At 36.2% G+C, this 72,089-nt stretch overlaps 1 protein-coding gene and 1 long non-coding RNA gene across 2 annotated transcripts; one reads left to right on the forward strand and one right to left on the reverse strand.

The window, feature by feature from the left end:
- Nucleotides 1-15,961: 15,961 nt before the first annotated feature.
- Nucleotides 15,962-46,795, forward strand: LOC129256748 (atrial natriuretic peptide receptor 2-like). The gene is made up of 12 exons (XM_054894916.2): nt 15,962-16,063; nt 20,579-20,650; nt 23,024-23,198; nt 29,941-30,096; nt 30,746-30,914; nt 32,142-32,291; nt 32,932-33,055; nt 34,671-34,739; nt 36,123-36,297; nt 36,986-37,084; nt 37,494-37,585; nt 42,587-46,795. Exons 1-12 carry the CDS (start codon nt 16,031-16,033, stop codon nt 42,677-42,679), a joined length of 1,407 nt encoding a protein of 468 aa, XP_054750891.1. The 5' UTR covers nt 15,962-16,030; the 3' UTR covers nt 42,680-46,795.
- A 693-nt stretch (nt 46,796-47,488) lies between these two features.
- LOC129256194 (uncharacterized) lies at nt 47,489-51,567 on the reverse strand. The gene is made up of 3 exons (XR_010293169.1): nt 51,193-51,567; nt 49,978-50,104; nt 47,489-49,433 (listed from the first exon to the last, which is right to left on the reverse strand). It is a non-coding gene; the product is annotated as an uncharacterized LOC129256194 (long non-coding RNA).
- Nucleotides 51,568-72,089: the final 20,522 nt, after the last annotated feature.

Raw genomic sequence — 72,089 nt, forward strand, 5'->3', positions numbered from 1 at the left:
TTTTATATTCATGTTGCTTTATGCAATTCCCTAAAATAGACATATATCGTTGATGAACATGATGTGTTCTTAATATTCAATTACGTTTACACAATTTGCTGAGATTATCATAAATGACCGGTATGTTTTCACATTGTATTTGCAACAATAAAACCGCATTCTTATTTCTTTTCAATGATTAGGCAACAGTGATTCTTGAAATATCTCTTTATTGTTGTTTTCTTATCAATCTTTTATTTTGTCTTTGTCTTTATCCTTTATTCACCCTTACCCCTCCCCCCTCTCTCCCTCTCTCTCTTCATATCTTTCTCTTTTTCACTCTCTCTTTCTTCCTCTTTCTTCCTTTATTTTTCTTCCCCTCTCCCTCCTTATCTCTTTCCCTCTCCTTCCCTCTCCTTCCTTCTCTCTCTCTCTCTCTCTCTCTCTCTCTGTTTCTTACAACTTCTTGCCCTTTTCTTCTTCTTTGCGATAACAGGGATCAGCTGAGTCTGGTACCAGTGTTTGGGGGAATAATCAGCAGATCTTCACGGTCACCGGCTTTTATAAGGTAGGTTGAGTTCAAAGACACAGCTCGATTCCAAGGGCGTAGGCTGGTTTGAGCATGGGGAGGAGGAACTAAAGTTTGGAAAATCAGCTAATGAAAGAAGAGGAAGGGGAACAAATTTCGTTTTGCTTGCCAGTATGGGATCTCCTCTTCCTCAGCGGTAGGGTGCACCGCAGCCTACGCCCTTGGATTCATTACGCTCAATGCTTTGGGAACATGAATGAAAAAAAATATTAAATTGTTGGAGTACTTTCACAGATAAGACACGTTTTGGAAGTTGATGTTTCACCAAACGTATAGAGTTTGATTTTACATTTTATGAAGATATCACAATCAGCATAAGATATGAAGATAGTATTTCTACTTAGGTTGGTCTAATCGTAAATGAATCGATACATGTGGTGAATATGGCACAAAGTATATTGGAATGATGCTGATTTGCAATCAAGTGTTCAAAATTATGAATAAAACAGGAAAAAAAGTAATGGCAGTGAAAAGTCAAAATAATTTTTTTATGTTTGAATGTGCAAGATATCGGTTCGGCATTGTGAGACGAATTTTGCATAATGATGAGCGAAAGTGAAACTCCGTATTAAAATCAAATTAGAGTATGATTTTTTTTTAAATCGACCAGCAATCTTACATTCTACAGAGATATATACAATAATCCTACAACGATAAGATAACTGTATCCAATGCTTTGGCGTTTTTCTACACCTCTGTGAACTCCTTATCACGCATACTGTGTATACCATTACGCACTAGCGATCAGAGTACCACTCCCAAACGCTGATAAACCATTTGTTTACTTTTGAATTTGACTTGCATGACAAGATATATGAAGGTTTTCTTGAATGAAGATATTTGAATAAGTGGGTTACTACTGATGTTTCACGTCACTTTGCGTGATGTCTTACGAGGGTCTCCTATCCGCATCGCTCATTACTTAGAGGAAGCAAGTTTAAACCCATGCTGGCCTGATAATCATGATAGTTGTCTGCAAGGTAATAAAGAATGGCTTAATTGCGTCAAGATATCAGACCAAGACCATTCTAGATTATAGTAGATGTAATTTAAAACGAGCTCGCATGCTGAAGCTTACATCTACATTTAAATCTCCATGCAGTTTTGTTTCATAAGCATGAAGTGAGTGGGTCCAGTGGAGATTTAAGATTAAGATAATGGTGTTTAAGTCTCTTCGATGTGATAGAGAGGAATACTAATTTGCTTAAAAGTTCCGGGTTTATGTCACTGAACTATTATTTTAATCTCCAAGGGTTACCTTGTACTGGTATTGCATAAAGTTTATCCATGGGCCCATGCAACATGCCCAATAACATATAAATGTAATCGATTGTAAAATTAACAACATAATTGTGTTATAATACTTATGGTGAATCATGTAAAAAAAAAAAAAAAAAAAAAATCAATTGATTATATCAACTGCATGTGTATCTCTGTTACACCCATAGTATGACATCTCTACCCCAACTGCCCAACAAGGGTTTAGATTCATTATGCATTCTTTTTACTTTCCCATGTTTACCTAAATAATGAACTTACGATAAATAATGAATTGGATATTGAAAAAAGAGAAGGCTTTCTGCTGAATTGAATTGTGGGGTAATAGAAATAATTATTTTACAACATTTTTGTAGTTAGGATACTTCTCCCTGCATACTTAATTAATATGTTTTATACTATGACATCGTTTATCAGTCACGTTCATACCTTACTGAATCCTATGTAAGAAACGAGTGGGAATGTCCAGATGGTACAAATGGTGTTTACAGAGAAAGAGAGAGGGGGATGAGAAGAAGGAAAAATATCGTGCCATTAGCCCAAAAGAGGTATTAAATTATTAATACGTCAGCTATTGCTCTTTACAATCTAACTTGTTAAATGCTGTGAATGAACATTTTGCCAATGAAGAATATTATCATTTCATGCGTTTTACTTATATGGATGTGTGGGTGCGCATGTGACAGTTTAATGGGATAAAACATGCATTTATTTATGAGAATCGTTTCCTATGCCTTATGATGCATTCCATCATAATGGAAGGTCTATACCGTCCTTTGGCAAGGCGTTAATCCACACTTTGCCACTCTCGACCCAGGTGCTAAATGGGTACCCGGTAGGATGCGAAAGCCTATGTAGTATGCCTGGCAATTGAGTCTTGGAACTCTTGTTGGAATGCTCCCCAGGGAGTGGAGAAGGTGCATACATTGTATGCAGGCATACAAGGATCCGATGGCCGGGGTAATGCTGTAAAGCGCTATGGGCCATTATGAGAAAAGCGCTATATGAAAATAGCTATTATTATTATTATTATCGTTATTATAACGTTAACCATATTTTCGGGCCATTATCGAATGTTTTCACGAAACTTGCAATGTAAAAGACATGCAAACTCGTTTCAAAATGTACAATTGCTCTATTGTCTCACATGCATAAATCTGCATTTGTGTTTACATTAAAGTAAGTTCCATATCTTCTTTTGTGTGTGCCAATATAATGATTTATATAGACATATGTATAAATATATATTACACGAGAGAATTATCAGGAATAATTTGTCATTTCATTCTGTTCGAATAGCAAGGTGATATATTGATTCCATCTATGTAATGCGAATATGCACTTAAGCAGCGTCGCGTCCAAAAATCGGGCTAATTTTGTCCCTCTTTACATACAGCCTGTACAGAGTAGAATAGGATCTATATCCCGTAATTTATCATAGTATAGCGAAAATCAGAGCCGTTAATATGAAACAAAACCACTACGGGATTCTAGGAGACAGGTCAAATTGGTCCCATGTGGTTTCATAATTGAAGATAATGGAACCATTTTCCCTCAGTTCTAACTTCTTTTTTTCAATATTCGTTTTTGTGACCTAGTATTCGCCTCATCGTATCTAATATTTTTGTTGTTGGTTGTTTCGATTTTCTATTTTGTGACTGCTTCAGGGTAACGTGATTGCAATCAAGCGAGTGAATCGCCAGAGGGTCGAGCTCAACAGGAATGTACTAATGGAAATCAAACACGTGAGTAACCAACAATGCTCTCTTTCAATCATTATCACGTTACGAACACAGTGGCCATCTTTTTTTTAAGTTTGATGATCCTTGCCTTCTTTTCATCAAAATCAAAACTTTGCTTCTTTGTTAATTACAAATGAAAATTAATCCTGTAGCCATGCATGCCTGCCTGCATTGTTCCTCGGGATATATCACATTTTAGTGCATTTCATAGAACCTCAGATCCTTAGAGGAGAAAATTAGAATGGAGGAAGAAGTAAAAGTGGCGCTACGAATCGATTTAGTGCTTTGGCATTCCGAACCGCTGACTGGTGGTGAAAGTGAAATAAAATGGAGAAACAATCAGAAACAATAACCTTTCGAGCAGCATTCTGATCTGACGGCGTTCTGACTTCTTAATGCCCCTGTCCTAAATATTTCGATCGTGACTTTTGTCTCCGTGCTAGTTTGGATGCTGAAGGGGTTGATATGTAATTGGAGACCCAACTGTATCTCAATGACGGTGTCAAGCTTTGTATCCCTCACTCGTTTTTGATTTTTTTTGTTGCATAGACCTCTAGCGTTTCGTGTCAACACCTTACCCTAAACAAAATTTAAGGCTACTCATTTAATTCCTTTTTCTTCATGCAGAATTAATGATAAACTTTGACTTTACTTTTAAACACATGTCTGCTGTGGTTAAATTGCCAATATGTCGCTAATTATCTTCTTGCTATGAGAAAGCGAGCCCCATGGTACGACTATCAATTATGATAATATTTATTCATAGAATGTATTCCAATAGTTATGCTGTCTGATTCGTGAAAAGAGAATTACGTTATAAATTGTAGTTTTGCCCGTCAAACACAACGTGGTTATGGTGTTTGTGTTTCTTTGACTTGATCAATATGCCTATACCCCTTTAATTTAGGATTGATCCATTCAATCGTAACTCTGGAAATCAATTAGTGTCATATTTTTTTCTACAGGAAATTTGCAAAAATGTCCTTTGTAAACAAAGGAGATCACACCAAATTGTCAAGAAATCAATGATTTTATGGATATGCATTCATATCTCGATTTTCTTTTAACAAACATGCATTTTATATGTTGACTTTGCTGGCTTTCCATAGTTGCGATTGATCGGATCAATCGTAACTCTTTGTAAGACGGGCCCCTGGAGTATTGGCGTTACGCTGTGTAGTATCATGCTAAAGGTTTTCATGAATTCAGTCATATAAAACATTATTTTCTCATAAAACTCACCAAACTTTCATCATAAATACACAAATACCTACAAAATACAAATACATAGGCGGATCCAGGGGCCCGAGGGGCCCGCCCCCCCCCCCCCCATAGGCGGAGCAAAAAAAAGGGAGAAAGAAAAAAAAAGGAGGGGTAACATAAGAGGAGAAAGACTAGTGAATAAAATAAGATGAGGGGAGGAGTTGGAAAGTAATTTTTTAAAATATTATGTTTGATTTACAAATTGATTTCAAAAAGCGCTCTGTATGAATTTCTGTTTAATGGTCTGAATATTAACATTTTCTGCTTTAGCTGCGCGCTCGCAAAATTTGATTTGTCAGATACCTAATTGTTTTCCTGTAATCCATAAAGTTCTCAAAATATCCCTATTCAGGTCAGGTATATCTCAATATTAATTATATAACACACTACTTAAAATCCTCATTTCATGACAGTCTATCAAAAATTTCGGCTCGCGATTTGCGCTCGCGTTGATTGTTGAAAATATATTAACTCATGCATCTTATTCATAATTACAAAAGTGCTTTAAATGTCCCGTTTTCAAGCTATAATAATAACACATTTCTCATTAGGCTTATTAGATTAATAATAGATAAGATATTACTTTAATAATCATACTGTCCTTTTTTCAGAATGGAATATCAACAAGTTAAATCTCGCGCTTAGGAGTAGAAATAGGAAGATAATCATCATTTTCATATGATGACATAATGTCCTTAAAATGTCCCGGTCCTATGTCAAAGTAATGATAATGAAACATATCAGCTCTTTTATTTATTAGAAAATATTTATACAGGATAAAAAAATCAACTGAATTGCTGTTTTACATCAATGTCCTGATTTAACAAGACTAAAAAAGATATAAAGTTACAATATCATGATGCAAAATACTTATAAATATTTAAAACTATCCACATTCTGATGACAAAGTGACAATTCAACACTTTAGGAACCTAAAGAGCGACAGCATCTTGATTCAAGTTAACATTTCATTTAGAAAAAAAAACAGCTCTCCAAAAGGGCAGCCACTCTACAAGCACTCAAAGCGCCAAACCAGCACCCCATCCTCCAGAGTGTATGAAACTAGATAACTATACACAAACTTTGCAGGTATATCAATTTACTTAGCTACTAAAATATAATAATGAAATACTGTAAATAATTATGTTAAGACACTAATAAAAGTGAAATTGAGTTCAAACTAGTAAAGTGAACACGGGCAAACAATCTGCTACCACCACCCCAACCTTTCGCAAGCAACCGAGAATTCATAACTCGGACCAGTCCCTGCCCAACATATCGCAGACATTCGAGAGAAAAGACTCAATATTAAACAACGTCATTCATTTCACGGTAGGTCGAACAAGAACCATTCACCACAATAATCATTTGGAAAAGCCTATGAAACAGAGTGCGGCGACATGCAGTCAAGTCAAACATCATGAATATCAATAAGTTCGATCATCAAAGAAAATGTCATGCATGACATTTTACAACACTCGCACTCTGAAACAGAGCTCACATACCAAAATCATACTTATTAGGAAATTAAAACATCCACTACATCGCAGAAAGAAAACAGAGCGAAATGAAGATAAAGAAAGGACGTACAGATAAAAAAAACAGAAGAAAATAAAAGTTTACTACAAAATAAAGAAAGACGAAAAAAGATGGAAAGCAAGAAAGGATATAACAAATGAGACAAAGAAAGGGAAGAGTAAAGAGAGAAAAGAAAGATATAGGACATAAAGGAAAGGGTATATATGGATACAAATAAGAGACATAGAGTGAAAGAAAGAAAATTAGAAAGAGAAAAAAATAAAAAATATTCACACACGTACCCAACATTTAACTATCCAGTCATCCATTCCCAAGTCTGCGATGCGATAACAAAGCATGATCCGAATCATAGGTACCGGCTACTTACAGAAAGGATGGGAAATGCACAGTAGAATCATTACAATATAATGCTTAATATGACTGATTAAAGATTAGGAAGACATGTATTAACATTGGAAGAGCTTTTTGTACATTCTCTTGAAGGAGTTAATTGAAGGTGGATTTTGAAGAAAATGTAAATTATTCCAAGTTTTTTATCCTGAAAATAAAAAAGACCTCTTAAAACATTCCAAATTCGGTTTGGGTGGTAAAACATTGAGTGTATCACAACTTCTAGTTCTTACATCATGCCTATCAACTACCATCTCAATATTATTGCATAATCTAGTAGGAGCCATTCCATGTATACACTTAAACATGATATTGGCTAAAAAATAATCACGTCTTTGCTCGATAGTAGGCCATTTAGCTCTTTTTTTAATGTGATCCATATTCACTTCACAATTTTCTTACAAAGTGCTTGAAATACAGAGCTTAAATTGACCCTTTTCCAGATCGGTATATTAAATATTTCAAACTCGTGCTTCGCGTTTGCTTAATTGATTTTCATGATAAAAGGGTATTTAGAATGCCCAGATTCTAGGTCGAAATCTGAAACACGCGCGCGCATGTTTATTCAGATAAGCAGCTTGTTCTCTATTTAAATCATTATCCAGTGTCAGATCACAATATCAAAAATTTTCTGCTCGCACTTTGCGCTCGCATTATTAATGTAGGAAGATTTCCAATTACTCATCCTTTTCATGATTTACAAAACATGAATTGAGTGTCCCATTTTTAGGTGTAAATCTCGATTTTTTCCGCTCGCGCTTCGCGCTCGCATCAATTGTTTAGTTATATACTCATTCTTTTCACGATTAGAAAAAGTGCTTAGAATTTTCATTCTTCAGGTAGAAATGTCAATTTTTTTTCAGCTCGCATTATTTGATTGTTGAAATATGTAATGTCTTCATGGCTAACTGCAAGCTTCGCGCTCGCAGTAATTATTTAGTTGGATATACATCTCGTTTAGGATCACAAATAGGGGCGGGGGCAGGGGGCACTTGCCCCCCAAAAAAATCCCAGTCTGAAAAAATGCCCTTTTTCAAAATGGAAAGTGCCTGTTTTTTTCAAAATGATATGTGCCCTTTTTCAAAATAGAATACTTTTTTTGAAGTAAAACATAGTACATTTTAGGTTAGAATTTTTTTTTTTTTGCTCGCGCTTTGCGCTTCCATCAATTACTATGTAGTAAGGTACTCATTCTGTTCTTGGTTAAAAAAGGTTAGTGTCTAGTTTTCAGGTTGGAATATCATGAATTTTCCGCTCGCGCTTGCATCAATTATTGTTTTGTATAGTAGGCCCTACTCTTTTATGTTCTTGGTTACAAAAATTGCTTAGAATGTCCACTTTTAGGTAAGATCACAATTTTCAGCTCGCGCTTCGCGCTCGCATCATTTTTGTTTTGTTTAGTAAGGTACTCATTCTGTTCTTGGTTACAAAATGTGCCTATAGAATGTCAAATTTTCAGCTTAGAATATCACAAGTTTACAGCTCGCGCTTCGCGCTCGCATTATGCGATTAAAGGGATATGTACCCTATTCATCACTCACTATGCAGTCTTTTCCAGCTTCCTTTTCTGGTCAGTATATTAGAAATTTCAGTCTCGGGCTTCGCGCTCGCGTAAATTCTATTGTTAGATACACATCTTTTTCATGATAACAAAAACTGCTTGGAATAATTGTCAGGTCTTATTAGTACATGGAATATCCAAAACTTTAGCTCGCAACATCTGGCAAGAATACTTTTTTTGCGCGATATTAACCAAAAAGCAAGTTTCACAACTTCAGATTTGAAAATGTTTCCAAACCGCTCGCTCGCGGAAAAATAGAATCTGAATATATATTTTATCAACTAGAAATCATTAAAAAAGGATTTGCTCAACTTAATTACTACAAAACACACACTTAACGCAGATGATAATATCTTGGAAAAAATATCTATTTGCATCAAAATGCCCATTTTGACATATAAGTGCAACTTTTTGGCTTTGCCTCCCCCCCCCCCCCAAAAAAAAAAAAACGAAAACACGTTCCGCCACCCCTGATCACAAACATTGTCCAGAATGTTAAAATTTTAGGACAAATAAAAATGAAATTAAAAGAATAGCTCGCGCTTTGCGCTCGCACTATTTAAATAAGGGTTATGAGATTATTATATATTTATTATATTGATTTATAAGAATACAGTTTAGAAGTATACTATTAGAACTACCCCTTCAAAGAAACAAACAAAAATCAACTTCGAGCGGCGGATCGGGGAAATGTGGCTGAGAAAAATTACGCCCCCCCCCCCTATTGGCGAAGGCTGGATCCGCCCCTGCAAATACAAATATGTAGAAAATATAAATAAAAAACGTGTGTTTTATATTAGAAGAGTTGACAAAACAAAAGATTCCCTGATGAGCTATTTTTATCATAATATTGAGAATGTAAAGATTTTTAAAGTATATTTCTGACCATTTTCCATCATCTTTCTAGTTCCCTTTGGAAAGATTTTGCAAAGTTTTGAGCGAATGAAATTATTTTCTGACGCGTATGATGCGAGTGTTCGGTAATACAAGACCGGTCGGTATTTTATGCGCGTAAACGCGATTAATTTGCATCAGCTCTCGGTGCAGACTCGGTAATTTTGCTCCGCCAAAATAGTAGGATCAGAACCGCGGGCCGATACAGAATCGGTTTTTCTACGTGTAAACACGAAGCCGATTCTGCATCAGCATTTTGCGCGCATTTCAATTAATTTACATTATGACGTACTTGTAAGCGCCCGGATCCAGGTTGTCTGTATTATGGCGTATATTTTTGGTCCGAGGATTTTCATCCACTGATCTGTGTTTTTGCCCCGCGAGCCGATTCTGCACCGCGACTGGGACAGCGTGTAAACGCGATGCAAGATAACCCGAGAGCCGATTCTGCATGATCGTCTCTCCGTTCTGCACCGGAGCCGATGCAGCGTGTAAACGCGGTGGCAATCACTCACAACATAGTATTGCGCTTGATAAAAGTTATTTTATGAAAGTTCCTTGCACAGTGGACTATCAAACCCATTTGCGTAATTATACAGGCGTGCATTGCCCATGAGCATGATTGCAGCGAAAACACATACGCGCACTTGATCGTGGCTTACACCTTCGCGTTCAGCTGTATATTGTTCGAACGCGGACAATCTAGGCCGAAAGTAACAGAACGCAATGAAACTAGCTAATACGTAGTCAATACGCAAACTACGCATAGTCCTTGGTTGTAGCTCGTTATTATGATTTTTTTTTCAAACATCCGCATCTAACAGAATCCTTACGCGCAAAGACGAGTTGCGACCCCATCTGGCCCTTGAAAGAAAAAGCTTGAGAACCCCTTGTCTAAATTGCGACGAGCAAATTCGAATAAGGACGAGCAACAATGAGCGACAGCGAGCAGCTTAATGCCAGGTTCCCACTGCCGTGCATCCGTTACGATTGGCATTTCGTAGATGATCAGGAATTTTTTTTAGCCGAGCAAATTGTTCTCTACAATCATATCGATTGCCATGCCTGACCTCAAGATCTCAAGATGCTGGGTATTGTCTTATCCGGCTAACCATGGACCAATAGTGGGTCCATGAGCTAACGCAGCAACACGCAAAGGTGTGAGCTACGCACCTGAACTGTGCTGAAGCATTCCTTGAACGGTAGGGAGAGAAGGCCGAATTTCGACAACCCTCGTCACCGCGCACAAAATAGGGGAAAATCGAAAACACGCGCGTTGCCTTAGCAGTGCACCGCTGAAGCCGGCGTTTCTTTAGCGTTGTTTTAACGGTAGCGAGCGTTGATAGAGTGGCGTTCTGCGCATGCGGACGTTGGGTGATTTCAAGTACGGTGTTGAAATCTGGTGTTGGTGTTGTGACAACACCAACACCAGCCACAACACTCAACACTTGAAATCAAGCTGGTGTTGGGATTGACCTCGGAAAATATGACGTATTTCCGGCAGTTCGTGTTGAAGGTTGGTTGCGGCTGGTGTTGAGGATCTACGTGCAATTTCCCCATTCTCCAACACCAACCCCCAGGGATTGAGAAAGTCATGATTTCAAGTTCGGTGTTGGTGTTGGCAATCTCAAGCTCGTGAACAGGCGGCGAACACGATGAAACATCCCCGTAAAATTAGCTTTTACAGTTAAGATGAGTACAAATCATTAGAGCTTTATATATTGTGATGAAGAATAATGTTCACTCTTTCGAATTCTTTAATTAATTAAAGCATTTGTATTCTGTACGGTGACAGCCCGCGAGACCGAAGGCCCACGAGACCGAGGGCCCGCGAGACCGAAAGCCCGCAAGGCCGACCTTTTTCCCCTTCATCGGGTGCCGCGGTCGAGTGGTTTAAGGCGCCTCGTTGCAGCGGCGTAACAGGTGCCTGTTATCAGAGAGGTGAAGGGGGCAGAGCCAAATATTTCCCAGTAATTCCGTCTAGAATTAGTGGCATAACTAGGATTTCATTTTAGGGGGCGGTAGTGAGCACGCGAAGCGTGTGAAACATTTACTGAGCGCGCAGAAAACGTCGGAGCTTCCGTGCTTTGCGCGGGAGGGGGAAAACTCCCCCTTATAGGGAGCGCCTTTCGCGCGCTCAGTATTAAGTGTTTCGCCACTTTGCGTGCTCACTACCGCCCCCTTAAAAGAAATCCTTCTGGAATTACCGGGAAATATTTTGGCTCATACCCCCCCCCCCCCCGAAAACAGGCAGAGGACGTATTAAGATGAGCGGGAGCAGACAAGGAACGATTCACAGGAACGTCGGAGCTTCCACGGTTCTCGCGGGGGACACTCCCCCTCCCTGCACCCCCCAAGGGAGCGCGCTTCCCGTGCTCACTACCGCCCCTAAACTAAAGTCCTAGCTATGTCACTAATTCTAGAAGGAGTTACCGGGAAATATTTGGCTCTGCCCCCCCCCCCCCCCCCCCTCTGATAACAAGCATACGCCACTGCAACGAGGCGCCTTAAACCACTCGACACCTAATATAAGATAAGATTTAATGTATCATTTATTAAATATATTTTGTAAAGCGCATAGAGTCTTTTGACTATTATGCGCTATATAAATTTCAAATATTATTATAATTATTAATGAAGGATAAATAAAATTAAAAAAAGTCGGTCTCGCGGGCCTTCGGTTAAGTGGTCTGACCCCTTCTGTACGATGAGAATTTAATGCATTTCTCTCTGATTACATTTTCGCCGTCGAGACTTCTCGCGTGAAGTTGAGATGATTCAGCAGCGCAGCGCAGAGGCGTGACGTCATGTGCTATCGACAACGCAATCAGTATCGTTCCTCTGAACCCATGCAGCTCGGTGTTGGAGCTCGGTTCAGCGGCTTTTTTACGCTCTCAACACCAACACCAACAATGCACTCCGTACTTGGAATCACCCGTTGGCTCGGCGGGGGTTTAAAGTTGGTTTAGCGGCATACCGCTTTTGACTACGGAGCTGAACGGATCTCTTTGATAGAAGTTCTGATATATTTCAAATGGGCTCCTGGTCCATTTCTCCTCTTATTTATATCCTAATGCTGGTCTCGCTCCGACACCTCCATACCAACGCCAAACCAAAGTTCATCACCGCAATCGATTGCTGTTTCAACGCTCGGAACCGTTCCAGCAACCCCATGTCTGCTCGTAAAACTCTTACAACCGCTCCACCAAAGTTTGTGCAGCGTTTAATCACCACCCGGGCAAAGCTGGCGAAGCAGCGGTAGTCCAGCGTTCAAGATTTCTGTGTTTGACTAGTGGACCCAAGCGTCCACGAACTTGCGTCTAGCGGTGCCAAACTTTGACTGGGCGTTGTTGGAGCTGTGGTGAACTCTGCCGGAGCGAAAAATTGCCCGCTCCTCACCACTCGCAATATTTTGTGCAGCTCAAAACTTTCGGAGCGGTGGGAGGGGTCATCAGCGGTGGCCACGCGTATACGGCGTTGCCTTACCGGGGGCCAAAGTTTTGGCGGTGTGACCAGGCCTTGACGCAGCAATACTCGGCTAAAACGAAAAAAAAAACATGAAAGATATGAGTCGGATAACTGGTTGCGCGAGCAGGATCTATACAGAGAGATAAAACTTCTTAGATTTGCCAGAATTTAGCCATAATGATATCACTTTAGGTGCCTTCATTATTTGCAATATACTCACTTCACCTTGGTTTTCTCGGCAATATGAATGTAGTGGCCACATTTCCTCATCTTCGCTTAAAAAAGAAAGCTATATCCCATTTGCCTCGGAAATGACAGCTTGTCCCTTCACTTTTACCAACGGTAATTATTTGCTTACTGAAAGATGTGTAACCTCGAATGATGGTCATGGCCATAATTACTGTATCCCCAAAGTAGCCAATTCCCCTTGGTGAAGAAATTGATTGTTCCAAGTCATTTGTTCTCACGATTTATTTTGATATGAATGAGGAGAAACGTGCATGTTTCGGATTAATGCATTCAAAGTTAACAATGTTTGTAACATTGATGTTTCCACTCAATACTTTAATTGGTTTCTGTCATGCATCTCATCATATTGATACAAAACAAGATTTGAACTGTTATTGGAAATGGGAGGAAATAGTCCAACCTCTCTCTGCTTCAATTGGTACTCATTATTTCACTGATAATTCCTGTCCCTTGGACATGTTGGAGACCCATCAAATATCATCCAAATACTATAGGAAAGCAATTTCCATATGGCTTCTTATCTACTACATGCTATTGAATTTGAGATGGGTTTGATTGTTTTTTTCTTCAAAAGCATATACCAAACCCTGCAAACAAACATGTTGTTTCTACGTACTTTATAAAATCAAAGAGATTATGTCTTCAGTGTTTGTAAGCTACAGGAACAGAAGATAACAACTAAATTTGCTATAATTTTGAGTATTGATCCTTTTCGTATAATTATAATTTTATTATTATTATTGTAAAGTAGTATTAATCCGTTATTATTATTCATTGCATTATCTGTTTCTTCTAAACATATTGCAGTGCGTAATTTAACAAAATGATACATGAACACTGTTTCGTCGTGCTGCATGATTTTATGTAATCTGTTTTTTATTCTTTATTCTTAAAGAAAATTAACAGGAACAACATTAGCCGATTTTTTATTTTATTTTAAGGTGACAATTTATTGCCGGAGAAAGTCGAAAAGAACCATACGTAGCGTCTCTTAGTTCGTATCGCGTTAATTCTGACTTGTTTGAACCCAAATTCCTTTTGACAAAAAGGATACAAGAAAAACAAAAGATATATTCAGGACCCTTGACACTGAGTTTTGCCTTTACCGAGTTCGGTATACACTGAGATTTACAATGTGGTTTAAAACGCCAAACATTATTGACAGATAATGATCTTCAGGACAGAGCTGAGGATAAAATTGGAAGCGAGGTGGCAATGTTCGCCTCCTTTGTGGTTTTCTGAGTGCGTCAAAGATTATTACACCATCTTTCTTATACATGGAAGAATGAGTGAATTGGTGGGAGCAGGAGGTAAATCAAACAAACAAAAAGTGTTTCGTATGTGTGAACTCTGAAGACCTTTAAAGCCGAATGTAATATCATGTCCCGATTTAAACGTGAGTGCTTTTATTTTTGTGTATTTCTCACCAAAAAAACACACCTAAGTTTGACCGCCATCTCAATCTCTTGACCGAGTCAGCAAGTGGTGAAATAATGAAAGTTAAAGAGCTGCATTGCCTTGTGATATGCAAAGAATGAAATCGATAAGAATATGCATAGAGTTTGTTTAGGTTTGTCATTGTACGGAGCGACACTCAACACTTTCATTAACTTGCTTCGTTTTTCTGGTCATAAGAAGAGCGCAGACAACCGCTCTGATTTCGTCCTTCAATCGATGATGACTCGGGTAACCGATGGGGGATTTCTGTGTCTCCGATATGTAGGGATTCTCAGCCGTGTTTCATTCTGACCTCTCATAATCATCTAGATATACATAAACTCTCAAAAACCAAACAACAAGCTGGCTTTATTTTCATAGTTCTATTTCCATTTTCATATGTACGAGAATATAAAATGGAAGATGATCCAAGTGAAAATGATATTTTTATAATGTCAAAGAAAATCGAAGAAAGGGGGTATTTTTCAATATGTGATTCATTTTGTTTGCTAGGGTACCTAAGGTGTCTACCGTGGAATAATGTGAATATGTACATGTATTATCAATATGGTTGTAAACATCTTAGTTGTCAATACAGTATTGTTATACTTTAGAGTTATGTGAACTCCACATTATGTGGAGCGTTGTGGCCCAGTGGATTAGTCTTCGGACTTTGAAATAGAGGGTCGTGGGTTCGAATCCCAGCCATGGCGTAATTTCCTTCGGCAAGAAACTGATCCACAATGTGCTGCACTCAACCCAGGTGAGGTAAATGGGTACCGGTAGGAAGTAATTCCTTAAAAAGCTGTGTGCGCTATGAACGCCTAGATTAGCCGGGTAATATAGGAGCGCCTTGAGCACCTAACAAGGTGGATATGTGCGCAATATAAATACCCTATATTATTATTATATTATTATGTATAATATTAGTTCATTTCAGAACAAAACCCCTTGAAAAACACTGTGTATATTAATACATGATTTACCAACTCTCATGTCAGATCGCGAAGCATGGCGTACCAATTGTTGATTAATTCTCGGACGCGTCCGATTTGATGTGTAGTGTAGTTATACCATCTAGACGTAGTAATAGTAATATTGATAGTCATAGTGATTAGAATAATTATGGTAATAATGATCCTGAACCAGTTTACAATAAGACCAAAATGGAAAAAATTGCCAAGTTCAAAACCTAAAACTCATTGTTGGAAATGTAATGCTGTCTGATTTTACACAGGAGTCGTATCTTTCTAAGTTGAATACAAAATGTCATGGCTGTGTGTTTTTTAATTTAAAATATTTTTTTTTCTTGATTTTGGACGTAATAAAAAATTTCAAATAGCCAACCGGAAAAGACCGGAAAATCTGTTAGAAGACATCTTCTTCTTCACGGTCGTGGTGGTGGGGGGGGGGGGGGTTGACCTTTTCCTATTGGTTGCTGTTCAACCACCATGCAAAGAAGTATTAGAAAGTTAAGCAATATGATTGTCTCGCTTGTTTGATTCGAGGGATACGCTCTTGTAATTTTTTTCTCCTCATAAAAATTATGATCTTTCCTCTCTGTTCCAGGTCCGTGACCTTCAGCATGATCACGTGATCAAGTTTATCGGAGCATGCATCGACGCACCCAACATCAGCATCATGACTGAGTATTGCCCCAAAGGTAGCTTACAGGTATGTCATAACTTCTGCCATAATCAACATACAAGCGCCCCTCCTCTTTTCTGTTTTATGTTTGACTAAGAAGGATGCCACATTTTGGGGTCTTAAATTTTGTGTGCCTTTCAAAAAGAAAATAAAAACGACAATTTATCGAAGGGATATTCCAGGCTTAAAATGGTATGATTTGAACAGATAAAGAAAAAACAAACAAACGTTACACTGATTTTTTTTAAATCAAAATCGGACAAAGATTACAAAGATAAGGCATTTTGAAGTTTTGAATTATTTCGGTGAAACAGTTCAAGGCATGTCTTCATGAATATTCAATGAGTAAACTGATTTCATGTCCCCACTTGTTATTTTGTATTTTATTATATGAAACTAGGGTTATCCATTTTTCCTCAAAGAACAAAAAAAAAATTAATTGGCAACTGATTTAGTGCATTAGAAAATTCATTGCTGCAACTTATTTCATTATGAGGGAGACATACCACTCACAAATTTGTGGAAAAAAAAATAAAAAATTAACATTTCATGTAATAGCATGAGAAAAAGGAAAGTGGGGATGTGACATCATCAGCCCACCTAATGAATATTCATGACAACGTGCATATAATTGTTTCCACAAAATACTGCAAAAGAAATTCAATAATCTTGTTATTTTTTATCAGATTTTGATGAAATTTCCAGCATTTTGCTCTGTAAATTTTATTCTTTAAATATATTTAGCCCGGAGTACCCCTTTAGCCCGGAGTACGAGATGTGTCAAATCATTCGTAATGATTGCAAAATTGTGAAACCTTAACAGGAAGAAAGAAGAAATGAAGCCAAGTCACAAGTATATAGATCGGCGGGAGCGTGTATTGTTAGTAATCTTTATATGGTTGTTCTTTACCATGATTGGCAGTTTGTAGAGGTCGCTGTCATTTTCCATGGCTTACAGGCTTGTTTTAGTTTGTCTAGATACGTAGCGACAAGAGAGAGACAAATCGAATCCCTAACAAGGTTTTTCCAACTTAAATTCCAATTTAATTAAATGACCTTCAGCACATGACGAGAAGTTGTTCGCTTTCCAATATCATCTTTCGAAATAGAGAACATTGGTTTCGTTCATTATGTCAAGCAGAATAACCTCAGGAGCCTGAAGTGATACGTTCTCTTCAGATTCTGCTAAAAACGCGCTGATATATATATAGAAGTATTTATGACTCACGGCATTATCACTTTATTGAATGTCGATTTTTTTATTTTATTTATCAGGTTTCCGTTTTGCACATATTCCAATTCAATGATTTAACTTCAAAAGTTCTGGGGACACGAATTCATTGTTTGCTTATTAGGGTTGTTAACATTCCGCTGAATTAGAAATGACCTCGATTATTATGATCTTTCAACGTTGTCAAAATCATTTCATGCTTTATTATGAACTGATCGATGACAAAAAAAATCAGGGAGAATTTTTCGATACAGGTTAAGGTAACAAGTAAACCGTGAGTCGTCTATCTTTAAACAGGCTAATGCAGATAAATCAAGATGGTGAGATTAAACTTGGAATATTTACCCCGTGGTCAACTATTTTCCTTCATTTAATCATTGCAAATGATGAGATTATGTCACACTGTTGGTAGTATCGCTCTTGCATCTCATATGTCTGTACCTGCGGATCACTCTACTGTTTTATTGCACTTGGTTTGATAATCAACGTATTACGTCTCCTTCAAAAGAACGGATCATATGTTCTTGAAGGAAGACACTGAAGTGTAAAAAGGCGTAGCCACTGGAGAAATAAAATGTATTTAGCCACCCCCTTGGATTCCATCGTCTGCTGATAACATTGGTGTCTCTATTTTGTTTCCAATATTTCACAGGCGTCCCTCATTTCTTTGACTTAAACACGCCACTACCCCTACTACTCTAAACACTATCTTGCCGATGTTCCCGTAAAAGATCATTACCTAGCCGGAGGCTTTATGATCGCCTAGCTTTCATTTCCTGTTAAATGAGAGTTTTTATTAAGTTTTCAGCTTGGAATTGGCTGACAAGTGGTCGTAACGTGCCTCAACTCGGTACAAAGATTGACAGACTCTGATATAAACCTAACCAAGGGAATTCACTCAGTATGTGCATATCTCCAAAGCACGTTCGAATGTGCTTACAATGGAAAAGTTTAACTCGACTGGCTGGAATTAAAATACCATGTTTCTCAAAATCATACAACGCAAAACTGAACAACTTGTTCTTTAGATAGCATTATTACATTTCATGTTGCATTTCTTTTAATCTTTCGCTGTGTTGTAATATTCTGAACGGTGAGACAATCTGTAATGTGCGACTACTGATATTCTCGCAGGCCTAAACACATAAGTACTACAATCATGACAATACAAGAAATTCAAATAAGAGTAACACTATCCTTAATCATAAGAACTTTTTGTTATACATTCACTAATTTGAATTACTCTAAGATTTTTCTAATATTCGGATGTTATTACAAATAAATGTTTGCAAAGTGCTTGTAAGAAAGTCTTTATTGAAATAGATGGAAACCAAATAGCCATGAATAATTATCGTAATGTAACATGACCATAAATGATGGATCCGCGTTTTACCGTCAGCGATTATTGTTAAGACCTTAATGGTATGTTTTCATTACTCCCTGAAATGATTATGATTCTAATTAACAAAATCCAATCAAAAATACCTACAGTTCAGTTTAGTATATTACTGATGATTGATTTAGGCGTGCGATTAATTTCAGCTCTCTCATTTTTATACTGATATGAAGTTTTCAGAATGGAAATTGCTCTACTGAAGAAAAAAAAAATCCTGATATGGAACTTCCTGAAAATGTTGAGTTAAATTTGATTTCGGAGGGAGTACTTGGATACCGTGGAAAGGTGTAAAACGGAGCCGTATAATAACTATGATAGTTTATCTCATAGGTTATTCTATACGGGATTCTTTTTTTTCAATTTGCTTTTTCATTCGAAAAAAAGAAGAAAATTACAGTTTATCGTAAAAGTCTGTTCCTTTATTGATATTTATTTGTATTTCCATGCACAAATGCCACACACACGCATAAACCTCTTTTACATAACCTCACTCACTGATAAAATGTTGTTGTTTTTTCTTTTACCCTCTTGCTGTCCCTTAAAGTATCATGTATTCACCAGATATGTCTTAGTGATACAAATTATTCTCTTTCACTACTATACGTCTTTCAAATAATAATACAATGGGACGAATTTATTGTAATGATAGTATCAGTGGTTAATGTCATTTCATTGTTTTAAGTGCTCTAAAGAATGCACGTATATCACACGCAAAGCCCTTGTCATTTTGTAGACGTGAATAACCATACAAATGTACCTCTAAGCAATCGTGATATTGTGGTATAATGTTATGTCGTCCCATGTTAACCAATATCCCTTTATAGATACAACATACTGCGCAAAATTTCGCCCACCTGTCTTCTTTTTATCATGCTCACGCACTTAATATTTTATTGGCAAGGATTTCTTTGTGTTTTTCATCGACATATTTTGTGGTTAGAAGCGGTTTCGATGGCGACCATATAGAAAGAACTGGAAATAATGCAAGCAGAACACATTAGTTGGCATTATCTACAAAGGAATATTTCATCAACATAAATACGTTTACCACCTACCACATTTTTCACTAAACAATGACACGAACAAAAATCTTTAAAACTACTATCTCCTGAATAATATATGTTATCCTAAAACTGTCGGCATATGTACATCGATAGTATAAAAGTAAGATGATACTCTCTAAGCTGAGACTGTCATTTAACCCGGATTCGCAAAATCCATTATAACTTTGATTCTTCTCGGGCATCTGTCACATTTTATGCCATTTTTGTCTGAGACAATTAAATCATTGATGGAAAATTAGGGCAATAGCTATAAAGAAATTCGAGTTTGTAGTCTCTCATGTGTCTTCTTTCACTCTCAGAAGAACAAAGATGGCAATCTAGTGAACGTTATCAGAACTTTGAATATAATTAGGACGAATAATAGGTTATCCCCTTTATGATTACCCGGCATTCGGTCGCTTGACTCGCTATGAAATACACAAAATTATTAGAATTACAGCAAACAATAAAATTAGACGTTTTCACTCAATTTATCCCATTAAATTGTCTTTAAAAATGGGTTTGCCCATATAAAAGTTGCACGATATATATAAGACCAATTAACAATGGCATAGAATGAAATTTTACTGGAGTAAATCCAAGCCATGTTTTGTCAGTGATTGATAGTATAACTTGCAGCGTGATTTTCTGGGGGGGGGGTTCTATTGAAAAATAGCATTCAATGATTAATGATGAAATGTATACTCCACCTTACCCATCAAAGATTATGTAATCTTTAATTCTCCAGTCATCTATATTATTTCAACATGAATAATTTGCTGTCTATCTATTGCGTATTCCAACTGAGTGAGGATGCAACTGCGTTTGCTCTATTCATAATTCCTTTATTTATTATTAATTTTCTTCGACAGGATATTCTGGAAAACGACTCAATTGAACTAGACGAGCTCTTCAAGTATTCCCTGATGTATGATATCGTCAAGGTAAGGTTTGGTGCAGTAACTGAAAATTGGTGATCAAGAAATTCATAACGATCCAAAGAAGATATGAAATGAGCCTTATGTCTTTCAGTATCGAGAGAGATCAACACTTTTCAGACAAACATACCAACCCTTTCATTCGATCTTGTTTCATATTTCCGTGTCAATGGAAACTACCCTTTCTGTTACATTTACAATGATATAGCGGTGCGCTCGAGTGGATGCACACCACAGAAAGCCTTCAAGATGTGTCAAATTAAGTCAGTGTAAACATGATCTAATCTTGGAAAGCTGTTTCGCTGGCTGATATTGAATTGTCGTTTAGTCACGCCTCATATACAGATGTAGATTAATGTTTAAAAATATGTCACTTCTTGTTCCTAGTGTCTCTCTTCGATACAATAACCAAAATAGCCAATCGAACCTTAGACAGGTTGATTTTTATAAATCTTAAATCATCCACTTGTAACACGTCATTTCATACTCTCTTTGATATTGTCATAGTACCCTAAAGTGCTGCCATTTCCTGTGAATCCTAATTTAAAGAGAAATCGAATTGTAAAATATTATTATGTCAGTTTTCATTTTAAAAGTTATCTATAGAAGAAGCTCAGAGCAGAGGAAATAATAAGCTTTGATCAGTATTGATCAGTATGATGTCACCAAATAGTGAAATAATGACATAATTAATGTGAATTAAAGAAAATGTCAACACTTATAAACTAATCGCAATACATTTAACATAAAAAAGTACGATTTATCATGACAAAGTTATTAATTTACTATATTGTTACGTATTGTACCATTATTTTATTGGGGGCTGAGAAGATTTTTCATTTCGTTGTTTTCTTTGTCTTCTCTGTCAAATCTGTAGGGATGAACCTTCACTATTTCCTATTTGTGTAAATTGCCTCTGAAAGTACAATCATGGCCAAATTGAAAATATTTCCCCAAGGTCATGTCGATCCGGGCTATTTTCATGAAAGGCAAATTGAAAACACATCTTGCTGTTATTGGTGTTGATCAATGCGAAGGACTTGGATGTCATACCGACCAGTGTTTTGACCATTTCCTATAGAAGGACTTCATTCAACCTGGAAGTTGTCGATTTTTTCAAGGAGTTTGAATGGCTGAGAACTTGACTAGCCGCAAACTCGCGAAATTAAGTTTTCCAAGTAGACTAGACTAGAGAAGGAAAATGCGAATCAACTTACAATATAAGTTTGATTTTTTCTATCTAATTTAAAACAGACATTACATGCAAGAAATGAGCTGAATTATAGTTTTAAAAAAGACAAAACATGAGTTAGTATTTTAAGCGTAAAGCCATCAAAATAAAGTATTAACTGACACTAGATGAAAACAGGGAGTTGAATTATACTATAGAATATATCAAGGATTGCACGCTTAAATCAAGAAAAATAAGGAAAATATAGAAGTATAGGGTCTGACAGTGTGAAAAAATGCAACAGACCAGTGGCAGTGATTAATGATAAAATATGTCCTTCATAACTATGAATAAAATGGTTTAAATCGCATTAGATTTCTGATATTTTCTGTTATGTCAACCGAGGTGCTCGATGACGAGTTTGTATGATTTATTGATGGTTAAAGACATAACCTTTACAGGATAATGAAACCCTTGGATCAAAGTTGACTTTGCTTTTCTTTTTTAAACAGAGAAATTAACAAATAAGTTCAATTCAACACACAATAAGAAAGTTTTGAAAATTTGAATGTTGAGATCGCTTTAATGTGATTGACATTCTCCCATTGGCAAATGAATATGATGTCACACTTGTATAACTCTCCCATTAATTTTCTGTTTACATATTAGATTTGCATTTCCATAAAGTCTATCCATTGATCAGGTACTCTTTACATAAAAAACATGTAATAGAGGTTTCACGTATAGTATATCATGAATAAAGAGTTTGTGCTATATCATTAGAATGAGCTATAAATAGATGATATGCGGTATATTTAGTGTATATAAATGTATATACAAAAGCGAGTTATTATTATTATATTAGTATCATCATAACCATTATATCTATAGTGTACAAAGGGGAGAGTTGTACATATGTGAAATCGCAAATCTTGGTCATACTATCAATTTCTACATTCAAATGCTCATAATTTTTATTGTTTGTGCAGTTGTTGACAAATTTTCATTGATCGTATTTTTCATTTTTGTAAAGAAATTTTTATGCAAACTATTTTTCAAAGGGTTCCATTCTACTTTAACTAAAAGGCATGTGGCCAGGGGCATTCGAGGGTTGCATGTTTATTTTTTTCTATTTATAAAACAAGCAATTTTGTTTTTATTTACGTTAATTTAAGTATGCGTTAACGACTCATTCTCATTTCTTTCAGGGTATGCTATATCTTCATAATAGCGTGATACAAACTCATGGTAACCTGAAGTCTTCAAACTGTGTTGTGGATAGTAGATTTGTGTTGAAGATCACAGACTTTGGCTTGACATCTTTCAGAGAACCTGATCATGCTTTTGAACCGGATGAAGAGGATTCTTACAAATACTATCAAAGTAAGTGTTTTTAAATGCTCTATAAAGGAGAAAACTAATCCATTAAGGTTCAAGAACATGTATCGTTGAAAAAGTTCTAGTTTCTTAATTTGTTATGCCTTTAAAATTTTTGGTAGCAATACATGCGATAGATATGTATTTTAAACATGCCCTCCCCTATTATACCATAAATATCAGCTTGATTTTTTTAAGATGCATCAGCGATTAATAAAACCGTGTAGTTTCTTACATTGTTAAAAGAAAGAAATCATTAAAATCAGTGGCAATTGTTTAGTTTGATAACGATATCATTTGACTTTCCTGTACAATTTCTGGTTTCTTTAGTCAGTTTCAGATGACATCAATTCATTATCGGCTAATTAGAATTCCGCAACTCTTTTTAAAAGGCACATTAATGTTGTTCGTATCAAAACGCTGCACAAGTATTTTTATAATAATTATTAGCCAATTCAAAATCCGATTTGCTCTTTACGATTTTTCTAGGAAACGATATAAAGTGAAGACGTCCTGAACTAGGACTCACATAAGCTCTCGTTTTCATTTGTCTTACTAAAAACTCTTTTTATTGATAGTGACAGCAGCTGTATTACGGATGCATACACACCGCCGACCGCCATCTCATTGTAGTGATGTATATATCCTCTCTTTCCATTTAAAATCTTACGGGAATAGTTACAATGTTGTCATCAATAATACACATATTTTGTTATCATCAGCTAGCATTGATACAGCGGTATTGTGATTAACTTGATGATTTTACATCATTCACAACAATCGAAAAACTGTTTAAACTTTATAATACGCTGTTTACCATATACTTTACGTAGTTGATATAGTATTGTTTAAACAACCATGCTTAGTTTGATGAAGATTAAATATTATTTTTTTTTAGGTTTTTAACCAGTTGTTAAAACTGTTAAACCACAATGTAAAGTACATAGTAAACAGCATTAAAATACTATCGGAATTCGTTATAATTTTTACACATTGTATTGTCAATGTTATCGAATTTATCAGTCACGAACATGTTAAATGCTGCACGAATTGCATTTAGCCATGCACTATCATGATAATTAAATGCACAAGCAAGATTTTGAATGGTTAGATTTAGGATAGATGAATCTTAGTTATGTGACATCATACCAACATGTAGACAGGTAGGGATGTGGAGTAAGTGAACGAGGGAGGCAGACAGTAAGAGAAAGGAAAACGAAGAATGAGAGAAAGGGAGAGGGAATTGTAATCTCGTCTGATGGAATGATATAGATGGACCAAGATTTCAGAAGCAGATGAATCTTGAAATCATACCAGCATATCAATCGGTAGTTAATCTTTCTTTCTATTGTATTTGTTATCCATTGGAATCCGGGTGATGAATAATAGATGACATCCCCGTAGCTTTTGAGATCACACACCGTATAGCCTCGTTCTCTTCGTCCAATCAGTCTTGGAGATTTGGACAGTCAGGGAGGGATTCAAGCCCAAAGCCAGCCCTTCAAGCCTGGATAAAAACATTCCGAGGCGAACCTAATACCTATGGTCTTCGTAAGCTCATAGGTGGATCATAACCTACACACCCGATCCTACACACCCACACCATAGATCATTTTGATCATGTATGTTATCCGCATCATTAACGCCGTCCTTCTCGTCGTCGTCATCAGCATTACCACCACCGTCATCATCTCTCCCATCGTATACAATCATATTTTCTCAGTCTTTCTATCTCATTTTCCTTTATGCCATTTTATCTGTGCTATAATCCATTGTTCTTATCCACCCACCCTAAATCATTGAGTCTTAACATTCACTTATAATTTTATTATTAATTTATCCATCTATCTATACTTTTTTACCGACCAAGTTCAGCAAAACAGACTCAAAAGGGATTACTTTGATTCATTGTAGAGGCCCTTGGGACCACACCATTTCCTATAAGGGGTCATTTTCTCATCCCACAACATCATATTCATTATGTTCACTTTGTAGGGTTTTACTTTCTTTGTATTCCCCTTTTGTTATTTCGTCTGTTTTGTTGTTGTTGTTTCAGTGAGTATTTTCTATATCTGTTTGCTATAATAGATCAGCGAATTTATCAAGGTGTTCTTACGATAAATCTCCATGAATATATTTATATTTTTTACAGTCTGTTGATAATTTTACCTCTTTCAATTCACTTAAATTTTCACTTACTTGCATGTTCTTACTGACATCATTTATTTCTCCTCAAGAGATCAGATTAAAATACATAAAGTATAGACAATTCATAACAATGTATCACAATGTGTATAACCGATTTAAAAAAATGAGGAAGGTAATGGCCTAAAAAAAATACCTTGTATGAGGCCAACCCATAAGAAATACCATAAAATAACATAAAGTGGCATTACAGATTATCCACCCCCCCCCCCAATAAAAAAAAGACCTAAGAATAATTCTAAACCGAATGGGATGGAGAGAGAGGGGGGAGACAGGCAGACAGACAGACAGGCAGAAATAAGTCTTAGAATTTGATAATAAAATGTTTTGATTTTTTAAATTGAAAATGAGAAGGGATTGAAATTAAAATAACTGCATGGTCCTTGATAAAATATACTGTTTTTTAAGAGAGAAGTATTGCACCGTGGCATGTGGACATTTTGAACATTTTTTTGTGGAATAAGTATGTATATATGTGTTTAATAACAAATGATTTTTTAGGAAATTCGGCAAAAGATTTTGTTCATAAGAAAATATAAAAAAACGCACTATTTATTCTGTTCAAACACATGCATTATATTCAGAATTTTCAAAAATGTGAACAATTGTCCAGAATTACAAATGTATGACGAGTGAGTTATAATTCTCGTTGCTTTTTTTTAAAGAATATTCTGTTAATATTGTGTTAGTAAGGCATAACCCCGGGCTATATGACATTAGTTCAAATAAGGTAAGATCAGTTTCTTATACAATAAAAGAATAATCTTCTTTGGTAACGTGTGAAGTTTATAAAAACAGCAATGATTTTGGCAACTTCGTTGCAGATGACACCAACATATTCATTCCGTGTTAACCTAGTATCAACCAATAAATTTAGTAAATGTTATTTCATTAACTGGCATCTCATTTAGATAAACCTCAACTTTGAATAACGATCGATCTTTATTTGTGAAAACATACAATTTGATTTCCCAACATTTATATTTAATTTATTGACAGTAAGCCGGTTTGATACATATTTCAGTTCTTTACAAGGACCACGTTAATGAATATATTCAGTTACTATTTACCAAATAATAATTCTCACAGGGGCTAAACAATGCACATTCCATGAATTTCCCCGCAATATATCAGCAAATATTTATCAATATCAAAAATCATCCTGCCGATTTTTGTATGAATATAGGGCATCATGTCTTCATTCATGAACACATATCAGATTTTCGCTGCATTGTTCATCATCTTGATGTTAATGTTTGTACCTGTCGAAGGGAGACTGTGTACAGAAATCTATTTCATATCACTGTGCTTTGATTATAACTATCACGGCATGGCTCAAATCATTGATTATGATTTTGCATGAGGCCTTATGGCATCTAAAGAGTCAAAGTGTTTAATGTTGATACTGCACATCTATAAGGCTGAAAAATGTTGATACTTTTTAACATGATAATTCCTAACGTATATTCTCTTTAAGAACGTCTATATAGTGTCTTGACCATAGCTGAGCGAAACAAAAAAAAACCCTATGGAAGCGATTTCATCTCACACCCTTAAATTTCGAAGTAAAAAAGGTAGAAATTCAAACGCGCCATTTCTTGATTGATTCAGGTGAAGCTATCGAGCCATCTGCTATCGATTAGGCCTACTTTTAGGATCGTTCGTCTGCTTTTAGTGTCTAATGGCGTGAACGGCGGAGGGGGGGGGGGAGATACATCATTGTTTTGTAAAATTTCATCTATCAATCCTTCTTTCTTGATGAAAGAATGTAGGCATGTGAATTTGCTAAATAAAATTTATCATACCCTTACATATTTTAAGTAGGACACATGCACAAAAAAACTAAAAAAATTAACGTTTTCTATCTATATTTTTGTTGTCCTATAGACATTTGCCGCAGTAACACATTCGTGTTAACATTCCAGAATAGACTGAAGTGATAATTTTATTTTTTTTAATGTCTACTGCTTAATAATAGATACCAGGGGCATCGCAAGTGTGTTTTGATACACACTTAAAAAAAGATTGGTCAAAATCAACCCATTTTTCGGTAAGAATCTACCAAAATTTGAATGATCATTTTATCGGTTGGACAAACATACTTTTATCAATCCTCTTTAAAAGAGTAGGAGGCAAGAGGGCCTAAATGTGACATAATACCTGAATTGAATAATGGTGAGAAAAAGCGACCCCTAATATCTCTTTTATGTTCGCTTCCCCCCCCCTTTCCTCCTTTTTTCATAACTTGAAAAATAAAAAGAAGGTGGCCCCCCATGCCGCCACCCCTAATTGATATTAACGTAAAACTAAAATATGACGACACATACTTAAAGGAAATATGATGATACTGAAATGACGCCATAGTTTGTTCAAGCATCACAAATAAAAACGTTGAATTCCGAAATACGCTGTCTCTCCTAGCTAAATAGAAAGGCCAATCAGTCATATGATATCTGATAGTTTCTCAAAAAACAGGATAGTCCGTAGGGCAGGAGCTTCGACCTCACAAATACCATAGATCAATGCATCACTTTCACAGTCTATTATTTTGATGTGAATCTTCGCGGTTCTTTTTCTTTCTTTTCCCCCTTACCCCTGTACCACAGCATGTCACCAAGAACGATTATCTATCACAAAACACAGACTTATCAAAGTCCCTTATTTGCAGAAAAGTGGGTTGTTACGTATTTCCACTTTCCTTGCCTATCGCCGAAATGCCTTTTCGAAGGAATTTGACAAGTTGTAGCGATAGGAAATACGATCATAATACCCCTGAAATACTAGATCATGTCAGTACAATAGCTCAGCTTGGGGGCAAAGAAGCTGATGATGTATTATAACCCATGCCCCTTCATTCTCTCTCTGTCTTTATCTGTTTTTTTTTCTTTATAATCTATTAATTCATTTCTTCTTTTCCCTGGTTTTGTATGTCTGATACACTTTACCATTTTCACTGGTTCTAGTATGTAATCTTCTTCTTTCCTTCACTCATTTTCTGTAGCACAAGATCAAGCGAGATAACATTCTATTCAATGAACGAGTGCTTCAAAAATACGAGCTTTAGCCCTCTCCTCACGCGCTTATATTACAACAAATGACTCCAATGTCATCTTGGAATCTTGAATAGGGGATTCAATTCTCTGTTCATCCAATTGATCCACGTATAATGTTGTACAGATGTTCATCGTCTTTAGAGCGTTAATCAATACTTTAAGTAGACCATCAAGATCAATTATGTCAGCAGGTTCATCTTAGAGCATCATGTGACATCTTGAGGACGAAAATCAGACAAGTCTGATATGAACTAATGAAGATCACTTTACAAACGTAATGTCCTTCTTGAGCTGAAAGATAGATAGACGAGAATTTGTGAATGACCATGACTATAATTCAACTTGAATTTGAATACCAATGTTGTGACTCGGTACCATTGATCAATAATCAGAACATGCAAGGCGCTACAGCCTACAGGGGGCACAGTGGACGTCCGCTTCCTCATACATTTATTATTTTTCAAGTTGTAAAAAATAAAGCAGAATAGAAAAAAAGGGAAAAGGGAGAAAAAAAAAGAGTTAAAAAAAAGGGCCTGGGTCATTTGACTTCATATTACTCATGTTATTATATTGGTAAAAAAATCCTCACCTTTAGATCGCACTACACCTCCCCCGTCAAAGTAAATTGACGCTACCCATAGAATGCGATGGCGCCACCCCACTCAATAATGATACATGAGAAAACGAAGATGAAAATCCAACAAATTTCCAGGAGCCTTTCACAATTAGTCATTTTAACCTTTTTGTACAAGCTAAAGCAAATTATTACCTATAATCTTACTTTGTGTATCTTCAATTACCTGATCCCCTCCCCAAAATCGTTATGACATGACTGCGACCTCTTGAAAGAGTGTGCATATACACGTTATTATGAAAAATGATAAGAAGTATTTCATAAAATTCATTTATCAACATATCCACTGAGATATAAGTTTCCTTTACATCTCAGATGTACTTACTTCTATTGGCGTCAAATATCAAGATTATCATGACACTGATTTGGGATTTTTTTGTCAGAGTCTTGGTCCACTAAGTTAAGCACGACTTTACCAACAACTATTGTGATGGCCCTTTCTCATGCTAGATGACAAAACCTTTCCCTTTTATCATAATGGGTGCATTTCCCGTAATCCTAAGCAAATTTGAAGAAAAAAAATCGAAATCTTCCATTCAGGCGCTTGTGCGAAAAAATGTTAATTGAAAAAAGATCTGATTTCACTTGAGAATCAAAGTGATTGATTTAGCAACCAACCGTTGATTGAAAAGTCATGCATAACCCGCTTTGTAAAGCATGGTCCTAGACAAGAAGAAAATCATATCTATTTCCACCATCACAATCAAAAAGTCATATGACTTTATATTTCGATTTGTAGTTTTTTAGATATACATAAGAGAAGTACCGTTCCCCCTCATTTCTCAATCGTTTAGGGATTAGGATAATTACTGGTGCTCCCGATCATCATCACTTTTACATTCTTCTTTTGATATAGGGAGATTATGGACAGCCCCCGAGCTTCTTCGCCTACCTGAGATACCCTCTGGGGGAACACAGAAAGGAGATGTATACAGCTTTGGTATAATCCTACAAGAGATCATGTACAGAGAAGGAGTCTTTTACATCAAGGATGTTGACTTGATGCCAGAAGGTAGGTTGGTCATAACAATAATTCTCTTTCCCTTTATAAAAACCCCAACGATATGAATTATGAGTATCTGAATCCGAATATGTTACTGTACTGAGAACATCAGGTATACTATTAGCACGGACTTTTGTGTCTCGATTTTACATTCTGCTCTAAATACGAATACGTAATAGTTCAACTTTTGTTCACGCTTTCGTAATTCCATGCATGGGTATTTTTTTCCTTTCTACAGCCTCGTGGGTCGGATATTTTGATTTCTTCGCATTATTTTTTTTTACCTTTGTGTCATATCTAAGTAATCCTATTTCAAACGATATTTATTCAAGTTGCGTTAATGGATCAAGAAAATAATAAATATTCATAACAAATTTAGCATACCGATTACTGCTTTCTGAGGCCCAAGGTTCTTTATAACCTAGAAAATTACCAGGCTCATACCTTTTCAGTGTAATCCGTTCCGGCACGATCTAGTGGATTAGTAAAGAAAGGTTAAATTCCCGATATCTATGCATAAATTTGCAAACCCTAGATAAAACAATGGCTATTATAGTGATAATATACTTATTAAATTATTTATAAACTATGTCAAAGTAGCGATTTCTTACAGGGAACTGTTAGTTTGGGTATTCTGATTTTACTTCCTTGTTTTCAGAAATTGTGAAGAAAGTAGCAAACGGTTACAAGCCAGCTTTCAGACCGACAATTGATCGAGTGACGTGTTCACAGGAGATGATGGACCTCATTACAAACTGTTGGAAGGAAGATTCGAATGAAAGACCTGATTTTAGTCAGCTCAGAGGAATCATGCGCAAACTCAACAAGTGAGAACTCTTCGAAAAATTTGAATTACTCGATGTGTTAAAGACTAAGAAAAATATACAATACAAATTTTTTACACATTGTGGGGGGAATTACCACTCTTTAGTTTAGTGTTTCAAGTAACCTTTCCATGTTCCTAGAATTTTTAAAAATGAATAACAATAGGGATGAATGATAATTCCTTTATCTGGGACAGCCACTTCAGTCATGAGACCACTCTACAAGTAGCCCTGGTATATGAATATGGGTCTCTTCTCTTAACGACAAGCGCCAATGATATAACATGGCGAATTTCCCCATTTTTATGTGACTTTCTTTTTTTCGGCCAGCTGTCGATCTTTGTTGTTGTTCATAGGGCGTTTGTTCTACTACTACTTAGCCATTATCCACTTTTTTTTTCAAATCCACAATCAGTAAAGGGAGATTGTAGGTGGAGATCCCACCCTATCGGTTTGCAATATCGATAGTCAAGAGTCTTAATTGTGATGTCACCGATTTAGTCTTCAGGTCACAATGGCTACATTGTTTGTTACAGCATACAATCCCACGATGTTTTGGTCAATCTAAATAATTGATCTCAATTTGGTGATGCACTGCAACTTGATCTCGAGAATGTTTTCAGATGTTGAAAGATGTCAACTGCTCATTTTTTGAAAAATAATGAGACAGCACGGATTCATCATTCATGTGACCTCTAAATTCACTGTTGCATGGCATGATAATCCGATGTTTGGGTATGGTCTAACGATCCGGGGTATATATCTAATTATTTTAAGAATGTACTGTATTTAAATTGTTTTGACTGAAAAAATGGCATGCTTTTACACACTGTAAAAAATTAAGTGCTAATTAGGCAGTTACAGTGCTTGTATAGTGACTGCACTACAAGTGCTGATTTTCTAGTTTAAATTTGAACTAGAAAATCAGCACTTGCAGTGCAGTCACTATACCAGCACTGTAAGTGCTATATTAGCACTTGATTTTTACAGTGCATGTTTAGGGAATTGTATTAAAAAAAAATATTAAAGGAAGAGTAAGGACCTGGCATAGGTCATCTATGTCCAGCACATTTCCATACCATGAAATGTGTTTTTTATGCTACTTTCCAAATTCCTTTGAAAAGGAAAGTCCCGGTACATGATTCAAATTTTCCAAATAATTTCAAAATTTGCAAAAATTTCTGATCAGTTTTGCTCTCCATTACCAAATCCTGATTTCTTTTGTTCTAGGAACTCTGAAAACAAGGGCCTGGTTGATACGTTACTGTCTAGAATGGAACAGTACGCTTCTAATCTTGAAAGCTTGGTCCAGGAGAGAACTGAAGCATTTTACGAGGAGAAGAGAAAGGCCGAGGAACTCCTCTACCAGATTCTGCCGAGGTAAGAGTTATTTTTATTATACATGATGCATAGTGTTTGTCTATTCATCTTTTGTAGACACCAAAATGGAACTTAATCAGGGGCCGCAGAACCCGAGGGCTGGGAAGGCTTCTTTCGCCTTTCACATTTTTCAATACTAAAATAAATGTAAGAATGACCACCTGTTGTGGTAATTTTTTTTTTTACAAGAGTTAACAATTTGAATGGTTAACCCCCCCCCCCTCTCTCTCTCTGATTCATAACCGTTACTTTCTTTGTCGTAAAAAAAATATTATAAAAAGTGAATTTTGGTTTCTGTTTTTCGGAACAAAAGATTATGCGTGAAACAAGCCCAAACTATTTGTTATGGTGACATCAAACTTCAGATAATTATAATGATGTACGGATATGCTGATGTGGTCAGATGATAGTAATGAACATCCAACAACTGCAATTACAATAAATCCTTACATCCACCCCCCCCCCCCCAAAAAAAAAAAAAAAGTTTTCATTACTTTCCTGTAAGATTCTTCATAGACAAGATAGGGAGGACTTCTCTCGATCAAATGGCAATTTCTATTAGTTGCATTGCTTGACGTTCATACCATAGGAAACACGCTTATCCACTTTTCGCTTTTCATTAATTTGTTATTGTTCATAGGCCAGTTGCAGAGGAACTGAAGAAAGGAAAACCTGTGACGGCAGAATCATTTGAATGTGTCACCATCTATTTTAGTGACATCGTGGGCTTCACAAAATTATCATCAGGCAGTACTCCCCTTGAGGTAGGTCATGCTATATCCGATTAATTTTTAAACCATGTGCAGTATATTCGCAGATAAAAAGAGAATAAATCATCAGTGTCAAACGAAGTAAATGAAAGAAAATTGTTACAAAAACTTCAGACATTGCAGAGCAAGCGGTGTGAACTGATCTTATATCGCGCTGGAATGACCATACCCGGACGTGCTCCCTGATGATTTCATCAACATATTTTGTCCAACAAGTTGCCGGATCTGACAACTTTCCATTATTCTGATTGGCTGCGTGTCAACAAGCACTGTTACTATGGTAACTGATGAATAAAACGAAATTTGTCGGAAAAAAGTCCTTTCATGAAACGCCCCCTGTATATACAGTGGGCCAAATATAAAGTAGATAATTGGATGTTCTGTATGACTGGTGGGCTTGTCTGTGGTGGTCGCCATGCTATTACACCTTTTGTGAATCAAGAGTCCTTTTTTGCGAAGAGTTGGTGTTTCAGACATATTTGTCACAGAAATCTATATTGAATAGTCAGTATGCCTCGCTGAGACGATGTTATGTTGACACAGAAAATCAAAGAGAGAACCTCTGATGACGCTATTTCCCTACTCACTTGAAAATAGTGCGGAGATTTGTATAAGTAGAACAGGCCGGATGAAAGATATGGTTTGGTAAATGTTTATGAAAGAGTCGATATTGAACGTAATGTTTACTGCTTTTGAACAGAGTATGTAGGTCCCATATTTTATGATCGCTTAAGATCCTGGTCAGGAATCGGATATGAAGAAAACGCTCTGGTTATGTCAGAAATCGGAGCCGAACACATCTTAAATATTTATAAGTATTGATCGGTAGAGTAAGGTATACAGGTGGGTTTGGTTAATCGATCAGTTTTCAGAACAGTAGTATTTGTAAGGGCATGTTCCCTTAAATTGACTGCTATCATTTGAGAGGTGTTTAGGGGACAAGAAGCTCTAAACATCATGACACATATCAGACTAAATAATCGGTTTATGTATGCCTTGCAGGTAAAGAAGGCTGTTTTTCCGATCATTATCTTGTCGAATGATTCTATGAGTTTCTTTGATGTGTTCATATTTTCAGTGTTTATAAAACTCCATTCACTGACATGAAGTCAATCGATTCATATTTTCTCTGGATAAGAGTTGCTTGGAGCGGAATTATATAACACCTGAGAAGTATTGATAATAATGGCTATTTAACCAGCCACTTCAGCTTTTAGGGACTGTTTTCGATCCAGCTTGTCCTGCATAAATTGTTAATAACAACCATTAAGTGTAATTAATTTAGATGTTTAGAGATGGAATATTGAAAACATTACTTAGATTATGAAAAGAAAAAATTTTGAGGCATTGTGTGAATACATTATAAAGGAAGAGCAAGCTTTGTATATCTTCTTCTCATGTGCAGCTTATTTTATGAAGAAAAAAAATGGTTATAATCGTGTTATTTGTATTCATTATACGGAGAAAAAAATAAAATGAATTAATGTCTTCTTTGGCTCTGCTCCCAAACATTTTTATTACCTTCTGTGTAGCCTACTTTTATTTATCCTCTCCTAAACTATTGCTTTTAAACAATTTTGTTCACTTCCCATTTGATTTTATCTTATAGGTGGTTGATCTACTCAATGACCTATACACTTGCTTCGATGCTGTAATTGACAATTTCAACGTATACAAGGTAGGTGTTTTTGTTTTCTTCTCTGAAAACATTTTGTCTACCGGAATCTGATAATGAATCGGGATGGCGGCCAAACTGTAATCGATCTATTGTATTGCTTATGGCAGTTTTCTTCACCTAATTGCTATTTCAGCGAGTTCATGTTAGTAGACAGGGTGAGAATACAGAGGGCTTGGGGTTAGATAGCATTGAATTACAGGTCCGTTTTTGAAGGAAATAACTTCTCAAAGAGATGTCGAAAACTTTGTTTATCTCTTGAGACATGAAGTTAACTAGTTATTACTGTTCAGGAGATCAAGTGTCTATTTGTGAAACTAAAAACTTGACTTTGTTTTTTCTCTGTGCAAGACGACCTAAATCGGTATTCTGATTTCATGTTCATTCACATTTTACCTATTTAGGAATTTCAATATCGTCACAATTTTTAGTGGAAATTGCTATTGCTTCCATTATTGCTTTATTTACCTAATTCATTAACTCGATTATCAACTTAAAATTTCGTTAATCTTTAGCTTGTTCACATTCTCCCTGCATGCTGATAGTTTATTATATATGAAATAACAAACGTCATTGCAATACATTTTGTTAATAGTACACACTAGTCGGATTACTTTACAATCCTCAAATTGCATCGAAATGAATGGATGAGCTATTTTCTGTAATTATGCTCGTGATAAAGCATGCAATTTATCAAAGCAGATATTTTTGTCACTGTATATATAGAGGACGTTGTGGCTGTTGTTAGCTAATATATCGTCAAAGCTAGAGGAATTATTAGTGAAATTTTTTTTGTCCAAAATGTATTTGAAATGAATACCTACTAGTATTCTATTTCATCTTTGTCCTGATTATTCGATGTCTATTCTAATGAAAATTACCCCCTTTGCGCAAAATGAATTATATTAAATGATTTGGGGTGCCTCTTATAACACAAGTTCAAATTTGTATTTATATAAGCATAATTGGGGCGATTATTTACTTCAATGAAAATTCTCAAATCATAGCTGAGCCCCCCCCCCCCCCCCCCACAACTCCCTTAAAATTGTGTCTATAATTTTTATAAATTGCTCATGATTTATAATCCTCCGGAGCCATATAATTGTTGCTTATATTGACTTTGGTTGATTATGAGAACTGAAATATGCTGCTTTATCATAACTCATGTTCTAATGATATACAAAAAATTGATAAACTAAATTTACGTCGACTACTAAATCTTGTTTTTGTGCGATCGGTTTTATTAAAAGACAGGTTTACTTCAAATATTTAAAACTTGTTCACATAAATTTTATTACGGACATCTCTTGGGGGACCCCCCCCCCATTTTTTGTGTTGTGATTTATGTTACATATCGATTGATGTATTTTACCTTTATCAATTAAGGTTGAGACGATCGGGGATGCTTACATGTGTGTATCGGGCCTCCCAATTCGTAATGGTGACTTCCATGCCCGAGAAATTGCCCGTATGTCCCTTGCCCTCCTTCATGAAATAACATCATTTAGGATCAGGCATAGACCAGAGGAGAGACTTCGTCTCAGAATTGGAGTACACACAGGTTAGTATCCTCCAGTAAAAACCAGATGCAGGGGTAGTGTCTCATTTTAGTTCATGTTTTACCCAATTCAGCTGACATTAGTTGATATAGGCTTAAACGCAAGGTTTAAAAAAATGAATGAAACTATGAAATATTTTTTTTTTAATGTAAAAAACAAGAATAACCCAATTATATTTTGAAAATCCTTGAAAACCTATAATCTACTTCTACAAAACTGTTTAAATTATATGAAAACCTACAAACTATTGTATTTTTAGAAATGCATGTTAAACGCGATTTTTCTTAACCAACGGTTGGTAGGTTCACATGTTAACCGACCTGTTAGGTTGTAAAAAAAATTATGAGAGTCTTTGATGGTCCGCGTTAAATAGTATTGTGTCTTGTCTTTGTTATTTTCTTATTAGAATGGCATATCGAAGATTTTTTTCAAGGGTCTTTAATCTAATATAATTTTAGGAGGAAACCTTTCCAAATGTTGTGTCTATATTCTGTAATGTATCTGCTTACCAATTATTCGTGTCGTCTCACAAAATGTCCCTTCCAAGATTGTGTCCTTCTGTATCAACTGGTTTTATTCAAACTTATGCAGAAATCATGTTTAAGATATCATAAACTTTATGAGGATTTTAACTTTACTTTAAAAATATCATGATTAATTATGATCACCAAATGTAATATTGCTTTACAGGCCCAGTTGTAGCTGGTGTAGTTGGTTTAAAGATGCCTCGATATTGTCTCTTTGGAGATACCGTCAATACAGCATCTAGAATGGAATCTAACGGAGAAGGTATGCTAATTAAGCTCTAATGTTTATTCTGTACTAAGATGACACATTCCAAGTGTTATTCTAGTTATTACTATCCAATTGACCTCGCTCCATGGCAGGTGATTATGGTAGGTGTTAGGTTTTTACATATACCGTTTTATTGTAATGTTACACAAACAGAGTATTGGGCAATTGCAGTATTTTACCAATTTAACGATGGTCGATCTTTTAGAAATATTCATTTAAATCTGAGTTTTCTACCTTTGAACTTTTTAAGTTAGAATGCGTTATTTTGAATTAATTGTTAATGCCGAAAAAAAATCTCCACTGACTGTTATAGCATTGTCTTAGATATTCGAAGTGAATTCAATCATGTGCGTATAGTGAAGAGCGTGGTCATTGTTTCTATTCTTTGGTTTATTCTTTTTAGCAATGAAGATCCACGTCAGTCAACAGACTAAGAAGATACTAGAATTATTCGGAACTTTCATCTTAGAACTAAGAGGAGAAGTTGAGATGAAGGTAAGTTCGAACTAGAGAATACTATAGGAACAATATCCTACTTCCTTCATTTCACCTACACTAGTTTTCACGCCTACCATGACCCTTAACTCAATTCTAAAACATTTACCCATTTCTTGATTATAGTCCTCATCCTCGCCCTTAACTTAACTCTCTGTACCTTATCCTACCTTAATTATAATAATGAAAATAATTATAGAAACAAATAATAGTAATAATAATAATAAGTGGGTGCACCCACTGATCAGTAAATATCAATCTTAGTCACGAACCCTTTTTATGAGGCCTCCATCAATTTCTAGCTTATCCGCTCACGATGGCGGTCTCCTGCGTTCATTAGTTAATGTTGTTTTGTTTTATTATTATTGTAAAGTGAAGTATAAGCTCACACCATTTATGGGTTTTGATTATGTATTATGATTATATTGTAATGACTATACATTATGGATTATTTTGTATATTGTAAACAATGTAAATACTTTTGATAATGTATTATTGTGAACGCATAAATAAAAAATAAAACAAACAAACAACGAACGAAGAAAAAGAAGAAGATAAATATGCAACATTCATTATAAAGCGCTTAATACAATGTTTCTAAGCGCTGCATACTATTACCCCGGCTTTAGCACGGCTACCCTGACGGCTCGATCATTCAAGGAATTCCTTCCTACCGTGTACCAATTTACTATGGGTGTTTCATAAAGCTGTTCGTAAGTTAAAGGGATGGTCCGGGCTGAAAATATTTATATCTTAATACATAGAGTAGAATTCACTGAGCAAAATGCCAAACATTTCATCAAAATCGGATAACAAATAATAAAGTTATTAAAGTTTAACATTTAGCAGTATATTGTGAAAACAGTCGTCATGAATATTCATTAGGTGGGCTGATGATGTCACATCTCCACTTTCCGTTTTCTTATGTTATTACATAAAATCATATTTTTTTTAATTATTTCATACTTGTGTAAATAATGTCTCCCTTATAATGAAATAAGTTGCAGCAATAAATATCTAACGCACTAAATCAGTTGTCAATCCAATTTTTCTAGTTCTTGGAGGAGGAAAAAATGAATAAACTTAATTTCACATAATAAAATACAAAAGAACAAGTGGAGATGTGACATCATCAGCCCACCTAATGAATATTCATGACGACTGTTTTCACAAAATATTGCTAAACTTTAATATTCAATAACTTTGTTATTTGTTATCCGATTTTGATGAAATTTTCGGCATTTTGCTCAGTGGATTCTACTCTATTTATTAAACTATACATACTTCCAGCCCCTTCCCTTTAAGAGCGACTACTGGTGATCCTTTCTTGTGGTAAATGGTATATTCATTGCAGTGGCGTAGCTACGGGGGGGGGGGGGGGCTGGGGGGCACGTGCCCCCCCCCCCCCCCTGAAAAAAATTGGCAGAGCAAAAAAAAAAAAGGGAGAAAGAAGAAAAGAAAAAGGGAAAAGAAGGAGAAAGACAAGAAAAAAAGAAGATGAAAATAAGAGGAGTGAATGAAATAATATGAGGGGAAGACTTGCAAAAAAAAAAAATCTTTCATGTTACTATATAAAATTTTTGCTTGCGCTTCGCGCCAGAACTGCCTGTTCGATGAGATTCGTATCTTGCTCAATAGGCTGATCATGGAGCAAGTTTTGAAGTCAATATACAAAACATATTTTAGCTCTAGGACATCGAGCTTTCATTTTTTTTTCATTTACAAATTTAAATGCTCTGTAAAATGTCCGCTTTATGGTCTACATATCAGCACTTTAAGCTCACGCTGCGTGGTCACATTGTTTGATTTGCCAAGTTCCTATTGTCTACGTGTATTCCATAAAGTTCTATTAAACAAATGTATTCAGAATGCCTAGATTCTTTATTTAAAATGTCCTTAAATTATCCAGTTTCACATCAGAATATAAATAACTGTCTGCTCACGCTTCACGATCGCATTATTAATGATACCCAATTAAATATATATCCTATTTATGATTTACAAAATATGAATAGAGTGTCCCGCTTTTAGGTCTAAAGTCTCAATTTTCTTCCTTTAGCGCTTTGCGCTCGCATCAATTGTTTAGTTACATACCTATCCCATTTATTAATACAAAAAGTGCTTAGAATTACAATTTTTAGGTCGGAATGTCAAAAAAGAAATTGCTCGCGCTTCGCGCTCCCATTATTGAAATATATACCGTCTTCGTGGGAACTGTAAGCAGTCCTTAACAGGTCCCTTTTCGATAATGCTAGAACAGTTAATATAAATTTCTGCTCGCGCTTGTCGTTCGCAGTAATCATCTAGTTACATACGAATCTTGTTCAGGATCAGATAACATTGCCCAGAATATTAAATTTTCAGGACAAAATACATGAAATTAAAAAAAAAAATCGCTCGCGCTGCGCGCTTGCGCTTTTTATAAGGCTTATGAGACTAGTTCATGTTTATGTTGTTTTATAAGAGTAAAACTAAGAAGTGACTGATCGGGGAAAATATAGGTGAAGATAATTTCGGGCCCCGTCCCCTATTGGCGAAAGTCGGATCCGCCCTTGTGACACATACACACCGGAAAAAATGGTGCCCCCCTGAAAAAGCAAGGGCCCCCCAGTGCCCCCCCCCCCCCAGGAAACAAATCCTAGCTACGCCACTGATTCATTGGCGACGGTTTAGCGCGTAAGAAATGATCGCCAGTCGTTCTTAAAGTCGCTCTTAACTTACGAACAGCTTTATGAAACGGCCCCTGGGTGGAGAGTGGACCTTGTGGTTCAAATTCCGGAGACTTATCCACTGAGTCACAACCCCTCTGTAACCTTATCCCTGATTATAACCTTTTTATCCGCGCTCTTAATTTAAGTCTTAAACTTATATACTCTCTGAATGATTGTCATCCTCATCATCGCCCTTATCTTATTCTAGAATCTTTACCTATACCTTGATTTAAACCCACCCTAGCTCAATACATCCTTAAAATAAGTGCCCAATTTTTAACCAGCACTGGTTAAAATACTGTCCACACAAATATTTGTTAAAATTTCCCCAAGTGTTGGTGAATCAGTTGCTTTGAAGTTGGGCAAGTCTGAACTCTCCAGTATGTACGTCAAATTGCTGGTTATTTAATACACAGTAACTCGCTTTTAACTGATTTTCCTTTACGGGCTAGCTAAATCTCAAACTACTAATCACCTGAGTAGACATTATAATATCGGTCACAATAGTATGACCACGCCCTAGCCACCAGCTACCCGTGGGTATCAGTTCTATACCAACCTGAGAATATGTTGAATCATTGTTTTTTTTTTTCATTCTGGGTAGTGCATTTAAACTATAATAATTTCATTATGGTTAGAGAAGTTATAAGATCTTGCATTCCGTCGAAGACAATTTTCAAAGCTTTTGTGAACAGATGTTTAGGAAATTATTTTAATTGCAGTTTTATTTTTCTTGAGAAAATGCAAATAATATATAATGAAAATGCAAAAACAAAAATGCTCAACTAAACTTCCCCCAACTTTGGTATGACAACAGAGGTGAACAATTCTAATTAGTAAATAGTAATGATGATCTTGACAAAATTACCCCACTATTAGATGCCAAATGATATTTACCCATCTACGGGGGGAAACGTTCCAAACTCTTATTAACACATGGTGTTTTTGAAATATTGTCCAACATTTGAGTAAATATAATCACACAATAATGGTTAATAATGAATGAAATGTGTAATTATTTCCCGTGGTTATGATGGATTTTTTTTACCAACCACCAATTAACCAACTTTCTTAGAGTGTAGTTATGGATCCATCATTTACACTTTTTAACGTCACTCTCATTCTCATCGTCATTTTATCCTTAAACCCTTCAAATATTAATTTACATCCTATCCTCTGACTCTCATTCTCATAACCCTCGCCATCACCCTTATAAACCATTATCCACATGCGACATAACCTCAAATGATTTATTTCAGTGTCTCCTAATTTATTGCTTCACACTAGAATATAATATTTTTAAGATGACTTTCACCATGTTCACCGTGTCGCCCCTACAGTGGTGCTAAAAAAATAGTGAACCCCACCAGAAAATGAACATACTTTAAGTGTTTTAGTTTTCCAGTGTTTTAGATATTTATCAGTTGGTAAAATATACATTAAATAAAGTTTGTTTCTCTGGGCTCGCCGAATATTGTGTTGTTGTCTCCATTCAACACTCAGCATGAAGGAGTGCATTTTCTAGTGGGGTTCACAAACTTTTTAGCACCACTGTATTATTGGATCTCTTTATAATCAAATCATTTACACCTATAGTGAATCAGAAAAACTTGACACTTTAATCAAAATTTGACAATTTATTGAAAGTCCGTGTCGCAAATACATTACATGTACATTGTATTAGTCCTGCAAGAATATCTGTAATCATTTAAATACATTGATTTATTCATGTATTTCACCTCCCTGTTATCCATGCGTAAACATCAACTACATAAAATTGTGTGAAATTGTTCTGAAGACGACACTTTATCATGATATAATGAAATAATTTTTGTTCCAGATATGTTTTTTTATCAATTGGCGGTTTTTTAGGTGAAATGATTTGCTCAGACTCACTTGGTGTGTGTATAAACCTTTATCACCTCAAAATGATGTTGTATGTTCTTGTAATTTCATATCTAATGTATATGAAATGGGATTTTTCTAAATTTAACATGCCTTGGAAAAAATAAAAACAAAAAACGGTCAAACTGACGGCTAACACTTTCATTGATAAAGTAATTACTAATTAGTCGATGATTATCCCATTACTACGTTGAATGCAAATTGTAAACCGAATAAACTCGATTTAGTCTTTTTCTTTCAAATTTGCAGACTACGTTACATAATGGAGATGGTACATTTTTATGTTATTGTTTAAAAACAAAACTAGGATTTAAATGCTTTATATACCTAAACTCCCTACATATTATGATTTCTTACACAACTGTAATGATTTTTCTCATTTTAGGGGAAAGGAACTCAGACAACTTTCTGGTTGAAGGGGGAGCTGAAGGGACAAAATGGCATCTGCGATCTCAAATATCAAGAGATTACAGTGTGACGTCATGGCGTGGACTGCTAACTGCGCGCATAATATCTTCCTATTTAATCCAGCACATAGCCTGACACACTTGGGACAGAGCAGTGAGAGCACCGCTCATCCATAGCCAGATCAATAGAAATTTAGGTTTGAAAATGCTTCCGACGATTTATCGCTTCTGTGATTCATGTGAAACTGTAAAAATTGCGAAGAAATTGCCTGTGTGTTATTTCCATACTTTATGAATACATCAATAGAAATTAGATATTTATTTCAAAAGTGTAAAGCAGTAATTTTGTTCCTTGTGGAATAAGGTTGCAATAGATATTAATGTTCAGAAATGTTTATAGGGAATGTCCCATTAACAGGGATATCATCAACATTAAGCACAAAATATTGACCAATATCATTTCTTGCAAATTTTTTTATTTTTGGTGACTGATAATTTATATGTCGTTTATTAATGAATGTGACGTTGAAAAATGATAATAAATAAGTTCCAATGAAAGGGCTAAATAATTTATAATGTAAGGGGTAAAATCATGCTTTATCTATATGACTTGCGTATTCTGTATCGTAATAGAGGGGACATTGTGTGAAACATTTTGTCACCGAAATTAAGTAAGTAGTTCAAAATTAAAACAATTGTAAGAATAAAGATAATCATCACACCACACTGTCAAATTGAGAATGCTGCATTTACGTGAAAACCCATTACGCTTCTATAAAAACATATATGAAAATATTATAGAGAGTATCATGTTGATAATAAAAGAATTATCGTATTCATTGATAAATTTTCTATCGGTACTACCATAATGAATATGTATCGCTTTATGTTGTTTAAATATTTGTATGATGTGTTTTGACAAGAAACTTCTTTTGGCGAGTATTATAATGCTTTAGTTTAGTATAGGTGATATACTCCCTTATAATGGTACTTGGTAAACATGGACATTTTCAAGTTTGAGTTCATATTCAACTGTTACGGTTTCTTGTTATTGTTGTTTATAGTTTTTCTTCTGTTTATGTTGCATTATGAATGAGTATGAATGTGTAATTGACTTTTGATTCATGTCAAATAGTTCATACATTGTTGCCCCTAAGTGATTCATTTTCACAAAATGATGTATACAAAGCTTTTTTTCTCTCTCTGTCTCTCACTCAAAACAAATTATTATAGTTGTCTAAGCCTTATGTGCAAAAATGTGTACGATTGCATACACTTTACGGCAGTTTTGACCAAAATGTGTACAATATCAAGGAAGTGCATCGTCATTGATGCCAAATTGTGAATACTGTGTAAAAATATATATGGACTTGTATTGTTATGACACAAATTAATAGAATGCATTTTGTATTGTAGCAATGGTATATAACATTGGCTAAGCTGTACGGTGTTCCTGTTTTTCCCATAGGATTTTTGAGCAATTAAGGGAGGAATAATGTATCGGTTTGTATATGCAAGAAGCAAAATCGACTTGGAACAAGCTTTAATTGAAATAAGTTGCATGTCTTCAAAGTTTATCATACTCAGCGCTATATAAGGCTTTTTTCATGTGTATATTCCGTCCTCCCTGTAATATGTTATACATGTATATCGCAGGTATTATAATCACGTTTAACAATTTAGATTCTCGAGGTTGTGACGATTAAGGATTGAATAACATGCAAACTTTCGAGCGTTTCAGGTTTAAGCTGAAATGATTTTGTAGCCTCAAATGTTAACAAAATAATCATGAATGAAACTTTTTGCGATATTCACAATTACGTCATATCAAACGCTGCAAATACAATTGCTTTATTCAGTCGTAGGCTATAGTGGAAAGTACAAATTTGTAATGTTTTTTTTAATTGTATATAGGCCTAATGATATCTTTATATGGCCTATATCTCTGATCACGTTCATTGTATGGATGAATAGTTAGTCCACTATGATATTATATTTCTTCCCGTTTTCTCAGAGCAATTCATTATAGATAATTGCTGACATGATATTTGGCAAGTGCTTAGAAAAAACACAAGTTGTGCGCTTTACGTTCTACTCCTACTTTATTTTTGCTAAAGGTCAAGTCCACCCCAGGAAAATGCTGACCTGAATAAATAGAGAAAAATCAAAGTAGCATAGTGCTGAAAATTTCATCAAAATCGGATGTAAAGTAAGAAAGTTATGACATTTTAAAGTTTCGCTTATTTTTCACAAAACAGTGATATACACAACTAGGTGAGTCAGTCGATGATGTCCATCACTTACTATTTCTTTTGTTTTTTATTGTTTGAATTATACAATATTTCATTTTTTATAGATTTGACAATAAGGACCAACTTGACTGAACCATATAGTATTAAACAATGCTAATTCCACATGTTCAGGGAGGAATTAATCGTTGTATCACTTGACAAAGAGGAGAAAATTAGAATATTTCATATTTCATATAATAAAATACAAAAGAAATAGTGAGTGGATGACGTCAAAGTCTCCTCATTTGCATACCAGCCAGGATGTGCATATAACTGTTTTGTGAAATTAAGCGAAACTTTTGAAATGTCATAACTTTTCTAAATTTACATCAGATTTTGATGAAATTGTCAGTGTTATGTCTGATGGATTTTTCTCTTTTTATTCAAATCAACATTTTGTTGGGGTGGACTTGTCTTTTAAAACACTGTTGTCGATCGTCTTGTTGGACCATATAATGTAATCAGCACATTGAATGAAATATTTAAAAGCATGCTATAATCGCATCTTTGAGCAGTTTGTAAATGAAAACCTAATATTGCAATTAAAACAGTTGCACCCCATACGATTATCATCGATTGATGATAATGTTAAAGGGAATAGTAAAGAGAAATTGAGTATTGTTCCAGTCAATGTATCATTGTTCAGTTTAAATGTTTTATTTTTAACTTTATGTTTGATCATTAGAAGGAAGAGCAAGTTGACAAGATATCCTGTGGTTGGGCAGGATGGGCAAGTTTGTAATTGATCTAAATAATGGCAGAAAAATTATGGCTCATTAAAATTAATGGCTTTCAAATCATGTCTTGATATTTCAAATACAATTTCCCTTTGCAATATTCTCCTTTCTTTTTAAACGTTGCATTCAGATTCAATTATTTTCATTTTTTTTTTTTTGCATAACACGTGAATGTAAAAAAAAAACTATTGATTTATATTAATGAGTCAATTACATAAATGCCTTGCAATGTAGATCTAAATCTAAATGAGTTTATATGCTATATGATCAGAAGTCATTTAGAATAATTGAGAGTAAGTTTACCCCCACCATGAATTTGATAATTTCTGAGTTCTTCCTTTACAGAATATTAATATATTCATCTTGCAAAAGCTTGTTAAAACAGGGAGAAAAGCAATGATTTAAAGAATTATAGCCTGTTCTAAATTATGTATTTTTGGTTCATAAATTAATATTTGTAGATGCAAAATTCGAGCTGACATGAGTATAAACGTCCTCGTATACATATATCAATTGTAAATATGTAATCTTTATGTAAAAGGGAGGGGTACTGATATTTATTTAACATTATATGTGTATGTATATGTATATATTTTATATGTATAGATATGATTATGGAATTCGAGTGAAAATAGTTGAGCGTTACTGTGAACAAATTTCATTTTTTTTTTGCAGAAATCCTATTCCTTCCGTACTTTCTATTGCAATCAAAATGTAAATCAGTATCTGCAATTTGAGGGGATAGATAGTATGATTACGATTAAAATATGGTAGCAGTAGATTGTCTTGTAATGATTAAATTGTTACCTGTAATCTTGTTCAAACTGCTTAGGGCAGTACTTTGGTTGGGAAACTTCCATTATTATTATTTTTAAAAGCTTTAAATGTCTTGGAGACTGTTTGTAAATTAAAGAAGGCATCATGAGGAGAAGGAAATTAACAATCTGAGGTCTCCACAACTCATACATCTAATTTTTAATTGCATTTGTGATTGATTTTATCTTCTTTCAGTTTTAAGAAATGATTTTATAAATTTGTTTTAGCGGAGTTATAGTTATGGTGCAAATAAAGGTAAAGTACACATGCTTAACCGACACTCGTGTTATGGACAAGTATTCAAATATATATATATATATATACCAACTGGTTTTGGAAAATACTATGTGCGTGCCTCATTATTCATTTATTGTGTAAGCTACGTATATATTCTTTCCACATCAGTGTGTTCATTTGGGACCAATTTGTAGACATTACTGTAATTATGCGAACACAAAGGCATGCGCCTATTCTGGGGGGGGGGGGCTCGAGGCCCGGGCCCCGGGTAGGCGAAAAGGGGGCGCCAAAAATAGGAAGAAAAGAGAGAAAAAGAAAAGAAGGAGAAAAAAGGAGGGAAATAAGAAGAGAAAGAGAAAAGGGGGAAAGAAAGGGAGAAGGAAAAAAAAAAGAGGGAAGGGACTGCCGAATTGATTTTCAACCTAGGGTGCGCCGAATTGATGTCCAACATAGGGGCACCGAATTAATGTTCGACCTAGGGGCGCCGAATTGATGTTCAACCGAGGGGGCGCCGAATTGATATTCGACCGTGAGCGGCCAAATTGAAGTTCGACATAGTTGCGCCGAATTGATGTCTGACCTAGGGGCACCGAATATGTATACCTACATGTATATAGGGGCGCCAAATTGTTGATCGACATAGGGGGCGCCGATTCGATGTTCAACCGAGGGGGGCGCCGAATTGATGTTCGACCGAGAGCGGCCAAATTTAAGTTCGACATAGGGGCGCCGAATCGATGTTCGACCTAGGGGCGCCGAATTGATGTTCGACATAAGGGGAGCCGAATTGATGTTCGACCAGGGGGGTGAAACTCCGCTTCTGCATCCGGTCAGAATTGAAGAAAATTTCGGAGGGTCAAAAGTGCACACTGCTCCCATTTTTCGTATACAAGCCTATGGACACCGCCACTGTTTTGGTACACCAGCGAAATGAAGGCGTGGTCACGGAACGTCCTTCGCGCATAGCGTAAAAATATGTAAATTAGTATTTTGTCACTAATTAGCATAATGCGCGACCTGATTAATATCGTTTATGGTGTCTGTCAGTGATTACATCATGTCAGATCATTCGTTTTTTTCCTCCTCAGAGTTTTATTATTCATCTATTTTAATGATCTATTTGTTATTGCTTGTTACGATTATTACTGTATCTTTGCTTTGTTTTAGCTGCAAATGGCCAGGATCTTTGCTAAAAAATATTACAGAGGAGGTTCCCAAAGAAAATGTTGCCATATACGATGACATCTCTTTAAGTTTCTGGAACCCTTTTTTCTTTTTATTGCAGAAAACGAAATGAACCTCTTTTCATAATATAAACAAAGATAATAACAAATCAAATTCTTTTCCATAATTGTAGTCTCCAATATAAGTCCTATTATGAATAGCAGTCCTCGGAGCACTTAATTTTAAATGGCGACTTCTATGTCAAACATCAATAATCATGACCTAGGTATATACCATATTTTAGGGGGGAGGGGGTTCTCAAAATTAAATAGGCAAGAGAGCAAACCGATCGTAGGCTATTTCTTTTTTTATTTTCAACTGAAAATGAATCTGGTGTAATTTTCATTTGGAAAGAAAAAATGAATTTTATATGCAGGTTTAAAAAATTTGGAGAAATAATTAGCCCCCCCCCCCCCCGTTATGAACAGTAAGGTCTTATAATTGCTTCTTTCAAAACAAACTGAACTTTCACCCCCCCCCCAATCTCTCTCTCTTTCTGTCTGTCTCTCTCTCTCTCAGAAACTGACATAACTATATGCATACAAGCAAATAATTCTCCTGTCATTTACTTTCTTTCCCATTCTTATCCTTATTTTTCTTGAATAATATTTTAATTGACTGCTGTTTGATCTCATGTAACAGTGGCATCATCACATTTCAGTACAGTGCAACATCTTGTGCCATTTGTGCATAACAGCTCAGAAGCAATACATCATCACAATTAATTGATAAATGAAAATTACCAAGATAAAAAAATTCAATTCAAAATTAACATGTTTATTAAGGAATCCATTTTCTAAAACATTGACATTAACATAAAAATAATAATTAGCATCTACCAAGCATTAAATTGTATTTTAAAAAGTGAAGGCAATGCATAGCTAAAAATGGCTGTTACTGGGTAAGGGTAGTATGGGGTGGGTATATAAATGTACAAAAATAGGATTAAGTACATTTTTCTACATTGCACAATGTTTGTTAAAATTTCATTCAAAGGATCTCGATGAGCCTATAGTTAATATTCCATAAAAGAGCATAAAAACCTTTGATATTCGTTTATTTTCTTCCACAAAAGTTTGCCACTCAAAAAAATTGGTAAATTCCTTTCAAATTTGCTGACAAGAAATAGTCTACTGATGTGAGAGCACTCCTCATAAGGGGGGGGGGGGGGGTGGGACACAATGCCAGAATCCTAAAGAGTGCCTTCCCCAATCAATACATTAGCGAATCATTAACAAAATTTGATTTGTCTACTGTCACTGTGGTTAGAATTCAATCTATTTTTGAAATATAGTCTATTTATATATTATTGCAGTGGTAACCCATTTCACATTTTTTTTAAATGAAGATAACAATAAATGCAACTTAATAACCCTACATAATTTATGAAGACTTGCAGTGGCGTACCGTGGGTCACGGCATCGAGGGGGGCACCAGCAAAAATTTTGAGACCGTTTCATATCTCTTCTTGGCACTTATGTTGTGATACCAGTACTTAAACAGCTTAGGAAGTGGGAAACCTGCATGGTAAAAAAGAGAAAAGAACATAATAAGCTGTAAATTATTTTTACTCATCTAGTCCAGTTTAGTAAAAAAAAAGATGTAAACTCTATTTTATATCTTCAGTGATAAAACAAGTTTAGCACATGCAGTCACTTTCGTCCCACATCCAGATAAATTCATATATCAATATAACTATCTACAGTATGTTTCGAAAATAAAGAGTGCAAATTAATTCAAATATTTATCAGAATTTTGTGATAACTGTTAATATCTTGGTTTTTTTATGCAAATGCATGTATAGACAGGAGATATGGATAATTAGTATGCAGTGTTAGAAATGGAAATACTGGTGAATCTGAATTCAAACAAATATTAACTCACAATGGAACTTTAACATTACATGATATCGCATCATGTTTCAGCACAATTGGCCATAGCCCACCCCCTCCCAAAAAAGGGGAAATATTCATTTATTTGGTTTTATTTTTTTATTTTTTTTTTTTTTTGGGGGGGGTGATGAGCTTAGATACAGCCTGTATATTATCAAAACAGTAAGCATACCTTGCAATTTTTCCATTCAGATATCCTGTTCCTCATTAGATTGTAACTAACACTTGCTGATCGGCATGGTTCTCAATTTTGTACTTCTGACTAGGTGTGAGCTGCTAAGAACTTGGTCCCATTGGATCTGCAATTGACAATTTAGATTTGAGAGTTTTAGAGATAAATAAAATTACTCTTCTTAAACAATATTTTTAAAAATCTCTAGCTGCCCATATCCCAGGTCTATGAATGAATATTCCAAACTAGAACAAAAAAGTTATCTGGACCCGAAACTTCATTCTCTATCACATAGAGGCATAGGCTTACCTCACTCTGTTTATAAAAGTAAAATGATTCCAACCACATATTTCTACAGCTGTATATAGCTGAATCTGGTCTATGCTGGGCCTGTATAACTTAAGAATCACATCACATTTGAATGAAGTAAACACTAAGAACGTTTTCAAATTACCACCCCAGGCCGGGCCCAGGGTATCCTGTTCAAATAGACTTGATTTAGGTCTAGGGTAGGCTACGCCATTTCATTCAAATCTAAGACTAAGACAAGTAACACTTAACATAACAGACATTAATGCTAAGTCAATCGTATTTCAACACTGATTATTCTGAAGTAAAGCGTTCCTGAATAAAAGAAACTGCTGAGAATTATACTTATTCATATGAAGATGAAATAGAGGGGACGGACTAGGCCTAAACTTCAACTTTCAAGCTTGAAGTTTGGGCCTAGTCCGTCCCCGCTATTTTCATACCCCATGACTACATCGACAATCTCGCTAGCCGGCTAGCACCGGCGATATCAAAGGCCGGATCCCCCTCTGACCATATCCCTACATTGACCTAAATTTGAATAGGCCTAAAATCGACAGTTTGTCGTTACTAAAAAACAGGAGGTCGGAAACAAGTCCACATCTACCCCTGATAATTGTCTAATCACAATAAAACTGAAATAAAGGTTTACTTTGGACCTACATGAAGCATTCCGATGAATGTCTAGATCTACGACAAACTATAGTCTATAGACCCCTAGTCCTAGATATAGTATTTTTGAGAAACTCAATGATCACACGTACACGTACACTTATTTGGAAGTCAGGCAAAAGAAATATTGAAATTGAGGTTTACATAGTGCGTAATACAGGATGAGCCCCGAACCCCGGCAAACACATTACAATTTGCAAGTGAGATCAAAACATGAAAATGAGCCTAACTTACTTTTATTCCTATGGAATGTCATTAGAATAGTATTGATGTTCCCTCCAAGATTTTCCGCTCCAATGAAGTTCACTCAGAAACCATGATTTCGAACATCAATTCTATAAACAGTTAATTAGTCTAGCTATTTCGTTTCAGAAACTTCAAATTCGCAGAGTCCAAAAGAACGACACTTCGCACAGATATCGTAGGGAATTGTGGGACGGAAAAAAATGTTTAATGCATGAGAACATGAATAAAACATTAGCGTTTAATCCAATCATACAAGTGCATTATGCGTATTTTGACGTCATTCTCATGAATAAAACATTGACCCTCCAAAATCATCCTTCAAATTGTCCGCCGGCAGCCATGTTGGCTATGTACAAAACCTATGGGAAATAAAAACGCGCGGAAAGAGTTCCCTCTCTAGCTCCCTTCGGGAGCTTATACGTAAGATCGTATCTCTGTGTGTTCGACATAAGGGCGTGAATTTGATGTTTGACCGGGGCACCAAATTTATGTTTCACATGAGGGCGGGGGCGCTAAATTGACCTGAAACAATGGGCGCCAAATCGATGTTCGACCGGGCGCGCCCAATTTGACCTGAAATGAAGGAGCACCAAACTTACCTTAATCTCGTTGGGGAGGAGGGGGGTGCCAAACTGATTTTTGACCGGGGGCGCCAATTCACTTTTCACATGGGTTTGGTGCTCGCATCAATAGCATATTTAGATGTCATCCTGTTCATGATTACAAATAGTGCTTATAAATATACAAATTTTAGGTCAGAATATCAAAAAAATTAGCTCACGCTTCGCGCTCGCATCAATTATTTAGGAAGATACCCATCCTTGTCATCGGTTACAAATAGTGCTTAGAATGTCAAGTTTTGCGTCTGAAATTAAAAGAATCTGCAGCTCGCGCTTTGCGCTTGCATAAAATGTTGAGATAGATACCCATCCTGTTCTTGATTACCAAAAGTGCTTCTATATAGACTTTCCAAATTTGAGGTCTGAATATCACAAATTTTCAGCTCGCGTTTCGCGCTCTCATCAATTGTTTAGATATAGGTCTACGTATTCCCATCATGTTCACGGTTACAAAAAGTGCTTAGAATATCCGATAGGGAAACATTATAGATGAAAATATTTTTCCACCCCCCCCCCCCCCCCATTAGCGAAAGCTGGATCTGCCCCTGGTAAACAAATGTCAGTTCCCGATCATATAATAATAGGGCCTTCTCTGATAAGAAGTTAAAATAAACCAAATCCCCGAAGTGCTTAAAATTCTATGCTTTCAGCTGGGGGCAGTTTCATAAAGCTGATAAAGTTAAAAGCAACTTTAACAGCGACTGGTGATCCTTTCTTGTGGTAAATTATATTGACCATTGAATGTTCATTGGTAATTATCAAGAGCGTAAGAAATGTCCACCAGTCGTTCTTAAAGTCGCTGTTAGTTTACTACAGCTTTATTAAACACCCACCTGGGCAGCGTTTCATCAATATTTTTGTCCGACAAGTTGTCAGATCTGACATCTTTCCTAGATTTTGATTGGCTGAGAGGTGTTACTGTGGTAACTGTCTGATAAAACAAGTCCTTTCATGAAACGCTTCCCTGGTCGCACTTTAATATTTTTCAAAAAGTGGTATTACAACATATTCATGAATATTTTTTTCATGAACACGTTAAAAAAGTGGTCTTCGATTGCCTTTTTCACGTGATTATGAAATAAGATATTAAGCCACATAAAGTTTGCCTGGCGGGGGAGGGGGCGCCATTTTCCGAAAAGTTCACAGGGGCGCAAAACTTAGGTCGGGCCCCCGGGGTGCCAAATCCTGGATACGCGCCTGAAAAGAGTGATGATATAATGATGATCAATACATTAAACAAATATATCGGGCTTTGAGAAAGTATAGTGGAATTATTTATCCGAGGTTGGTCTGGCAATTACTATTTTTTCCCGAGGGGCGAAGCCCCGAGGGAAATATAGTAGTTTTGCCAGTCCAACCGAGGATTAATAATTCCCACTATGCTTTCGAATGAAACGCCTGATATATTTGCTTTATATCCTACTTTTAATAATTTATAACCAAAATCAAAATCTATGCGCTGAGTATGCAAAGTCCTGTTGAATTACCTACTTTTCTCCGAGCCACCGCGCCCAGCGGAACGCAGATTAGTGTCTGCGCTGACGCATCGCGCTGGACTTGCGCGCCCGGGAGAGAGAGAGCGCGCAAGCCGGTGCGCCGAGATATCCAGTTTTGTGAAATAATGACGTCAGAATATTGGTATATCCAAAAATATATCGAGGTCTGACGTCACGCAACATCATAGTTGAAATATATTCGGTCACATGATGCTACTTGAACCAATCACTATACAGGATTTACTCTATGTAGGATATAATTTATATTGTATAGGTCTACCATGTCTACTGCCAAAATATGCACACCTGGTGGATGTTTCATAAAGCTGTTCGTAAGATAAAGGACAAACCCACCTCAACAAAAAGTTGCTTTGAATTAAAAGAGAAAAGTCCAACAAGCATAACACTGAAAATTTCATCAAAATCGGATGTAAAATAAGAAATTTAGGACATTTCAAAGTTTCGCTTAATTTCATAAAACAGTTATATGCACATCCTTGTCGGTATGCAAATGAAGATGCTGATGACATCATCCACTCACTATTTCTTTTGTATTTTATTATATCAAATATTTCAATTTTCTCCTCTTTGTCAAGTGAATCAACGAATAATTCCTCCCTGAACATATGGCTCAGTCAAGTTGGTCCTTATTTTCAAATCTATAAAAAATGAAATATTGTATAATTCAAAAAACAAAAGAAAATGAGTGAGGGACATCATCGACTGTCTCATTTGCATGTCACTGAGAGTTGCATATCACTGTTTTGTGAAAAATAAGCGAAACTTTGAAATGTCATAACTTTTTTATTTTACATCAGATTTTGATGAAATTGTCAGCATTATGCTAGTTTGATTTTTCTCTATTTATTCAAATCAAAATTTTTCTGGGGTGGACTTGACCTTTAAGAGCGACTTTAAGAAGGACTGGTGGACTAGCGACTTTAAGAAGGACTGGTGATCGTTGCTATTGGTACATGGTATATTCATTGGCGATGGCTTAGCGCGTAAAGAGGCCGGGGGTCACTCTCCACATGGACTGCTACCCACCCGTGTCCGACGACCTCAGAAATGCACCCTAAACGGCGTAACTACATTAACTAAATTTGCAACCCTAAATGGCGTAACCCATGAGAAAAGCCACCCTAAGTGGCGTTAACAGGGAAAAGCCCCTAATTCGATACCCTAAGTGGCGTAATCATATCAAAATCAACCCGGGAAATCAATTAATTTGATACCATACTGATTACTGATGTTAAATTTATGTTACATACAACAGGTATAAATTCCCGGCATTTTTTTTTTATTATTGCAAGTAAGGCCAGCATAATTTACTCTCAATAACACCCCTCTTAGCCACTTTGAATGGTGACCCGACAATTGCTCCGCCGACATCTGCTCCGCCGACAATTGCTACGCAAAATAAGACAATTGCTCCGCCGACAATTGCTCCGGACAATTGCTCTGCCGACAGTTGCTCCGTCGACACTTGCTCCGCCGATATGTGCACCGTCGACACTTGCTCCGCCGATATTTGCTCCGCCGACATTTGCTCCGCCGACATCTGCTCCGCCGAAAATTGCTCCGCCGACAATTGCTCCGCCGATAATTGCTCCGCCGACATCTGCTCCGATTATACGACAATTGCTCCGCGATAATTGCTCCGCCGATATTTGCTCCGCCGAAAATTGCTCCGATTATACGGCAATTGCTCCGCGACAATTGCTCCGCCGTTATTTGCTCCGCCGACATCTGCTCCGATTATACGACAATTGCATGAACATCTTATTTCTCCAAGTTGGTCTATGTTAAATGATAAGAAATTCATCCTGATACAAATTGTTTTGTCGTTGTTTTGTTCTTGTTATTCGTTAATGTTTTATTTATTTTATTCTCCCCCTATCATCACAGCTTTCTGCTTAAAAAACAAAACAAATCCCTGCCGCTGCCACTTGACAAATTGTAACGGAGAAGGGGAATGACACACTCCACTCCCCATTGTAATTGTGAATCTGGATTTTTGTTCATATATTATTATCATTGGTTTCACTCCGGTCTTGAGCGGGGAGAGAATTTGGGGGGGGGGGGTGCAGGACACAATATCTCTTCTGCTTTCCAGCAACTTATACACCATACATTCGCGCGGGCTCTCTCTATCTCTCTTTCTCGTTTTGTTCTTTCACGTTGTTTATTTTTATTGATGACCGCTTGATTTATTGTATATTTATCAGTATTATAATTATTAATATTTTTATCAATAATTTTCATTTACGTCTTCGGCCTTATCTACCCTTGCACTTTTTTTCCTTCAATTTGTTTCAAACGAAAGTATGATCATCACTGGCGTACAGATGGGGGAGGGGCGTGCTAGGGGTCACGGATCCCCCCATTCTCCCTACCAATGAAAAAAAAAGAATAAAGGAAAGGAAAATAAATGTCATCCTTGTCTCGCCCCCTCCATTTTTTGTTGTTGGCTCATTACGCTACTGGTGAGTTACTATAAAACTAGACTTCGGTTGTATTTTTGTTCTATTCTGTGCAATAGCGACAATATAAATATATCATAATAAATGAATATATGTATGTATCTCTCTCATTACGTCTAAACAAATAATGTTATTTTTAAAAGACAATAATATATATACCAGCAATAATATAGTTACAAATTCATGAAACCCAATACGCATCTCACTGAATTTATAATGCGAGCACAAAGCACGAGCTGTTATTGACATGGAAAGGGGACATTTATACGCCTTTTTTAAATTGTAAACATGAAGCATATCTCGGGGGGGGGGGAGATATCTCGTAAAAGAAATGAGAGCACGATGCGTTAATTGAATATTTTTGATATATTTACCAGAGTTACAATTCTATATATTTCTTTTTCTTTATGTTATTTCTTTCGACAAACTGTAATTGAAGTATTGAAGAGTATATATGCTGTTATGCCTGCTGATTATGATAGAATGTGGATTATTTTGCTGATTCATTAGATCTTAACATGTGTTCTTTAAATTTTGTAATTTGGGTACATGTTAGAAACACAGGCATTGTGCATTCAGATGCACATTGTGGAAATGAGATTCAGTATTCCTTGCAGCTAAGAAAGGTTTTGAAAATGACACTACTCTCAATTACATGTATACTGTGTCCATAGTTGTGAGTGTGTGAAAATGAAGGTGTTTGCAGTCATTAAAGTGTAGTTTTGGTTGGAAAACGTTAATAAAACTGTCGAGAACGTACAGTCTTCATGATTTCATTTATCTCATGTTCTGATCAGTGAATCAAATAAAAAAATTATAATGACAAGAACTTGTTAAGTTTATCCTTCTATTTCAATCCCATGAATAAACAGAAATCGCGATATTCAGAAATATTAAGTCATACACCTCCTTTTTTCCTCAAGCTCTCACTCACTCCCCCTCTTTCTCTCTCTCTCTCTCTCTTTCCCTCCATAACCCTTTTCACAATCATTTTTGTTTGATTTCCGCATAAGCAAAACGACGACGACAATGATAATGATGGTGATGATGAAGATGCTGATAATGATGCTGATGATGATAATGGTGGTACAATGATAATGATAATAAGTACATGAACACACGTTTTCTTCTCATATAGTTCATTCTTGGAAAATACATAGGCGGCCATATACACATGAAGGTATATCATTTATAGAAGAAAATCTTGTTTGATTGATTTTTTTTCATTTTTTGAAACTACGTGTAAAATTATATCCCCCATCAACAACAAATTGTTACTTACATTATAACATCATAATGAATATAATTCGACTATTGGCGGACCATATTTAGATTTAGATTAAGATTTATTCATTTTCCGTTCACAAAGCACAACAAAATCAAAGTAACAATACATAGTCAAATTTAAAGTACAATATAATCGGAATAATGCATAAGAATTAGAACGTACAAACAATGAGAACTAATGCGAACTAAAGTAACCTTGACTAATAACTATATAAAACAGAACATATGGATTTTATTTTTTGATTATTTTTAAAAATTTAATTATCCTTTTTCTATCAGTGAAGAAAACAATCATGATCAACATAAAACAAAAAAGCAACTCACTATTATATACAGTATTATCATAATCTAAAAACCTACGGTGTGTATGACATGATGTGGATGTGGAGACCAGACTGAGAGCACTGTGTACGAGAGGATATGGAAACCAGAGTGGAGGGTTGTGCCGAGAAGGTGACACGACATGTAGCCTTTCACAAGTTGGTATTTTCTTGAATATTAATTTTTACTTACTGAATGTCTTGGTCATGTTTGTGTGGCACAAAATTTGCCGACAGTAAACATTTTGCGTGACTACAGTACAGGTTTTCGACAAAATAAGGTGGGGTATACCGTTGAATTTCACCTGGAGCAAATGTCTCCACTTCGGAGCATATTTCGCCAGTCTGAGCGATTTTGACGCTAAGAATGGGGTATGTCTAATTTGTTTCTACTGTTATAACATGGAGCTATATGGTTATAATAATTACATGAAAACGCGTTTTTTTATATTTTAATCGCCAGGCACGTAATAAAACTTACACAAATGCTCCCCCCCCCCCCCCACCATGAATAAGCATTAAGAATATCTATCCCTCCTTTGTGCTTACCCATTTTTTTCTATTTCTTTCTATATGCATGTTTTAGGGGCCGCGGAGCTGGGGGGCTTTAGCCCCCCAATTTTCCAAAGCCGTGTACAAAAAACGTAAGAATTACCATATGATTGTGATTTTTAGCATGGACAGCCCCCACTTTTGACTCAGCCCTCACTTTGAAAACCGTTTCGCGGCCCCTGTGTATGACATGTAATATCATGCAAGCATAGTTTAAGTTTACTTTGTAAATTCATGGAGCTATGCTCCATGGTAAATTGACGCCTTCAGCCTGTGCTACAATTGTTATGCGTATGAAAGTACGAATAAAAAAATAAAAAAATAATTGTCGCATTATCGGAGCAATTTACGGCGGAGCAGATGTCGGCGGAGCAATTATCGGCGGAGCAATTGACGTATAATCGGAGCAGATGTCGGCGGAGCAAATATCGGCGGAGCAATTGTCGCGGAGCAATTGTCGTATAATCGGAGCAATTTTCGGCGGAGCAAATATCGGCGGAGCAATTGTCGTATAATCGGAGCAGATGTCGGCGGAGCAATTATCGGCGGAGCAATTGTCGGCGGAGCAATTTTCGGCGGAGCAGATGTCGGCGGAGCAGATGTCGGCGGAGCAAATATCGGCGGAGCAAATATCGGCGGAGCAAGTGTCGACGGAGCACATATCGGCGGAGCAAGTGTCGGCGGAGCAACTGTCGGCGGAGCAACTGTCCGGAGCAATTGTCGGCGGAGCAGTTGTCGTATTTTGCGTAGCAATTGTCGGCGGAGCAAATGTCGGCGGAGCAATTGTCATGGAACCACTTTGAATAGCCATCTTTTAGCCTAAATTAATGAATGCAAGTGAAAAATGTTGCTTGCCTTGACTGACTGATGCTTCACTTACCATTCGTTTTACCAATTTCATCAAAACTTGAAAAAATGGAATCCATACCAGTTAATGTGTTGAAAAAAACCTCTATGTATCTTCTTTTTTGTTGTTTTAATAATAATTAAAAAAACAAATCATAGGAATCCCCGGTATGAATAAAAAAAAATGGTATAGACTAAAGGCCTAAACCCTAGGCGTGCTGCATATAGTATAGAGCCGGGTGTAAGACTAGGGACTATACGGGGGTATTCTCACATAAGTGATGCGCTGGCCGGCGTGTGCGAGGATTATTTTGTATCACTCCCTTCATGGTGTTTATGGTTTAGGTCTGCTCCCGAATCTTCTCAAATTTGCAACCCTAAACGGCGTAGATCTATTCATATTTGCACCCCTCAATGGCGTCATCTTCATAACCAAATTAGCAACCCTAAATGGCGTGAAGAGAGAGAGAAAAGGCTACCCTAAACGGCGATTTACCAGCGAATGGTGCTGAAATGCAACCCTTTTTGCCAAAAGACGTCGACGACGCCTGAGTGCCTGAAACGGGACCCTTTTCAACGCTTTTTCTGGACGCGGGTGCGTAGCAGGCCATGTGGAGAGTGCCCCCCCCCCTCCCCCGGGGTAAAGAGTATGAGAAGTATTTTTTAAATTGCACTGACACAAAATTTTGGCTCTTCTGTTCAGAGCGGGTAAACTTTTATACCGTCACTCGATCCCGAAGTCCCCAAATGCTATTTCTTCCGCTTTTCAGCAAGCAATTTTTTTGGCAACTTCTGCTCAAAGGGGGAGCATTGAATTCATGCCGTGCTATATGCAAACGTTGGTACGATGAAACTTTATTCTAAATTTATATCGCTGTACATCCATCTTCTGTCCTGTTTTGCGCCATTGATTTGAAATTTTGAATATCACAGAAGTTTCTTAATCATACAAAAGGAAGCGCTTAATATTATGAGCGAAATTACACAATTTTTTTTCTTAAAAAATAACTCACAAAAGTTTCCGTGCTTCGCGTGCATGGGAAAGGAAAGTCCCTCTTAAAGCTTGCATCATCCGGGCATCATCCCTTTCACATTTTGAGCTACATTTTTCTTCGTATTATTTATAGAAATATCAAAATTAGAGCAGATTAAAGTTTCAGAGAAATTTCTAAAATTCAGAGCTTCAACGCCATTCGCGGGAAGAAATATTTCCTTCCTGCATATACCCGCATCTACTCTATTTTGCGAGTTAAAGAAATCTAATGTGGCTAAAGTTTTTACAATCAAATCTGATGTGACTAAGGTATAGGCATTTTATACCACTTCTGTTCTCAATTTCTTTTATAAAACGTCTTAGCTTTCGCGCTTCGCGCGGTAAGAGGAATTATTTTGAATTCCTCAATCTTTTCCCATTTTGGGGCGCTCATCTTTTCTTTTGAAAACAGGTTTTTTTTAATCAAAGCAAGTAAATGAATTCGAGTTGATAAGGGTATTAGAGACGCAAAAGACGTCTTCTTTTGATTCAAATTTGATGAGATATCAAACACTTCGCGCTCCGCTGCCTGCACCCTTCCCCTTAGGGAGCGCGCTTCGCGCGCTCTGTGAGTGTTGGCACCAAAGGTTGGCACCGTTGGCACGCTTCTCGTGCACTTACGCCCCCTCTAAAATTAAATCCTGGCTACGCGCCCATAGAGTTGGATGCCTTAATTTATATTATGCCGATTTATTTTGAAAATGAGCCGGTCGAGGAACCACTTTCTTGTCAGATATGGATTGTCAGATGTATATCCTATCATGGACCATGATCCTATTCACTGGTAGTAAACATTCGACCTCCGAATTTCATCCTTAGTTTTAATGATTGTTAAAAGTGCCATGCAGTGACCGGGAATTACAGGCCACCACGTTATTCCCGTAATATAACAAATGTTCAGGCGCGGTTCGTGGGGGGCTGAATGAAGCCCCCCAACCCCCCCCAAAAAAAAAAAAAAAAAAAAAAAAAAAAAAAAATTAGACCACAAAGAAAAAATATATATTTTATATATATATATATAAATAAATATATATATCTTCTCTTTCAAATTTACCTGCCTACTTCAACCAACACGAATACTACTGCCGTAAAATTCAAGATTTGTCTATTTTTCTCAAAGGCGCTCTGATTTTTTTTCATTTTTTTTTTTTATAAGAAAACTTTGAAGTGTCGTAGAAACAAAATAAGCACATAAACCTATATTATTTTTTGCATTTTCATGATGCATAGATACCAAATTAACTCTCTGCAAAATTTGGTGAAAATGACATGGACTTCATTTTAAGTGTGGAACGTCCTTAAAACGTGCTTAAATTATCAAGTTTCAAAACAGAATATCAAATTTCTTTTGTTCGCGCATCGCCATGTTCCCGCTCGCATGTGGTGTGTAGGAAGATACCAATTCGCCCAGTTTTCATGATTTACAAAGCATGACTAGAGTGTCCCGTTTTAGGTCTAAATATTATTTTTCCTCTCGCGCTTCGCGCTCGCGTCAATCGTTTAGTTATATACCTATCCATTTTTTTAGGTCAGAAAGTCAAAAAAATTCAGCTTGTGCTTCGCGCTCGCATTATTTGATGGTTCAGTGAAATATGTATCGTCTTCATGGCTAACTGCAAACAGTCCTTATAGAAATATCCCTGTTCGATCAGACTAGAACGTATATCAAAAATTTCTGCTCGCGTTCCGCGATCGCAGTATTTTTTAAATTACATACGCATCTTGTTCAAGATCAAAAACATTGCCCAGAATGTTAAATTTTCAGGACAAAATACATGAAATTTCCAAACGTTTTAGCACGCGCTTCGCGCTCTAACTATCCAAATGGGATTTTGTATATTATTATTTATAATGTGTATATTATGCTGTGATAAAAGAATAATGCTATAGTGACTGTAAGGACCACCCCTTCAAAGAAACAAACAAAAATCAACTTTGAGCAGCTGATTGGGGAAAATATGGGTAAATTTTTTTCGGCCCCTCCCCTCCCCCCCCCCCCATATTGACGAAAGCTGGATCCACCCCTGTAATTCTATAACAAACTACTCGAAATCCCATTTTCATGATAGTTTATCAAAAGTATCCGCTCGCGATGTGCGCTCGCAATAATGTTTTACAAATTCATAATGATATAAATGTCCCGTTTTCGGGCCTTAATATCAACAAATTTCGCGCTCTTATTAGGCTTATTAGATTGATAAATAAAATAACATTTTCATGAATTCCTAATAATTAAATTGTCCCTTTTTTAAGAAGGAATATCGACAAGTTTTTTTCCGGCGTTTAGGAAGAGGAATAGGCCCCTCAAAATATTTGGATGATTACGGTACACAACTGCATTGAATTTAAGTGTTGTGTGAAAGCTATATAAATATACACGCAATTTGATTAAAATTAGTGGCCATCTATAAGGTTTAAAATGGCTTTAATATCAAGAGGTTCCAGGGCTCCGCCGGACCACACCCATAGCACTGTTATATGGATGAGTTTGGACCATGGCCCCCAAAGGTTCTACAAACACTGACAAAAAAGGAGGAAAGAAAGAACAGCAAAGGAAAAGTGTATTATATTTTTCTGAATATCATGTCAAAATCTATCTTCATGTTAGATTCCAATGAAAAGATGATTTTTTTTTCATCTCGCTGGCTTCGCTCGCTTGGGACTTGCACTAAGCTATTTCTTGCCACACGGGCCATACTGATATGGGCCCCCTCGAGCATTTAGAGCTTCGCCATGATGCGCACAATCATAACAAAAATCCTATTCACCGTGGCGTACAAAAAAGAGAGAATCAAAATCAATCACAAAATTTGATTTTTGTAATAAAAAATGTCAAAATTTTTACTCGCTCGCATCTCATATCAGATTTGAGATGCAAAATGAACACCTTTATTCAACAAGGTTCCATCAGGAGGGCTAAAGATATTCGTTCGACCAAACCCATTCTAATTTTTTTCAATTTGATATTGCTGATTGACAAAAGTGTATGAATATGATTCAAAATCTGACATTGATTCTAGAAATGGTAATTACGGAACTTCCTTTGCCCAAATTGGGAAGATATATCAATGATTTGGGACTATTTTTTTGACTGGTGGAAGAATTTAGGCTATTTTACTGTTTCAGTTGATGAATTTGATCCCATCATATTTATCTTCATAAATGGCGATTTATTTTTAAAATGAGCTGGCTACAATTCCCTTCTCTGGTCAGATATGGAATGTCAGATATATATCCTATCCAAAGGTAGTAAACATTCGACCCTCTAATTTCACATTTATTTTTTATGAATTTTTCAAAAGTGCCATTTTAACACACAAGTCTATGGGGAATGTTTAACGCGCGTGACACCACAAGGCCTAGGCTGAACATGCCGACTAATATTTATTCAACCATAAGGTAGCTTCAAATAAACCAAACACAAACATTGGCGCAGGATGAATTTTGCCTTTAATGAATTTAAGTACAATACTTGGGATGATGGCCTTGATGGGATCCAAAGTGTGCTTCAAATTTGAATATCAGAAGAGCGATTCGACATGAGAAGGCCTTGCATGCAAGTCCAGGAAAAAAAGAAATACCAACTCAAGTGTTATCAATTTGGTGAAAAGGATCTACAGTATGATTTAAAAATGTTACCCTTTTCATTAGTGCAACATTATAATTCTAAATTTCTTCTCAGAACCTTAATTCTTATTTAATCTACTGTACATGGAGGGGCTTTTTTAATTTTTGGCATTGGGGTTTAAGACCATTTATACCTCTGTCATTTTGACCACAGCCATTTTTACCTCTGCCACTATCATGACTATACCTCTGTCATTTTTACCTCTGCCATTTTTACCTCTGCCATTTTTACCTTTGTCATTTTTACCTTTGCCATTTTTACCTTTGCCATTTTTACCTCTGCCATTTTTACCTCTGCAATTTTTTACACCGAGCCGTCTATAACAATGGTGCTTTTCAGCCCATTCCAAGTTTGCATACATGCAGCAGGCTACCACTGCTGGATGTTCACTGCACTGCCTATCATAATTTTATCAACCCCCTTTGATCAGTCAGAATTTGATCAGGGAATTCCCTGAGCTAACCAGGAAATCTCCATGGTCTAACCAGGCTCAACAAATCATAACCTTGCGCATGTTAAGAACAGTGGCGTAGCTAGGACTTTTTTTCCTGGGGTGGCACCGGGGGGGTCCTTGCTTTTTCAGGGGGGTGGGGCACCATTTTTTCTGTGTGTGTGTGTATGTGTCACAAGGGTGGATCCGACTTTCGCCAATAGGGGATGGGGGCCCGAAATTATCTTCACCTATATTTTTCCCGATCAGTCACTTCTTAGTTTTATTCTTAGAAAATAACATAAATATGAAATAATCTCATAGGCCCTATATAAAAAGTGCGAGCGCGAAGCGCGAGCGAATTTTTTTTTTTTTTTTTTTTTGAACTTTGATTTATGTATTTCGCCCTGCAACTTTAACATTCTGGGCACTGTTTGTGATCCTGAACAAGATGCGTATGTAACTAGACAATTACCGAGAATGTCAAGCACGAGCAGAATTTTTTAATAAGTGTTTTAGCATGATCGAAAAGGGACCTGTTAAGGACTGTTTACAGTTACCCACGAAGACGGTACATATTTCAATAATGGGAACGCGAAGCGCGAGCTAAAAATTGTTGACATTCCGACCTAAAAAATTGTCATTCTAAGCACTTTTTGTAATTATAAATGAGATAGGTATGTAACTAAACAATTAATGCGAGAGCGGAAGAAAAATTAGATTTTTGACCCAAAAGCGGGACACTCTATTCATATTTTGTAAATCATGAATAGGATATGGTTAACTGGGTATCATTAATAATGCGAGCCTGAAGCACGAGCAGACAATTATTGACATTCTGATCTGAAACTGGATAATTTAAGCACATGCATTTTAAATAAAGAATATTTAGGCTATCGCGCATGATTTAGATTTAGACCTATAATAGAATGGGGGCATGCAATGAAACGGGGAGCTTGTTTGGTTATAGAATTGATATGTAGAGTACTCACCAATCAAAATACGAGCGCGCAGCGCTAACTTATAGTCCTTTGGTTGACTATCACATCTGAAAATTGATATTTTGAGAACTTTATGGAATACACGAAGACAATAGGGACTTGACAAATCAAATAATGCGACAACGCAGAGTGAGCTTTAAATGTTAATATGTAGACCGTAAACGAACATTTTATACAGTGCGTATCAAAAAAAAGTTAACACTTAGAAAAAGTCTTGTAAAATTACACATTTGTAATATCCTGAAAATTTTTCCACAATTTAAGATTGGTACAGATCCATTTAGGCAAATAACGATATAACTGTCGAAAACTATTTCCGCTTGAGTGAGCACCACCTACTTTTGAAATAGTTATGCGAATAAAAGTAGACCTTAATCATGAAGAACACGTGGAATTTAGCTAGTAACATTGATTTGAAGATATCTTTTACCTTTTTAACTTGTTTCCTTGCCCAAAACACTTCCAAAGAGTGCATTGTGCCCCAACCCACTCCCCCACACACCGAGGCCGTCGAAACGATATTTGCTTTACACTGAGCTGTGATTTACATGAAATGGCTTAGGCTTGGTTTTCATTTTGTTAATCATTGTCAAGCTTGGGAAAAGTGTGGAGAAACAAATATTAAATGAAAATAATATGTAAACCCACTTTAAATTATAAAAACTTTGTGAAAAAATGCTGGAGATGTCTGATATAAACTTTTGTTCAGATTCAGTTATTCTTCAGATCCAGCTGGCACAAAAAGGGTAAATGTTGTGCTTACTAAGTGTTGAAATTTCAATTTGGGTGGCAAAATTGTTACAAAATGCTTGAATGTGTCCGTTTTATTTCAATTGACTTAAAGTGCAAGGGAAATGTATAAGAAATGTTATGACACGTTTGATTTCGCCCTTTCCCCTTGACACAGCGTGAAAACGAGCATTTCTGCAAGCTTTACAAAAATGGACAGTGCTCACTCAAGTGTAACATTCTGTCAAAACTTTTACTTTCATTGGATAGATGAGACCCAAACCCAAGATTATATGTGAAAAACTTAACCAAATGTTGTATATTTTTTTATTTTCAGGGCTTTTTCTAAGTGTAAACTTTTTTGATACGCCTTGTAGAGCACTTAAATTTGTGAATGAAAAAAAATAACAAAATCTCGATGTCCGAGCTGAAATATGTTTTGTATATTGACTTCAAAACAAGATATGAATCTCATCGAACAGGCAATTCGGGCGCGAAGCGCAAGCGAAAATTTTTATAGTAACATGAAAGATTTTTTTTTTTGCAAGTCTTCCCCTTACATTATTTTATTCACTCGTCTTCCTCTTATTTTCCTCTTCTTTTTTTCCTTCTGTCTTTCTCCCTTTTTTTTTCTTTTCTTCTTTTTCCTTTTTTTCTTTTTTTTTGCTCCGCGAATTTTTTTCAGGGGGACACCTGGGGGGCACACCAAATCTCTGGGGGCACGTGCCCCCAGCCCCCCCCCCCCGTAGCTACGCCACTGGTTAAGAAGGGCAACAACAGTACTTGACAATAATGGAAATGCACAATGATAGAGACAAAAAGTCATGTGAGTTTCATGCCTAATTCCAAAAATAATGCTTTCTTGATTTCATTCTTTTTTATCATTAAGTTAGTAATGGGCTCAAAAGCCCGATAGACCGCGGGTCCGATAGACCGCGGGTCCGATAGTCCGCGGGTCCGATAGTCCGCGGTGTGTGTAAAATTATGATAAGGATATAGTGAGATCCAATGTCATCAAGAGGTCAAAAGGTCAATGATACGAGTCCATGGGGTTCTATAACGATGACCCAAAGGACAATCGCCCCCTGACAACTACTTCAAGGAAAATATTATCCCCATATTTTTATCGTCGGGGACTGTTACCCCCCCCCGGAAATTTACCCTCTAGACGCCAATTACCCCTAGTACGGAGCCTTTCAAATGCCATTTACTTGACGACATCGCGAGATACTTTATCTTGCCATGTCGACTAAATAAGCTTATTATGTCCGCATGGCGAAATACGTTATCCTGCCAAGTCCACATATTATAAAAAGTTATACGTCAACATGGTGAGATATTTTATCTTGCCAAGTCGACTTGTAACAAGTTATATGTCAACATGGCAATATATCAGGATTCTCGCCGGGACTTGTACACTTCATATCTCGCCATGTCGACATATCGACTTGACAAGATAGAATACATCGCCATGTCGAAATAATAAGCTTATTAATTATACATGGCAAGATAAAGTCCCGGATAAAGTATCACGCCATTTCGTCACGTCGATGGCATTTTAAAGGCTCCGTACTAAGGGTAATTATCCGGGGTAATTGTGGAGGGTAAATTTCCGGGGGTAACAGTCCCCGGCGGTAAAAATAAGGGGATCATATTTTCCTTGAAGTAGTTGTCAGGGGATGATTGCCCTAATTGGGTTATTGTTATAGAACCCAGGCGCGGATCCAGGATTTCGTGATAAGGGGGGCCCAAATTTGACCTGATTCTTGGCGCCCTTGTGTATTTTTCGAAAAACGGCGCCCACTCCCTCCCAGCCAGGCTAACTTAAGTGCCTTAAATGGATTTTGAATTATCTTATAATCACATAAAAAAAGGCAATTAAATACCACTCTTTTAATGTGTTCTTGAAAAAAAAAATCCATGAATACATAATGAAATATCAATGGGAGCGCGAAGCGCGAGCGATTTTCGGGGTTTCAATTTGGTTTAACTTCTTTCCAGAGTAGGCCCTACTAGAATATTGTGTGAACGGGAGCTGTTGTTTCTTTACTAGTTGTTTTAGAATAGCCTTCAATAATATTAATGATAACTTTTTGGGAATAATGCAATCTCGAAGCAATTGACTCATTCTCCTCATTAGTGGCGTATTTATTCAGCATGGATGCACGGGGGTGGGGGGGGGGGGGTTCTTGTTGAACTTTTGTAGAGGGCACCAAGATAAAAAAAAAAAAAATTAAATGGGGGGGGGGAGAAAATAAAGAATATCTGAGATTTTATTTTAAAAAACACATTGAGGTATTTCACAAGGCCTAAATAAATAATGAGAGCGCGAAGCGCGATCTGATTTGTTTTTAATTGTTCATGTATTTTATCCTGAAATCCTAATTCCGGGGGCGGACCCAGCTTCTGCAAATAAGGAGGGGGGGGGGCGAATTTTTTCACCCATATTTTCCCCGATCGGCCGCTCAATGTTGATTTTTCTTTTTTGGTTTCTTTGAAGGGGTTGTTCCAGTGGCGTAATGAGCCAACAATTTTGAGGGGGCTCGATATGGCGTATCGCATAAAATTAATAAGAAGTTTCCAGTGAGCGAAGCGAGCAAGCAAATATGCTGACATTTTTATTACAAAAATACAAGGTTGTGATAGATTTTGACATAATATTTGGAAAATAATATCATATTTCATCCTAAGCCCTTTCCTTTTCTCTCTCTTTTTTTTTCTTGGTCGTGATTCTTTTTTTTTTTTTTTTTTTTTTTTTTTTTGGGGGGGGGGGGCAAAACGCCCATGTCCTAACAGTCATTTCCTAGCTTTACTTTATGATCAACATAAATGTGTAATAATCTCATAAGCCCTATGCAAGCTAAACAAATGAAATTTCATGTATTTTGTCCTGAAAATTGAAAATTCTGGGCAATGTTTGTGAACCTGAACAGAACGCGTTATATGTAACTAGATAATTACCATGAGCGCGAAGCGCGATCAGAAGTGTTAAATATGCATTCTGGCCTAGTCGAAAAGGGACCTGTTAAGGACGTTTTGCAGTAAGCCATTAAGACGATACATATTTCAACGATTAAATGATGTGAGCGCGAAGCGCGAGCTGAACATTTTTGATATTCCAACCTAAAAAGATGAGATTTCAAACCCCCCAACGGGACACTCGAGTCATGTTTTGTCAATCATGAAAAAGGATGGGTAATTTTTGGTATCTTTATAATGCGAGCGCAAAGCGCGAGCATAAAATTTTTGATATTCTGATATTTTTAGTACGTTTTGAATAAGATCAAGCTGCGTATCTAAAAAAACATGCGTGCGCGTGTTTTAGAGTTAGACAGAATCTGCATTCTGAATACATTTCATTTTTCATCATGAAAATCAATAATGCGAGCGCAGAGCGCGAGTTGAAAATAATATTTGAAATTCCGATATGAAATGAGTCAATTTAAGCACTATTTACAGCACTGTGTATATAGGGAAATTGTGACGTCGATGTGGATAGCACTAATGATGCGAGCGCGAAGCGTGAGCTGATAATTTATTATTATTTTAACCTAGGATCGAGACATTTTAGGCCTAAGGATATTTTGTCATTATATAAGAATGATGACTATCTTCATTTTCTTTTCCTAAAACGTGTCGATATTCATTTATGAAAAAGGGACAATTTAGTTATTATGAATTCATAAAAATTTAATTTCATATTTATTAATCTAATAAGCCTAATGAGTGTGTGAAATTAGTTGACAGTGTATGATGCCTGAAAACTGGAAGTATTTTTGTAATCATGAATAGGATTCATTGGTTGATATATTTTTAGCAAATAACGCGAGCGCAAATCGCGAGAGCACAGCGTTAGCAAAGGCCTTCATTTTTTTAAAAATCGAGACACCTGAAAAAGAATATTTAGATAATCTTATATGAAATACAAAAAGACAATAGGTAGGCCTACTAAGCAAATAATACGAGCGCACAAAATGTTGCCAATGTTGATTCACACCATAACACGGACATTTTCCAGAGCACTTAAAAAAATAAATTGGTAAACAAAAAAATGAAAGATCGATGTCCGAGCTGAATTATGTTTTGTATATTGACATCAAAACTTGATATTTTGAACTATACACAACAAAAAAAGTAAGTCCCCCCTTAAACAAGCATCAATAATTTCCGAACCAATGCGAGTTTTTAATATATTTTTATATGAGCGTGTAGGTAATTTTATAAGCTACCCTCTGAGTAAACGTTATGGACGTATTTCACTTCATGCTTCAGTGAGCACCGTCAAAAGGCAAAAATGTCACTTTTCAAAAGTCACAAGCCAAATATCATGACTTTGATTCCATTTTATTGGAACTTATTCCACATTCTCATCATAAAAAATAGTCAGAAGGCTTGTAAAAGGTACTCTCTAAAAGACGATGCAACTTTTTTGGCTAAATTTTACGGTTAAATAAACACAAGTCCACATTTGCTATAATTGGATTTTTTACACATTTATATCAATAAAAATGATAGAATATGATGACAGTTATTTTTGGAAGAGTTTCTTCAACAATAATCATCGTTTCACGGTTCAATGAACATTTATTGAAAACAAAAAATACGTTTTTTTAATATCATAGGCAAGTATTGGTTCATTTTGGGAGCTGAAAATGATCTTTTCTCAACTTTTTCGTTATGTTCATGACCAATTAACATGCTTCAATGATTCAAAGGCGTTTAATTAAATATCCACGCTTGAATGAACATGTGGAATGCGATTAGCTCTTTTTTACGTTATTGGAAAAAATGCAATTTGTTACTATGGATATCTGTCACAAACCTCCTTGCATAGTTCATTCGATTTGATTTTTATGAAAATCCCGATGTTTAATGCATCAGTGAGCACACAATATTCGAAAATTATGCAAATGAGAAGAATGTTCAAGGCCTTGGCCCCACTCTGTGTCGTATCGAATGATTATTTTGGTGTGCGCACCTTTTGGATAGTGTTACTCTGAAGCCATGTACGAAGTTTCATGAAATAACTATTGGCAGAAGTAACAAAAACCGTCCATGAAACAAACCCTCATTTCATATTTGTTAAAATTTTGACTTTATCTCTCATAGACTTGTGTACATTATGGGTGCACATGTTTAAGAATAAGTAACCCCTTATTCAATATGGTGGAACTTTTTTCACGGCTGTCTTTAGCAATGTCATTTGGCAGTAATGATTATCAACCTATGGGCATGATTCTGTGCAAAAATGAAATCGATTTGTTTATTTATGGATGAGTGAGCACGCATCAAAGTGGGAAAATTGGTATTTTCAATGTCACAGACTCATTTTAAAGGGTAATAAAGTGAATATTGGGGGCAAATTCGGTTTCAAATAAGACTTTAATTGCTATTGTTTTTATCATCCATCATTTCTATCACCACACATTTTCCGAACTTTAATCATTTTCATGGTTGAGCGAGCACATTCGAAAACTTAGGAATGAATACTCTTTATACTGCATAAATGTATTCTTTTCCTAACAATTTCTCATGATCAGTTTAATTCATGGACAAATCAGTGGTGGGTCCAGAATTTTAAAATGGGGGAGGGGCCTATAATCGGGGGAGCCACCAACATTTTCAAATTTTAACATGATCTAACAAGTTGTAGAGGATACTACCATAAACCCCTATGATGATACGTCACAATACAGGGGCCGGAGAAGGGGTTTTCAAAGTGGGGGGGGGGGGGGGCTGACCATGCAAAAAATCACAATCGTATGGTCATTTTTACATTTTTGTACATGCTTTTGGAAAAAAGTGGGGGGGGGGACTGAAGCTCCCTGCCCAGCCCCCCCCCCCCGCGGCCCCTGCAATACATTGTGCTCACTCAACCATGAACATATGATATAAAAATTGTGTGTGGAGTTGCTAAATGATCGATAGTAAAACACCATAACACCATAAAATTCACATAAAGACAACATTTGCCCAACTTTGTATTTGCACAATCTGAAAAACGACTCTTGTGACTTTCAAAAATTGTCATTTTTAATTCAATCTTTAATTACTCATGCATGACTCAACCGATCAATCTTATTTTTCTCCAGGAGTTGCTTAATGAGTGTAGAAAACCACCTACGGAATATCATATCTCAAAATAATTCCGTTCAAAGGTTACAGCAATTTGATCTAGGGGGACTTACTTTTTTTGTTGTGTATATATATCAGCCTATATTGACCGATATATGTATCTCATCGAACAGGCAATGCGAGCGTGATGCGCGAGCGAAATTTTAATATAGTGACATTACATATTTTCGAAAATTATTTTCCAAGTCTTCTCCTAACCTTATTTTATTCACTCGTCTTCCTCCTTTTAGGTTTCGTCTTCTTTTTTTCCTATCTTTCCTCTACTTTTTTTCTTTCTTTCCCCGTTTTTCCCAATTCATTTGCTCCGTCAATAGGGGGAGGGGCC

Source organism: Lytechinus pictus, chromosome 3 (genome assembly GCF_037042905.1).
Source record: "Lytechinus pictus isolate F3 Inbred chromosome 3, Lp3.0, whole genome shotgun sequence".
Lineage (NCBI taxonomy): Eukaryota > Metazoa > Echinodermata > Echinoidea > Temnopleuroida > Toxopneustidae > Lytechinus > Lytechinus pictus.

Excerpts from the sequence above, each read along its gene's own strand:
- LOC129256748 (XM_054894916.2), top strand. The coding sequence starts at position 16,031 with ATGACTGAGTATTGCCCCAAAGGTAGCTTACAG. Across the intron at positions 20,651-23,023 it reads TGATGTATGATATCGTCAAG|GGTATGCTATATCTTCATAA; the intron begins GTAAGGTTTGGT and ends CATTTCTTTCAG. Across the intron at positions 37,085-37,493 it reads AATGGAATCTAACGGAGAAG|CAATGAAGATCCACGTCAGT; the intron begins GTATGCTAATTA and ends TATTCTTTTTAG.